Source organism: Salvia splendens, chromosome 17 (assembly GCF_004379255.2).
Source record: "Salvia splendens isolate huo1 chromosome 17, SspV2, whole genome shotgun sequence".
Classification (NCBI taxonomy): Eukaryota; Viridiplantae; Streptophyta; class Magnoliopsida; order Lamiales; family Lamiaceae; genus Salvia; species Salvia splendens.
The window spans coordinates 28,041,551-28,112,333 of record NC_056048.1 but is presented as its reverse complement, the minus strand read 5'-3'; the positions used below and the strand labels follow the sequence as shown (position 1 = coordinate 28,112,333).

The window sequence follows — 70,783 nt, the reverse complement described above, 5'->3', positions numbered from 1 at the left end:
GGTATATTAAAAAAACCGAGCACATTCTTATATTAATTCATTGGATTTTAAGATTTTTCGGATACAATTTTACATGTGGCATTATATTATAAATTAAATTAAATGAAAAAAATAGGTAATGATAATTATATAATTTATTTCTTATATTTTGGTTACTATGTAATCTAAATTTATGTTAATTTTGCAGTTTTCATATAATTTACGCATATTATATAATCTAAATTTCAGTTTACCGTATATTTTAATTCCTTTTTCACATTAATATTTTGATCTAATGAGTGTTATATACTAAAGGGCTAGTTTCACCTAGTGCACCCCTGGCGTGGTTAGTTTAATTTTATAATATTATTAACTAGGACTATATACTTACTTATAAGTTATAATAAATGTTAATTAAGGTTTACATCCATAAATCCCAAGAAGCCAACTACCAAACGTGCCCAACCCCACCAAGATTTTGTGACACATTCTTCATTGCATATAACTATGTGCCTTTAGTCCCTTTAATACATTCATTACAAAACGGCAAAACCATACACCACAAATTTTCTTTCACCCCAAATTTGAAACAATGAAGAAAAAGAAGAGGCAACAACAACCTCTATAAGAATTCAAGTGCTCTCTCTTGCTCTCTATCAATCGGAAAAACCTCAAACACCTTCTCCACGGCCATGCTCCGCGCCACGGTAAGGCAATTGATGATATCATTTTATACACGACGCTTACTCTCAGGATATTATTTGCAGCTGCGGCCGCGTAAAATAAGGATGTGGCATATTCCACTTGTAGTTCCAAGCTATTGGAGACTTTCATATGGTATAAATATTGAAGTTGCTTCAATTTAGAAATTCGATATAACTTACTCATATTGAAATCTATGTTTGTATTTCATTTGAAGTCTTTGCAATCATTGTCGAATCTTTGATCTTCTACTAATTGAAAATGTAATTATCTAGTCACATATATTTAGAGTAGGGATCTTTGTCAATAATAATTATTCATTGATTGAAGACTTAGTGATGGTGTGTTATAAATAGCGTACACAAAAAAAGCAATTGAAGAGATAAACCGATACATGATTTTTAGGAAACCCCAAGAAAGGGAAAAATTTATGGAGGGATTCTTAAACCCTATGTCACATAAAAATACACTATTTTTGTCATTTTGGTTTGTTTCATAAAGCGTTTTTTTGCAGCGGAAACAATCAAATTATGCATTAGAAAATTGTTTGCAAAGAAATTTCGGTAACAACAAATAACTTTTTTTTAACAACAAATGACTTAACTGGTTGTGGTTGCTAATATATTGGATTACAAAAAAAAACCTAATGGGCTCCAAGACTTAACGTAATAATACCAATAGCCCGGCTGGCCCACGGGATAAGGATCACAAATTAAATGGAGATTTTATTCATATCAATAATTCAATATCATGCTATATTTAACGTTTGAACAGTGGCGGATTTAGGATTTTTGATGGTGCGGTGCTAAAATAATTACAGCGACATATTCGAATAAGGCCATTTGTTCTCTTTGTCATTTTTTCTGAATTAGAATCTTTATCTTTTTTTTATTAAATCCTTCAGTGTAAATAAAAATAAATAATTTTTCTATTGTTATTACTTAGATGATTTCTGCTACTATTTAAAAAGGAGGTTCTTTATGTTATGAATAATTTGTTTTATGTTATCTTCATTTTATTTGAAATGAATGTGCTTAAATTTATGTATTATGGGAAATCTACTTCAACTTTTGCATAGTGTGTTATCTTTTAAAAAAATCGTCTTTAAGTTCCGATCAGTTTACTTTAAAAGTCCAATAGTCTTAAACAATTAATTCAAATTGAATTCATCCATTATAGATGATAGATTCTGTAATTAGATTTTAATTTGTTTTTTCTTAATATTTTGTTTTAAAAGTATGAAAAGTCATATATAAACTTTACTATTTATTAAATAATAGCTACATAAATATCTGTTAAAAACAAAGTAATGAAACAAAATATAAATGAAAACAAAATTAAAGAAATTACAAACTAAGAAGGCAAATGAAATAGTGTAGGAATGAAAACAAACATAAATTGAAAAGGACAAGTCAAGTTTATGTATCAATGAAAATAAATTTATATAGTATAAAAAAATAGAGTACACAATAAAAATATAGTAATTGAATTGAAAAGGATAAATGAGTATCAATGAAAAATCGTGATGGGCCAATGAATTTTCACAAAAGTTAAAACACATAATATTTAAAAAATTGTTTTGACAAGGGACCGAACCTGGATGTAGCTGAGGAAAAGAAGCTTTAAAGTTTCAACTGCTAGGCTACTAACGCCAATTGTTATCTTGTCCACTAATACTATATTAAACCGAAATATTTTGGGGTACAGTCGTACCCCCTTTTCCCAGTGTGCATCCGCCGCTGCGTTTGAGCATATTTATATGATTGAAGTATTGTTAGTGTAGAATGAAGTTCATCTCATTAAAGAGAAAAAAATTATCAAAAATGGAAGTTGTCTATTTTTATAAAATGGACAAAAATAACAAAAGTAGTGTATTTTTATTGGACAAGGAATTATGAAAATCATAGTGCACTAAAATCATAGTGCTTATGAGATTTATATTATTGAATACATATATATGGTCATGTAATGTTTTTTTTTATTGTTTTTCGTAAATTGTTTCGTGTTTGATTTCGTATAGATTTAAAAATTGTTTTATATAAGTGGTAGTATCACTTGTTTTGGTATATTTAAGACATTTTCCAAAATAAATTATTTTCTACATTTTGTACGTGTATTTAATTTAAGATCAATGTACTTAAGTCAATTAAATTTCGAACTAAATAGCACGATGAATCATTAAAACCATTTATGAAGTACGTAGAATCTAGTTAACGATGATGCTGTGTCGTACTTGTAATTTTAATACATGCGTTAATGAATTCATTAATTAATAAATTTCTTTCTCTTCGGGTTTGTATACTAGCTGGCTCTAGTTTTTATTTTTGTAGAACGAAACTCCAAAAAGTATTAGTATAAAATTTCTCTAGTCACATAAAATATAGTAATTTTTATTTTATTTTCGATAGAGAATTTTTAGTCAGTAATTAATGATAATTATAAATATATTATTTTATTTGGTTTGCTACTTATTTTAGCTTCATGTAAAAAATATTTAGTTGCAATTAGACTCCGAAAATATGGTAAGTGATTAATATATATAACAAAAAATATAATATTTTGATTAAATTATTTTCAGTTGATTATTCCAAAAATATGGCATGTGATTTTTTAAAATTCCAATTTTTTTGTTATAAATGTTAATCATGGAAGAGAAAGAAACGAAATGCAAATATAGAGTTTAAAGAGGACGATAATAAATCACACATTCAAAAAGTAACTGATACATCACCATTAAGCTAGATCTACGCATCAAGTTCATATTCACTAACACAGTGAAATAGAACTTGATTTATTTATTTATATATTAATATTACATCATGTAGATCGGATGTTGCATCATTGCTCACCATTTAGCTCAGTTCACCCTGCACACACAAAAAAATATTAAATAAAAAATGGTTAAAAGGATATATATGAATAGAATCATTACTATATTATGGTTAGTATTAGTTAGTTAGTTAAAAATGCGACAAATTTTTTGGTGGCTAGCTAAAATTAAAATTAGCATAACCAAATTAAAAAATATCAAAAGTTCGTGTATTTAAAAGCAAATATCGCGCGAAAGTAGTTACTTAGAGCAGTCAGTGGAAGGGCTGATTTTGTAGGGAATGCTGACGCCGCACTGGCTGGGGAGGGCGGCGGCCTTGTTGTAGTCCAAGCCGGTGTACGAGCCGGCCAGGGATTTGAGGCAGCCGCAGACGCTCTGGCGGTCGGGGGTGGTCTGGGCGGCGTTGTAGAGCCCCTTGACCCCACTGCAGCAGCTTCCCATTGGGCCTTTGTTCGTCACGTACGGAATGCATGGGTTCAGGTAAGACACCACTTGGCCACACCCGACCGCCGCCTCGCTTGGTGGCGCAACCGCCATCATCGTCACGGCGGCGATCAGGAGCATGCCCATTGCCTTCATTGTGGAAGCCATGTATTGCTATAGAGATTTTTTTTAGAAATTAGATTATAAAATAAGGGTTATTTTTTTTGTATGTGAGAGTTTGAGTGAGTGAAATGCATAATGTTTGAGGTTCCTTTTATAGGGAATTTTTTTGGTGAAGTGTTGATTGAACGTGTAATTGGGATTTATGGTAGGAGTTTACAGTTGGGATGATGAATTAATTTGTGCATGACTAATTATGCTCACTGATTGATTAACACTAGTTATTTTTATGCCACGTGTAACGTAACGCTCTAGATTGCACTATCATATTTGTTGACGGTTAGTTCTTTTACTTTATTTTTGGAAAAGAATCAAGTATTGAGAACTTTGGTAAATATGGATACTAGCTCTTTTAATTAGCAATAAAGGTTGGGTTAGTATGTGTGATCAAGTTACATTTATTTCTTGCTTAACTAATTATGGTATGTAACGGGTTGGTATTTTTTTTCATGAAAATCAATGAGATAAGAAATCTAAGTGTTTCACTAAGATTTTGAATAGCATCCCGAATTCGCCTCTTCCTCGGACAAAGACAATCAAATGATTCCCAATCACGTTCCTTGCAAATCGGACCATTCTTATAATAGTACAAAAAAGAAATTCTAAATATTCGACATCTTTTTCTTTGAGTAAGACCTGATCAATTCAAGCGACTGTGTGTCAGACTGGACACACCGTTACCGATCTAGTACAATTTTTTTTTTTTATAATTAATAGTTGTGCAAATTAAGTCTTTGTCATCAAAACAAGTCTTTTGACATAATACTAGTAATATTCAATATAATGGACATGATATACTATATGTATATGTAAGTTGCTGATAATGGAAATCACACTATGCAAGGTGGTAGACAGATCTAGAAAAACTGCAAGTCTAAAATTTCTGCCACGTTAGACAAAATATATTAGTGTTGAGTTATTGGCCTAATAAATGATGGGAGTTACTCATCATTTCAATTGTGTATTCACACACATGTCGACATATATGTGCACAAAATGGAAAACTGTCACATTCTTCATTTAATGGCCAAAGCAAAAATCTAGTTGAGCAATCAGTGATCATATATATATGTTCACTCTCTAGATTATTTTTTGGATGACAAGTTTGCTTTTAAGTCATATAGTATATAATAAATTTTATAAAATAAAAGAATGACTATTTGAATAATAATATGATCTAACGGACTCATAAAAGTTAATCAATCCATTATTATCTCCAACTATTGCAAAATTCAAAAATTTCATTACTACGAACCATATAAAAATCGTAACACGTTAACCAGGTGGCAACGAAGATCGATCTACAAAAAATAAAATAAAAATAGAACACAAGAGAGGAGAATAGACGTCGAACTAAGGTTTTTGTGAGAGAAATCATTTTGTCCCACTAGTCCATGAAAGGAGTCCATCATATTTTTGGGTACGATTTTTAACAAAACTGGATTAAAAAATTTAACAAAACTGACTTCACTTCATTGGCTGACAGACTGAAATGATAAAAAAAAAGACTTTTATTGTCGAATGGAGAGAGTATTTCTCTCATAATTACTTAGAAAAGACCAAGATGTTATTTATAATCGGATGTCATCTCTAATTAAAAGACCTAACTCTATGCGATTCAACTCTCTTATAATTCTTGTGGTCGTCTTGTGCCGACGGGCCTTTATGAATAGGCCGGTATCAGTTTTCTTCAAGCTTTCCTTTCTTCCAAATAATTGCCTGAATCATAATGACCTTCCAAACTAACTAGGTGGATGATTTTAATCACTCTCATTTTATTTTCACATATTACAATTGCAATTGGTATAAATAAATATAGTAGGTATATATTTATATGGAGTATATAGTTGCATGCACGTAAGGTTGCATTAATTCGTTATTTCAACATTATGTTACATCATATTTATTCATTGGATTGATGTGTCAACTATACCATACATGATAAAAACATCGCACCAACCTTTTCATTAATACTCATTTTATCCCCCTAAATACGAAACATTTATTTTTAGGCACGAGATTTTACGTAATGTTATTTTGTGAGTTAAGTGGAGAGAATAAAGTAGACACATGAGAGAAAAAGTCGAGATGATGTGTTTTCATTTTAAAACATGTTACATTTTTAGTAGGACTATTCAGAATGAAAACATTTCATTTTTAATAGGATTGAATATATAATTTATACGTAGCGTATATTTGGATTGTGACTACGAATTTACTTTTGTCACTTTTAAAAAAATATGGCTCGTTGTTGGTCGACTACACGTACGTATTAAGGTACAATTGTACAATGCGAAATTGTTTGTAGGAAACTATATTATCAAGAAATTAACAAGATTTGGTACATGAATAAAGTGGCTTCCAATATCATTTTTTTATGTTTCAGGTGGCAACGACAATGAGATATTTAGACAATTACACTTGGAGCTCTCAATTTAAAGTCCCACGAGGATGTGTATGTTTTCATTAAATAATTACATAAATATTAGTACTAGTTTGGTCTATATATTGTAATTATAGTTTCGAATTAAATGACCTTTTGTCTGACTATAATTTTAATATTAAAACCCTTTTGTAAGTATTAGTATTACATAGATATATATCAAATGAAATCGAAGTCAAATACGCCTCCCGTCCCAAAAGAATATACCATTTGGGTCTGATACTGGTTTAATACTAAATTGATAAAGTAAGAGGTAGAGAAATCAAATAATTAAAGTATTGTTAGTGAAGAATGGGTCTCACCTCATTAAAGATAAAAGAATTTTCTTAATTAGAAAGTGCATATTCTTGTGGGACAGACTAGACTATACTAGAAATTAAAAAATGCATATTCTTGTGGAACGGAGAAAATATAATTTATACAATTGTGCTAATATGAGAAATAGTATATGTTTACACGAGTTTGAATGACAAGACAAGATTGATAAAATAATTTAATTAATAATAAATATTTAATTACAATTCGTGATGCATAAATTGACACTCTAATTAAAAAATTACGACCCTTTAGACTCTATGGATGAGGCCCAATACATAAATGAAACAATACGTATAAACAGATGTTATAGTTTGGATATTGTGTTCATAGCCCAAAACAAAAAAATTGTGACAAATAGGCCCATTTTCGTTCTTGATCCAAAATACTAGTAGTAAACAGAATTCTAACAATATATATAACTGTGAAATAAAATTCAAAACACCCAAATCAAAATCTCATACATCATAATAGTAATCCAATCCAATCACTTCTCCAAAATTCTAACTCCATCACTATCTCGACATCGTAATAGTAAGCTTCAGAACACTTTTAAAATTCGTATAAAATACCAAAATTATTCCAATATTTATAATTTTTAAGACCAATATCCATATTATTGATAAATAAGTTTCCTCATTAAAACAATAACTACTCATCACAAGCAAATTGGTTCAAGTCAAACTCCACCTTTTATGTGAAGAAACTTTGTTAAGAGAGTTTGAACAAATATTCATTAAATTAAAATTTTCAATAGATATATAATACTCCGTATGTTTATTATATCTGGTCGTCAAACCACAACTAAATTTTAAATTAAAATAAAAAAGTTGCTAGGAAGAATTGAAATATAAAAAGAAAAGAAAAGCATATATACTTGAATGAAAGTTAGCCTTCACAAGATTAGCATATTTATAAAGTTAGCCCACAAGATAAGCATAATAAAGTATTAAAGGGAATGAGATCCTATTCTGTGCAGAAAATGAGCCCATACTTTTCCTTTTTTATTAAAAGTATTTTCATTTAATCTTAAAAAATACTATTACGAATTAATTAAGTTATAAATAATGATCATATAATAACTCAGCCAAACTTACGCCATCTAAAAGATTTAAACTTTCGTTTACGTTGCAGAATGATTATCTTTTTTTTTATCACTAATTGAATATATAATCATAGTAATTAAATATTAGTACTCTTTTTTGTCCATATCTTCTCATGTTGGAAAGTTGGAAATAAACTAATTGAATATACATGTGATCAATGAAAATCAACACAAGAAAGGAATTGATCACACTACCATTTATAGAATATCCTAGTCCAAAATTATAACTTAATGTAGTGTTCTAGTCTAAAATTGTAACTTACCATAAGTAGCACATACTACAAGAGTAGGGATCTCAATCTAGCTGGTAACCCGCGGGTCGATCCAAATAACCCGGTAAAATCATAGGGTTAGAGCCAGAAAATCATAGGGTTATGCGGGCTGGCCCGGGTGGGTTGCGGGTTAGCCCATGGGTTAAGCATTTAAAATAAAAATATAATTAAAATTTTGGGTTATATACTTACATTAAGTATGTATGGTAATTACAATATTAAACGCAACATTTATATGAAGTATATATGGTAATCATGTCTTCTTTCTCAAATTGAAAGTTAGTGTTATATGGAATATAAATGTTATTAATATTTACTCATATTAAACGCCGCATTACGTTTTTCCTCTCGAAGACAATCATACGGTTGAAGCTTCAAAAGTTATTGATGTAGAAGAATGTCATTCAACTCCATAGAGTTTATATATACTATCTTTTTCAACTACTTAGAATTTTTTTTTGGGTATACAAAAGAATGTCATGCAACCCTTTGAAATGCATGATTCCCGTTAAATTGTGTCGGATTCACGTGTGCTACTAATTAGCTATATGTTTATGTATTTTGTTTCAATTTTCAATTGCTATTATTTTTTTTCTCTTGATCACTTTGATAATACTTACTATTTGCGACAATCTGTTTTTTTATAAGTTAGAATATTGGATTGGATAGAAAGTAACACATAAGATCACTAATAGCCCGTGGGTTAGCTCGAAACCCGAAGATTTAGGGTTAGGGCCGAAAATTTATGACCTGAAAAATTCACAACCCGAATAACCCGCACCCAAATGGCCCGAACCCGAGCGGGTTAACCCAATTGACATCCCTATATAAGAGCATGTAGTGCTTGGGTGATAAATTTATGAAAGTTCTTCTGCACAACTCTGTACTACAGTTGCAGAAAGAGATGATTATGGAAATGTAGAGAGTTGGTGATGCACGATCTTGTGCATGATCTCGCATGTTGGATTTGTGTTTCTTCTAATAATACAGAAGGCAGGAGCCGAGTGAGATACATGATTCATAATGAAGAAAGTCGTATTCCAAAAGAAGAGGCATAATATTTGCGTACACTACTGTTCGTGGGAAACATTTATGGAAACATGTTTGCAGATTTGGAGCATCTACATGTTTTAATTCTTGATGATTGATGGAGTACGTACTAAACAAGCCCAATAGCAGTGACGGCCCATCAGCCCAAAGCCCAAGGAAGAGTATCAGTTCGGCATTACCAAAGAGTTCGGCCCCAGCCGCATTACCAAAGAGTTCGGCCCCAGCCTACAGCTCGGTAAAAGCCGACCAATCAGTTCGGCATTACCAAAGAGTTCGGCCCCAGCCTACAGCTCGGTAAAAGCCGACCAATCAAGCTCTACTCTCAGATCGGCAAAAGCTGCTCGGTCATAGTTCAGAAGTTCGGTCTCAGTATTCGACCGAACTGGGAGATAGTGGACTCATGCAGAACCTCCACGACCTCCACTACACGATCTATTTAGTGGTGTCAACTCATGCAGGATCTCATGCAGGATAGCGGACCAAACAAAGAGATAGTGGACCCATGCAGGATCTCATGACCTCCACGACATCCACTACCTAGTTAGTGGTGATGCAAGCCACGACCTAGTTAGTGGTGATGCAAGCCACGATCTTAGTTCAATGTATAAATAGAACTTAGATCAGATAGAAAAGCTCTAGACATCAAATAACATATAGCAAGTCTGTATTTGTAAGCTGGTAAACCAGATCAAGCAATACAATCTTGCCCTCCTTTCTTCCCGTGGACGTAGATTTACCTCAGTAAATCGAACCACGTAATTCCTTGTGTCGTGATCTATATTCATTACCTGCATTTACTACCATCAAAAATTCGCCAAACCATCACTGGCGCCGTCTGTGGGAAACAGAGAACCAAATTTGTGATAAAGCGAATTTTTGACCCTTTTTCCACCCAAAAAAAAAAAAATGCATACCAGATCACATAACACCCATAATACCGTTCATGATAACCATGAGGAAGCTAGTCCAGCCCGCAGGTCTGGAAAACAGCCTCGGGAGAAATCTACTTCCAGTTCTCACGGAGAAGGAACAAGCCGCTCAAAGACTCATCGCACCGAGTCTTCCCAGCAGCCCGATTTGAACGAGGCTGTCAAGTTGTTTTTGGCCGAGAAGCAGGAAGAGTTCTTAATTTTCCTGCAAAAGGGCCAAAAGCCGGAGACGAAAACGGTGGATTCTCCCTCCTCATCCAGACATGAAAGTCACTACCGCAGTAGTGCCGTGTCTTCCAGGAAGAAGAATCCTCAACCCCGACATGTTCCTGTTCCTCCTCGGTACCGGAATCACAGGAGAACTCCATCTCCTCCATACCGAAGAGATGTCGGGTTCGCCATGTACGGAGCATTGAAGACTCCGTTCTCGGACGATATCACTCGAACTCCCTTGCCACAGAACTACCGAACTCCGTCGATGACTTATGACGGGTTAGAGAATCCTCATGACTTCCTGGGACGCTATCAGTATAACATGGCGAACCAGGGTCTCAATGAGGTCCATATGTGCAAGCTGTTTCCCGAGCTGCTTATCGGGAACGCAAGAAGGTGGTTCGATAGCCTCCCCCAAGGCAGCATTAGATCTTACCGAGATCTAATGGATGCTTTCCACAGGAGGTTCTTTCAGAAAGCGGAAGCCCGAATCACTTCGGCTCAGCTGCTTTCTATACGTCAAGGTCGCGACGAAAAGATCAGCGACTTTATGACGAGATTCCACAAGGAATGCCTACAAGTAGATGATCTCAATGATCTACTTGTCATTTCGGCATTCCAAAATGGAATCCTGCCCGGAGCTCTCTACAGAAAGCTCGTGGAATGCAGTCCGCAAACAGCTCAAGAGATGTGGGACATTGCGGACCAGTTCTCCCGTGCCGATGAGGCAGACCGTCGCAAACGGTCTTTAGACAGCTCATCCCGAGGAGACAGGAGAAAGCCCGATCATAGCGATCAGGGACATCCTCGCCGAACTCCTTTTGGCGATCAGGGACATCTTCGCCGAACTCCTTTTGAAAGGATTCAAAGGGCTCCGGTGCAAGACCGATTGGGGCCACGTCTCAATCCTGAGAAGCCGCCCGCTCAGTTCGTACCATTGAACAAGTCGAGAGCGGAAATTTTCGAACTGCATTCCGATATGTTCGAAAAACCAAAGCGGATGACGAAATCGGCCGCGCGTCGACCTCAGGATCAATATTGCTCCTTCCATCAAGACCACGGTCACGATACCGAGGAGTGCCGACATTTGGCTGCAGGTATTGATGCTCTTGTGAAAGCAGGGACGTTAAAAAAATACCAAAGCAAGCAGCCGAAAAAGAACAAAAAGCAAAGAGGTGCAAACTGCGCTCCTCAGGATCTGAAAAAGCAACAGGACCCTGAAGACGATGACGAGCTGCAATATGATGGAGTAATCCTGACTATTGATGCTCTCCCTGCCGGGAAGACTAAATCGTCCCTGAAGTCAGAGCGCAGAGGCTTCAATCGAGAGGAGCCAACGTATAAAAGGCTGAAGCAGGACGAAGTGATTACATTTTCAGATGCAGATCCCGTCCCGGCCATCTCTCCTCATCAAGACGCTATTGTCATCCAAGCCGGAGTGGCAAACAAACTGATCCACAGAGTGTTTGTGGATACCGGAGCGTCAGTCAGCATTCTTTTTAAAGAATGTTTCGATAAACTAGAAGTGGATCCAGCTCGGCTCAGTCCGGCTCCACTTCCTCTGAAAAGTTTCGCCCAGGAGGACACCCGCCCTGAAGGTATTATCAGCCTTCCGATCACGGTGGGAAAAGCGCCTACAAGCTCCAGTACGATGATCGAGTTCTTTGTGGTAAAAGCTCGGTCCCCGTACAACATCATCTTGGGAAGAGACTGGCTCAACGCAGTTCGGGCCGTTTGCTCTACTTATCACCTCACCATCAAGATTCCCACTAAAGGTGGGATAGCGGTCATCCGAGGTGATCAAAAGAGAGCAAAAGAGTGTCTGCAGATTGCGCTTAAAAGTGCCGAGCAATCAGATCGGCATCATCAAGCATAGCAATCACAGCAGCCGGAGTCTGAGGCAAGCGAAATGACCGAAGTCACACCAGAGTCGAACTCAATGACCGTTCAGTTATACGAAGATGATCCATCCAGAACGGTCAAAATCGGTTTCGCGGGAACGCCTCTACTCCGGGAAAAGACCATCCAGCTCCTCAAGGAGTACAAAGATGTCTTTGCATGGTCTCCGTTGGACATGACCGGAGTGCCCCCTGAGGTAATCACTCATCGGTTAAATATTGATCCTTCAGTCCGGCCTATAAAACAGAAGCAAAGACTCTTTGCGGCAGAAAGAAATCAAGTCATCCATGACGAAGTCCGCCAATTATTGAAAGCGGATGTATTATTCGAGGTGAAATATCCTTCTTGGGTGGCCAATCCTGTGATGATCAAGAAAAAAGAAGGAGGATGGCGGATGTGCATAGATTTTACCGATCTAAACAAGCACTGTCCTAAAGATTGCTATCCCCTTCCGAACATAGATAAAAAAGTAGAAGCTTTGATCGGCTTCGAAATTTTCTGTTTTCTTGATTTATACAAAGGCTACCACCAAGTTTTAATGGATGAGAATGATGCTTCAAAAACGGCTTTCATTACTGACTTCGGCATCTTTGCTTATAAAAAGATGCCATTCGGTTTAAAGAATGCCGGAGCCACATATCAAAGGATGGTAGATAAGCTTTTTCGGCATTTGATAGGAAAAGAGGTTGAAGTGTATGTCGACGACATAGTCGTCAAAAGCAGAAGCACTTCGGAGTACGAAGACAACCTCAAATCCACCCTCGACGTGCTCAAAAAAGCCAACCTCAAACTCAATCCCCAAAAATGTACCTTTTTGGTAGATTCGGGAAAGTTTCTGGGTTGTTGGGTTTCAAAGGACGGACTCAAGGCAAATCCCTCAAAAGTTCAAGTTGTTCAGAACATGGCGATGCCGAAGTCCATACATGATGTGCAAAGGCTAACTGGATGTCTAGCCGCACTGAATAGATTCCTTTCCCAAGCAGCCGAAAAGCAACTGCCGTTCTTCAAAGTGTTGAAAAAGGCACCAAAGTTTGAGTGGGGAGCCGAGCAGAAAAAGGCTTTTGACGAGCTCAAAAGTTATTTAGCCAAGCTTCCAATTCTCTCTGCTCCAACAGATGCCGAAGTGATATTCTTATACTTAGCGGCATCAGATCAAACCATTAGCGCGGTGCTTGTACGAGAAGAAGGCCTAAAGCAGCTTCCCATCTACTTTACAAGCCGAGCATTAAGAGGTCCAGAAACAAGGTATCAACCTCTGGAAAAAATTGCTCTGGCATTAGTAAATGCAGCAAGGAGACTGCGGCCATACTTCTATGCTCACAAGGTATGCGTCTTAACCGATCTGCCACTTCGGCAAGTTTTGACCAAGCCAGAAGCATCAGGCAGAATCGTCAAATGGGCCATAGAGTTGGGAGAACACTCAATAGAATATCTACCTCGGAAAGCCATCAAGGGACAAGCCTTGGCAGATTTTCTTGCGGAGGCAAAGTTCGATCAAGCAATCCCTGTTATTGCCGAACAAGAAAATCCTGCCAATGACGAACTAACACAGCCCCAGGAATCCGAAGTAGAACCGCCGGACTGCTGGAGTGGATTCGTAGATGGAGCTTCGAATAAGACGGGAAGTGGAGCTGGTATTCTACTTATCGCTCCCGACGGACACGAGGTAACTTATTCACTTCGGTTCTTATTCCCAACTACTAATAACGAAGCCGAATACGAAGCCCTCCTTGCCGGACTTCAATTAGCCCAAAGTCTATTTGTCAAATCTCTCAAAATCCATTGTGATTCACAACTCATAGTGAATCACATGCTGGGTACAAGTGAAGCCCGAGATGAGAGGATGAAAAAATACTTGGACAAAGCGCAAAGCATTAGCCGAAGTTTCTCTTATTTTCGGATAATCCGCATTCCCAGAGCGGAAAACAGCCGAGCAGATACTTTAAGTAAGTTGGCCTCATATCCGAGCTCAAAAGTGGAGGAATTACTACACCGAAGCATTGATGAAGCTGAGGTACATTCAGTAACCAGCTCGCCGAACTGGATGACGCCGATCTTACAGTATCTAGATCAAGGACAACTGCCCGAGGATAAGAGAGAAGCTCGGAAAATCACATGCCGAGCACTTCGGTATGAACTTCATGAAGGAGTCCTATACAGAAAGTCCTACCTTCAACCGTTATTGCGATGTGTAGGACCAGAAGAAACGGACTACATCCTTAGAGAAGTTCATGAAGGATCTTGCGGTAGCCACATCGGAGCTAGAGCTTTAGCTAAAAAAGTTCTGAGATGGGGATATTATTGGCCAACTTTGGTACAAGAAGCAGTGCAGCTCGTCAAGACATGTACGAAGTGCCAAATTCATGCAAATATCCCAAGGATGCCGCAGACCGATCTATGTGCTATGCAAAGCCCTTGGCCTTTTATGCAATGGGGCATAGACATAGTAGGACCACTACCACAAGCTCCTCGGCAAATGAAATTCCTTATCGTTGCCGTGGACTACTTCACGAAGTGGGTGGAGGCTGAACCATTAGCTACGATAACGAGCTCGAAGGCATTGGATTTCGTCTGGAAGAACATAGTGTGCCGATTTGGCATACCCCACATCCTCATTTCGGATAATGGGACTCAGTTCACCGACAAGACATTCAAGAATTGGTGCCAAGAGCTGAATATTCAACAGCGGTTCACTTCGGTCTCCCACCCACAAGCAAACGGACAAACGGAGGTAACAAACCGTATCTTGGTGAAAGGGTTAAAAGCTCGCTTAGAACAAGCCAAAGGACAATGGGTAGAAAATCTCCCTCAAGTCCTATGGTCCTACCGAACTACACCCAAAACCTCCAACGGTGAAACTCCGTACAGTCTGGTGTACGGCACTGAAGCCGTGATTCCGGTTGAGATCGGCGTACCCAGTCCTCGAACTCTAAATTTCTCCTCAGAAATGAATGATGACGGACTAAGAGCCGAACTAGATCTGGCCGAAGAAAGAAGAGAATTGGCCTGCATAAAAGCAGCCAAGTACAAGGAGCAAGTAGCCCGGTATTATAACCAAAGGGTGAAAAAGCTGCAATTTCAAGTGGGAGATCTCGTCTTGAGAAACAACGAAGTAAGCCGAGCAGAAAAGCTGGGCAAACTCGAACCCACATGGGAAGGTCCATATCGGGTGTCAGAAGTCCTCGGCAAAGGGTCTTACAAATTGACTCACATGTCAGGAGAACAAGTACCCCGAACATGGTACATTTCCAACCTCAAGAAGTTCCATTTGTAAGAGACAGTCCGGTCAGTCAGTCTTGTGTCTAGTTCGGTCCTAGGGGTATGTGCTTTCTTTGTTTTTTACTTGTTTTTCATGCTTGTCTATGTGCGTTTTGTTTGTCTATGTGCGTTTTGTTTGTCTATGTGCGTTTTGTCTGTCTATGTGCGTGTCGTCTCTTACAAATGTTACTGAGGTATCTTGTTCTTCGAAGGCTGATCCCCTTTTTAGAACATATATAAGCCAACGATTGTGAGTCCAAGCTTCTAAGGAGGATACAAGACCACAATTCAGCTTAAGAAACAAGCAGTCCGTCTAAAACGAACTGCAACAAAGGGAAAGTCCGATCCACGTGATAAAACTCGCCGAATTAGGACAAGGGAAAGTCCGATCCACGCGATAAAACTCGCCGAATTAGGACAAGGGAAAGTCCGATCCACGCGATAAAACTCGCCAAATTAGGACACAAGCTTAGTCCGGTCAAAGAAATTTACTTCATAAGACCAAAGACGAGTCCGGTCAAAGAAGTTTACTTCATAAGACCGAAGACGAGTCCGGTCAAAGAAGTTTATTTCATAAGACCGAGGACCAAGTCCGGTCAAAGAAGTTTACTTCATAAGACCAAAGACGAGTCCGGTCAAAGAAGCTTACTTCATAAGACCGAGGACGAGTCCGGTCAAAGAAGTTTACTTCATAAGACCGAGGACGAGCACGATGAAATTTTTTTCGCTGAGCTGTAAATACGCAGTGATAGAAGCGAAATGAAGATTTCATTTATTAAAACTTGTTCGGCATACAATTCTGCTGCCCTACGAGAAGGCGTTACGCCATTACAAAGGACTATTCTACTGTCCCTGGTTGCTAAAGTTGAGCCATCTATTCACAAAATCCTCGTGAAGCCGAGTTCGGGCGTTCTCGGCAGCTGAAGAATAAGCAGGTCGACGAGATGCTCTAATCGACCTACCGCCTCTTCCCTGAGCCCGGGAAGCTCTAGCACCTCGGCGGCGAAGAGTCTCTTCACGAAGCATTTGTTGATCTTGCTCACTCATAATCACAACTCCTCTACGAACTTCAGTCCGTCCTTGTCTTGACGTTTCCGGTTGCTCCTGAGTCCGTTCTCGTCTTGACGTTTCCGGCTGTTCCTGAGTTCGTTGCTGACTTGGAGTAGGGTTTTGAGCAAGTGAATCAGGGGTTTGAGCTGGAGTGTGACCATCTGTTGGCGGGAAATGCCTAAGGAATCTTTCGATTGAGGGACGCCGGGAAAGAATGATGTCGTACCGAGAAGCCCAGCGCCGCAATGATTTCACGACTTGTTGGCAAGCCGAGCTCTCCAGCGCATTGTTCCTCCGGAGTACATGATATTCCTCCCACAGTTCGTCAACTCGTTCCTGAACTTCAGAGATGGTCATTCCCCCGCGCCTGCAGATGAAATCCTCATACGCAGTCCTCTCAGCGACGGCAGTGTTCAGCTCGGCCTCCAGATCTTTCTTTTCGGACTCTAAGTCCTTATTGTCGGCCTCCAGCTTCACTAAACAAGCCAAGAGTTCGTCATTCTTCATCTGGTCAGCTATGGCTTTTTTCTCAGCTTCGTCTAAAGCGGAAGAGTACAGCCGCTTCCAGTGAAGTACCTCCAGCTCCTTAAAGAGTTAAGAATACAAAGCAGCTATGTCAGTTCGGCATTTCAGTTTACTGAGCAGGTAGTAAACCACAACAGGAGTAAAAGAGAGTACGAAAAGCTATACGAAGACACAAGTGCAGAAAGAAGAATTTTTTCATTCATAAGAAAAAAAATTTTTTACACAGGGAGGGCTTCAAAGCCATTTTACAACAAGGAAGAAACTAAACTAAGAGAAGGGAGACGAAATCATACTCCGCCAGCTTCGTCTCCGGCTCCTCGGTGAGGTTCAGCTTCCTTCTCCTTGTCTGCCTCAGCTTCAGCCTCGGCCTCCCTGCTCCTCCCAGCCTGCTCGGTGCCCCCATCACCGATCAGCAGCACCTCTTGCTCGGCCTGCCTGTCTCCGGTCTGCTGATCAGGCTGCTCGGTCTCACCCTCTCCGTGGAAAATTGGAGCGGGTGAAACTGACCCTAAGGAGGCAAAGATAGCCTCCATATTCTCGTCCCGGTCAGCTCGGCAACTACGAACTCGGTCAGTAGAAAGCAGGACCGAGGACGAAGCAAGCTCCTCAAGGAGCGGCAGACTCTGGAGACGAGCTGCTATCTCTCGGCCGTACAGCGGCAGAACGACTTCGGGCCCCTGCTCGGCATTATCGGTCATCAGTTTCAACAGATCACCGACAAAGGCCGAAAATTGATTGCTCAGAAAGAGTTTCTCCGCGAAAGCACGGAGAACCTCCCCTTGGGCAACCACGGCGGCAGCATCCCTCCGTTTCGTCTGCTCTCGCTGGATGACGAGCTGGTTTTTGGCAAACTGGGCTTCATCCTGGGCCGAGATCCTAGCAGCTCTGGCCTTCTCAAAGTCTGCCTTAGCCTGTTCGGCCTGGTGACGAGCAGCCGCCAACTTCCTCTGCATCTCAGCATAATCGTTGGACGCTTTGGAGAGTTCAACGGCGACGAGCTTGGAGAGCATATCGTTCCTCTGAAAATGGAAAAAGGAAAGAGTCAACAGGGGCCACCAAAAAAATACAGGAAAAAAGCAAGGCCAGAAAATCAAGAAGAGAATTCACCTCGGCAAAATCCGTGGGCCATAAAAATGGCTCACAGATATGTTCCGAAGGAGGCGCCAAGACCACGTCTTTCTCTGGCGCTCTTGGGGGCTTCTGGGTCTTCCCCTTCCCCTTTGCCGAAGTCGACTCCGGCTTTTTTGGATCCGAAGAAGAGGTCTTTTGCCTCTTCGGATTCTTCTCGGCATCAGGCGCCGAGCTGGTAGCCTTCTCTTTCTCCGGCTTCTTAAGCTCGGAGGATTTGCGGCTAATCTTGTTTAGCAAGTTCACTGCCAAAAAGCAAGAAAACAAGGTTAGTTTTCGTCGTCAAGGCAGTAATGTATAAAAAAGAAATCTTCACCCTCAGTCTCTTCGTCCGAAGACGAGGAGTCGAACACGAAGTCACCCTTGACGAGCTCAGACTCCGAGTACTGCTTCCTAATCATGGGAATCTTATTGAGCTCGGCCTCGAGCTCGTCCAACGGTTCTACCCGAGGATGAGGAATAACGGACTTCGGCCCTCTCCAAGAAAAGTCCGAAGCCGAAGTCCTATTATAAAAAAAGAAGCGATTTTGCCATTTCGGCCATTTGGTTTTACAAAAGGCTCTAAAGGGCTGTAAAGGGATCAAGTAAAACCAAGATCCGTTCCTCTTAAACTGGAAAAAATTAAGGATTGCCCTCAGAGACAGATCCTTATCTAGCCTACGCAGTTCGGCAGCAAAGGCCGATAAGTGCCTCCAAGAATTCGGAGTCACCTGACCTAAAGGGAGTTGAAAAAAATCTAGCAGCTCTACAAAGGCAGGGGGAAGAGGGAAACGAAGCCCGCATTCCAAGCCGGCTTCATAAACGGTGGCGTAACCCTCCGGCGGCGAGTCAGCCCTATGAAGGTCGTCGGGAATCGCAACCTTCCCCCCAGGAAAAAAATATTTTTCGTGTAAGGATATCACAGTATCCTTACTCAAGATGCTGTGAAAATACTCTACGGTCTTCTCCCCGGATTCTTTCCGGCTAGAAGACCCCTTACCCCCTTTCCTACCGCTACCTGACTCAGAAGAACAAGAAGAAGACATGGTTCTTACTCTTTGAAAGTCTGAAGAAATTCTGAAGAAATTCTTGAAAGTGGAAGGAAATTTTTGCGCAAAAGAGAGAGAAGGCAGAAGAAGCAATAGCAAAAGTATTCAAATGATGAAGAAAGGACGTATTTATCAGATTCAGAGAAGATTTCAAAATCATCGCACCGTTTCGAATCCCACCTTTTCAGGATTCAACGGCCGGATTTTACTGTCGCATTTAATGCAGTCACGCGCAAGGCACGTCCCCTGACGTCAGCCTCCCCCGTACCTTTATCCAGAATGCCGAAGTGACTCGCTTCGCCGAAGTGATTCACTTCGCTTTTCGGGGGGGTAGTGATGGAGTACGTACTAAACAAGCCCAATAGCAGTGACGGCCCATCAGCCCAAAGCCCAAGGAAGAGTATCAGTTCGGCATTACCAAAGAGTTCGGCCCCAGCCGCATTACCAAAGAGTTCGGCCCCAGCCTACAGCTCGGTAAAAGCCGACCAATCAGTTCGGCATTACCAAAGAGTTCGGCCCCAGCCTACAGCTCGGTAAAAGCCGACCAATCAAGCTCTACTCTCAGATCGGCAAAAGCTGCTCGGTCATAGTTCAGAAGTTCGGTCTCAGTATTCGACCGAACTGGGAGATAGTGGACTCATGCAGAACCTCCACGACCTCCACTACACGATCTATTTAGTGGTGTCAACTCATGCAGGATCTCATGCAGGATAGCGGACCAAACAAAGAGATAGTGGACCCATGCAGGATCTCATGACCTCCACGACATCCACTACCTAGTTAGTGGTGATGCAAGCCACGACCTAGTTAGTGGTGATGCAAGCCACGATCTTAGTTCAATGTATAAATAGAACTTAGATCAGATAGAAAAGCTCTAGACATCAAATAACATATAGCAAGTCTGTATTTGTAAGCTGGTAAACCAGATCAAGCAATACAATCTTGCCCTCCTTTCTTCCCGTGGACGTAGATTTACCTCAGTAAATCGAACCACGTAATTCCTTGTGTCGTGATCTATATTCATTACCTGCATTTACTACCATCAAAAATTCGCCAAACCATCAATGATTATAAATGTAAAAGGTTGGCAAGTTGGATAAGGAAGTTGAAGGAAAGTTGCGTATAAAATATTTGGCGGGCTGGATTGGTGCAAACATTAAACGCAGGTACAAGAAGATTGAGGCCTATGGAGAGTGTTGATGGCTTATTGCAAAGATGCAACTCCCGCTCACTTAATCTATTAGTATTGAAAGGGAGGGAAGGTTGGGGAAATTTGGCTGAATCAATTCAACATCTCACCTCTATTGAATGGTTAAAGATAGAGAATTATGGAATGGAATGGTTGGGGAACCTCTCATCTCTATGTAGATTGCCTATATATAATTGCAAGAAGTTAAGGCGTCTACATGCAAGAAGTTATATGTGAATTTTAACCATTGAGGAAGCACAAGACATGAAGACATTCCACTAGATTCTTTACATCAACCATATGACTAAATCATTAAGCCAGAAATTGAAGCTAACTTTTTCCCATTTAAAAAAAAAAAGAAAGCCAGCATGATTTGGAACATGACCAGAAAAATAACAAGAATTTAACACCAAAAGTAAATCTCATTTATTATTTAATAACGAAAGAATTGATTCAACAAAAAAGTCATACCAGCGAAGTAGTTAAAGCTGAAGCACGAGCTGTTGCAAATCGCAGGTTCCCCACCAGAGAACGTCACCCACCAATTTCTCCCACAAATAATAAACATTGGGACTCAAATTTTGGTTGTATATATATCTAAGATTAATCAATCATAGCTGGTTAGCAGGTTCCAACTGTGAAGAAAATGTTACATACTAGATAGTATATAATTCCGTTTTTCATCAGTCAACATTTTCATCTGCTAAGACCATTCCATATTCAGAGGAATAGACTTAGATAAAACAAAGTAAGATACATAGTATTCATATGTTTATAGATACATATTACAGTGATTCAAGCACACCTAAAACCTCAGACATTTTTGGTCTTAATCCTTCATCTATACTCAGACATTGCAGACATATCTTGGCAACTTCATATGCATCTTCGGGAGGGTATTTACCCTCTAATTTGCTATCCACAATTCGCGCCAGTCTTTTTTGGTCATTCAAATAAGGTTTTGCAAAATCAATCAGATTATGCTCTCCCGCAGGCTGTTTGGAGTCAATAATTCGACGCCCTGACATTATTTCTAGCAAAACTGCTCCAAAACCATACACATCAGATCCCATAGTCAACTCACCTGTTCATTAAAAACAGGCAGCGTTCAAAAAGACAGCCAGACCAGTAGCTAGACATAGAAACTAACTAGGTTTAGGTGAGTTCGTGCACAAGGTGTAGAGTAGAAACCAAATGAGCTGAGCTTGATCTCAGGCCTAGTTTGTTTGGTTAAGAGTTTAATCATTCTATCAATTAGTAATTAGACAAGAACCTGTTTCCACGTACTCCGGAGCAGCATATTCATATGTACCCATAACTTTAATTGATACATGACTCCAGAGACCATCTCTTGCAAGACCAAAGCCTGACAACTTGGTGTTAAAGTCCTGCAATCCCCGGCCAGAACCAAAAATGAGTTATCAACGAGAACAGTTTAGAAAAACCAGAGCGATTCAAAAACTTTGCCAAACTTACACCATCTAAAAGAATGTTACTACTCTTAATATTTCGATGTATGACCGGTATTTCCAAGTCATGCAAGAAGGCAATAGCTCTTGCAGCACCTATAGCCACTTTGACTCTTGTTGCCCAATTAAGGAAGTTATGCCCTCCTACCGAAACACAAGAATTGACATTTATGAACATGAAAATCCACATTGTAAAGAGAAACTCATGAATTGTGACGGATATGTGCATATTTTGTTGATGCCATTTATCGAAAAACAAGAATCAAAGGGTTGTCTACTATACAGGATGGAGAGTAAACATGATTGGATACTTTTATCTTCATCACTAAGATTTTTGTGCAATGTTGCCCCTTTCCATAGAAATTAGAATACAAATGAAGCTGTGTGTGTGTGTGATGGCCAAGTGGTAGAGGGTAATGCTTGAGGCCAAAGGTCCGGGTTCAAGTCCTATGTGGCGTGGCCTTTAACTTTAAGTTCATTTACCCATAAAAAAGATAGAATACAAATCAAGCAAGTTATCACAAATTATGGGAATCATCCAGAGGCTTATCATATCCCAAAGTTTCAATCCATCTTAGTAAACAATAGATTAGGTTATAACTCCATTTGTCCCTTTAGAGTATGCCAAATTTACTTGCGAACAAATGGTTGTCCAAGCTTCCTTTGCGCATGAACTCATATACCAAAATCCTGTTGTCTGCGTTGCAGCTATATCCAACAAGTTTGATCAAATTCGGGTGACGGAGTTGACTCAAATAATGTATTTCATCCTGCAACATTTTTGAATGATTGGTAAACATTACACTGTACAACTATGCACTAAAGAGAAGTTAGGGGTAGAACACCTACTGCCAACTGCTTATTTCCTTGATAACCTCCACGATTCAACTTCTTGATAGCAACAGTAATCCCACTTCCAGGCTTCGCTGCAGTAAGATTGTGTTCATGGATCCATCCTTTATAAACACAGCCGAATGCCTCTGCCCCTTTTCCCCACAGCATGCCTGGGTGAAAGTTTTTGGTAGCTTTTTTTATCTCCCCATACTCTATGACCTTCACATTACGGAAGACGAAAGTTTCCTGACTAGAAATATCTCCCGGATCGAGCCTCTCGTTAGAATATCTATAATCTTATCAAGATCACAAGAGAATGAAAAAAAAGTAAGTGAGAAAGTAGTTGTATGTGATCAAATATAGAGACAGTGAAACATTGTAATTCCAGACTGTTTGAATGGACTAAAAAATGCTCATTACATGAAAAAAATCGCCTAAAAATTGCTCATCATTATAATCTCGTTTTCAATATTATATCTGAAACTGGCCTATAAATTGATGCCAAAATATAGCATTAACTCTTCAAAATAATATTACTAGCAAAATAGAATGAAAAAAATCCAGCAGTTAAGCCAAAATATAATCAAGCAAAAAAAAGCCACCAATTTCTGAATAACTCTCATATTTCACCTTATAAAATAGGGCACACAGATTCATTATAAATCATTGAATACCGTGAGGAACATCGGAATCAAAGCTGGGACGTGCGCTGAAATCAGTTGAATTTGAGGTGCTGAAGCTGTCACAGAGTGCAAGCCGCCGGAAATCTTCTCTCTTTAGAACAGCTGCGACCAACTTCTCCCAGTTATCATAGTTCCTCGACATTGAATCTCAAAAAATTCAATATCTTTTTTGGATAATGAAGCGTAGATAATTGAGAACAGAATGTTGAGACAATGATCCACCACATGTGGAAGCCGCCATCATCTAGCTTTGACTATCAAATCGGTAAAATTCAACTGTGGTGCACACGCCTTTGAAGTTTTGTCTTCCACAAATGCGGCTATTGGAGATGAAAATCTGCAGCTCAAATCTCTTATAAATATACCCAATTTTGGGGAATAAATGAAATCCAGTTCGATTCAATAATAGTAGAACAGCTGCTGTAATTAAACGTGAGCATTTTTAACGGGCCGTATAAAATAATTAAAAGCATCAGATGATTTGGCCCAACAGATGTGAAGTCAGCCGCCCAATAGAAATAACCCTGCTCAAACCCATACAGTAAGTATATTTGCTTGAGATTAATCAAAAAGTAATTACTTAATCATGAGGTAAGAAAATACAGTATATTTTAATAATTCTACCTGTTTAATCATAATTTTGAATAATTTGAAATTTAGTTTAGTGGCATAGTGGGTATACAAAATTAATACTCCCTCCGTCCAATAAAAATATGGGCAATGAATATGGCACGCGAATTAAGACAAAATTGGTAAAGTAAGAGGGACGAAAAGAATGATAGTTAAAATAGAGTTAGTGGATAGTGAGACCTACATTATTAAATTGATATAACTTTTCAAAAATGGAATACATATATTTTTATGGGACGGATGAAAAATGGAAAGCGCACATATTTTTATAGTACAAAATAAGAGTATTTTAGGTATCAATAGTATATAAAATTGTACAGGTTGAACTGGATGTACCATAGCATTATATACTTTAATATCTGTAGATCTAGTTAATTTTAAGGTTTGACATTTACTTATTGTTTAATCGCACGTTAGGGAGCAATAATTTTGAGCATCTTGTATTTAAAAATAGTTGACAATTAAGACAGTGATTAAATTAATTCAATAGTTTCAACAAACAAATGCCAAATATATTAATTAATTCAATATATACAATATTATATCAGTCATTAGGTAGATATCATGTGCAAGAAGGACAAGACTAATTCCATTGCCTATTCACTACAAGAGCAGAGCAAAAGAAGAAGAAGGAGAAGGAGAAGGAGAAGGAGAAGGAGAGGAGGAGATATTGTGAAGAACTATAAGGTATGTCTACCCATACATCTGAGCAGGGGCGGACGCAGAAAATATTGACGGTAAGGGCTGGATTTCGCTATATATTTTTTCACGGTCAAACATAATATATATATACACAATATAAAAACCGCAAAAACTATAAAATGCATATATATTTAATACGAAGTAGTCCAAAATATCTAATAAAAATAACATGTCATAGTTGCAGTTTTACGTCTAAAGCGATGACAACTGAATTCTACGTGTTCTCATCGATTGAAAACGTTGCAAGATTTTTTCATTATCAATCGTTGAAAATAGGTCCTTCTCAATGTACACAATTAAACTATCATTCATCCACTCATCTCCCATCCGAGAAATAGAATATAAAATTAACAACTTTAATAAACTTCTTACCTCACAATTTGCGAAGAATTTGAATATTAATTTCTCTAAAGTTTCAAAGGCTCAAACCCCACTTTTACAAAATGTGTTGTATCTTAATTCTGTATCGCCGCCCCTGGAAACTGGAAACTTCAAACCCTTCTGTTTCTATTTTCAATTTTTGAAATCTAAAAAACGTTGGCTTTGGGCCATTTAAAATATTTACTCATTTTATTAAAATAAATAAAAACGTTTTCAACTTTCAAAAAGGAAAAGTAACAACTTTAGATTGCAAACTTTTTTATAAGATACGAACCGGTCAAATAAAGTGGGGTCCATGTATCTTTTACTTTTTAATTAATTTATGTATGAAAAATACTGTTCTTCTTCTTCCTTATCCTCTCCAACGCCATTGCTGTATTCTTCTTCAGATTTTAATTTTTCCCTTCTTTAATTTTCCAGCCCCATACAATTATGCATCCAAAACAATTTGTTGTTCAGTAGCATTATTTTGATAAGGGCTTAACATAATTTTTTGAAATTTTAAAAATTTTGAAAGTAGAAAAAAAAAAATTGGGTAAGGGCTCCAGCCCTACCCTATTTGTACGTGTGTCCGCCCCTGCATCTGAGAGATCTTTTACTTTGCTGGTTTGTGATTTTTTCTTTAGTTTTACTTTAAATGGCGAACGATCAGTCCTTTGACTTGTTTTGTCTGAGCTTTGTTTTCGCCTAGATTCACTGCCTTTAGAGAGAAATTACACATGTACTATGAGTCTGAAAAGACATTAAATTCTCTTGAACGACTCCAAGAAATGGGAAAAATTTGTACTGCATTTCTGGGCATTTCTTGGAAAGTGAACGACTCCAAGTGTAAATCAAATAACCACAAACTTAAGTCTTGCTGCTTGTCCTCGAGCAAGATAGACCATATGTGTTTAGACCCAAACTAGTAAGGGGAATACTTTATTTATCCCCAAGATATTCAGTTTATGTGCATCCACTGTCTATGATCCATGGATTCACTTACATCCAGAATTTCCGCAGCCCGAATCTCCTCTGCCACATAACCTACATTTTCTCCTTTCTCTTCCTCCTACTGCTTTCTTTTCCAAGCGTAGCAGTTTTTCGCAAGATTTAATTTCTTTTTCTGAAATTTCTTCTTGAAATCTTGCTTGCCTTGATTCTTTACATTTAGGCTCTCTCCCATTTGATCAGTCAATCTTGATTTCTACAACTCCTTTGTCTTAAAGGCTGACATAACTTCTTCAAGAAGATTGACTCAAGTTTTGCCCAAACTGCAGCCGCCCAGTGCAGTGCAGTCTTCTCCAATCTTGAACTAAAATGCAAACAAATAAGACACCGGACATACGTGGTTCGCTTGAATCTACATCAACGGGAGAATTAGAGAGCTTTAGCTATAATCCGATTACAACAGAGTATTTAGCTCGAACATAGAGCCATGCATCACAATAAAAAAACTAGCTATTCAATGCATCCTATCTGTCATAACTCAGATCAAGAATGATACAGACTCTCTAGCTATTTTACAAGTGTTTCACTCAATTCTTTGATGAAGAAACTCGACTTCCCTTGAATGAATGGAATGGTGTGTTGATTCTCTGATCAGCATATATACTCTCTGTTTTAACCACCTCAAGTCAACTCAACTCAACTCAACAAACTGACTTCATAACTAACTCTGTGAAACCGAACTCTAAACCGCTTTCACTGCTAGAGTATTTCAGCTGTGTGACTTTGGAGCTGCATTTGTCATGCTAAACCAGTTTACTCCAACACGTGTGGTTCAAGCAGTGCTGGTAACTAGATCTAGCCCGTCCCACGTCTCAATATAAATCAAATTGAAATCCTAATACTCCATCCATCCACCATTAGGAGTCTGCGGCAAGAGTGGGTGGAATAAGGATCTCAACTGGTACATATTAATTTTAAATGAAATGTAAGTGAAACCAGTGGAATGTGATATCTTGTAACCATCTATAGTAAAAAATGAACCGTTTGCTCCTATTTATTGACGGAGGGAGTAAGAGAAAGAGAAAGAGGGAAGGTACTTATTTATTTATTTCTTTCACTTGTCCTTTTAATAATCAAACATTACTCCAATTATGCGAGTTTTAACAAGTTTTTAATTGAATCAACATATTAAAATGGGCGTCAATCCACAAGTAAATTAGAAATTTTAAAAAATAGTTGTCGGCAAGAACTGAAATAACATAAGAAAATGAAAGCAAACTACCTTGAATGAAAGGCTGTAAACTATACTGATTCTACTCCTACTATGTCCTCTCTATACCAATTCATCCATTTCTCTTACTGAATCAGTTACAGGCTCAAACAATGGAAGGAGAAGCTGTCGCCACCGTCATTAAAGTTGTACTCCAAAACCTCATTGACCAATCCAAGAAAGAGATCTCACTAATCCGAGGTCTCGACAAAGAAGCAGCAAAGCTAACTGGGAGTCTAGATACTATCCAACAATTCTTGAACGATGCTGAAAGCCGTACCGTTCCTGGTGGGGCTGTCAAAAGCTGGTTGAGAAAGCTCGAAGATGTGACCTTTGATGCTGACAACGCTTTGGATGAACTCAACTATCATCTTCTCTCCAAACAAATCAACTCCATTAGACCCATGAAACAAAAGGTACTATCGTGCTTCTCATCCTCCAGTATGATTGCGCATCCGAGAAACATAGCTCTCAAAATCCAAGAAATCAATGAGAATTTGGAGTATGTTTGAAAAGTGGGAGCCGAGGTTGGCCTCAAAGAAAGGCTTGCAAACGATGTGCCAAAATCCAAAATCGCATAACGGGAGACGAAGGTCCCCGAAGGTCCCCGATGGACCCCGACAGTCCATGGTGTATCCCGTCGTATAGTGTGTACAGGTGCATCGTGTCTCTTCAGCTCCCAACGGCTAGTGAACCAGTCAGTAACCCCCGGCGGTTAGAGCATCCACAATAGTAATAGACCAGTCATAGGCTAGCCACAAACTCCTCCTGCCACATCATCAGGACTAAAACTCCCCCTGCCACATCATCATGACAAGCAACTAGACAAGCAATAGCCTAGTCATAGCCCAGCCACAATAAATAAAATTATAAAAAACAAATAATTAACAATCACACAAAATACGGAATTAAATTTACGACACAGATACAGAAAAATTCAATAATAATATTTAAATTAAAAAAATACATTAATTTAAAAAAATACATTAATTTAAAAAAATACATTAATTTAAAAAAATTACATTAATTAAAAAAATCTAACGACGTGCAGTCCTCCACGCCCACAACTCTTCAATTAAATCCTTTTGGAGTCGAATATGAACATCCACTTGGCGCATGTAGGCATGTGTGCCTTGAGGCGGCCGACTTCATCGTGAGGTACCCCCTTCGTAAGTTGGGGGCGGCCACGCCGTGGCTTGGGCCGGCTTCATTAGCATCGTCATTGGCCCAACTAGTCAGTTGTACACCTTCATCTTCGACAATCATGTTGTGCAGCATAATACAGGCGTACATTATATCAGCAATGCAGTCGACATGCCACAAACGCGTTGGTCCCCTAATTGCCGCCCATCGAGACTGGAGCACACCAAATGCGCGCTCCACTTCCTTGCGCACCGACTCTTGTCGTTCCGCAAAGTAGGTCTTCCTCTCATCTGATGTGCATCTGATGTCTTCACAAAGACGGGCCACCTAGGGTATATCTCATCCGCCAAGTAGTAGCCCATATCATACTGGTTCCCGTTGGCGATAAAACTGATGGCCAGACCGATGCTCTGGCACTGCTCGTTGAAAAGGGGCGACGAGTTGAGGACGTTGAGGTCGTTGTTCGACCCGGCTACCCCAAAATATGCATGCGAAATCCACAGCCGGTAATCAGCTACGGCCTCGAGGATCATCGTGTGATTCTTTCCCTTGTAGCCGGTCGTGTAGAACCCTTTCCAGGCAGCGGGGCAGTTCTTCCACTCCCAATGCATGCAATCTATGCTGCCCAACATCCCGGGGAACCCATGCTTCTCCCCGTGCATCTGCATCAGATCTTGACACTCTTCAGGGGTAGGGCTTCGAAGATACTGATCACGGAATATTTCAATGACCTCTGACAGAAATACTTCAGACAATCCAGGGTAGTCGTCTCACCGATGTGGAGGTACTCGTCATGTCTGTCGCGCCTCCGTAGGCCAACTGCCTGATTGCCGCAGTGCACTTTTGTATAGGTGTGTGGCCGGGTCTGCCAGCCGCATCAGAACTGAACCGGAAACACAAATATCGACGCTCAAAAGCATCAACGATACGCATAAACACTGCCCTACGCATCCTAAAACGCCGTCTGAAAAGAGGCGCCCCAAACCGCGGCTCCTCCGCAAAGTAGTCTTCATATAGCCGCTAATGTGCAGCTACATGATCCCGATCAATCACTGCTCGTCGGTGGACAACGGGGTGGAGGTCGAGGTACCGCCGGCTGTAAGGCCCTTTGTATCAACCGGTTTATCTAGCGGGACGTATAAGCCTCCAACTCTTCGTTCATTTGCCGTTAGTACTCCACAGCATCCCCACCACTACTACCACCCGCGTTACTCATATCACGTTGTTGCTTTTGTACAGAAATTAAGATGGAGAGAAAACTCGTTAAAACAAGTGGTGCGAATGAAAATGACGTGCAAATCGCGTATGTGTAGTGTTTCGAAAAATTTTAAAAAAAATTGAGCTGGCCGATCGCTTGCCGATCAGGAGCCTGCAATGGCGGCCAGCCGACCGGCGAACGGATCGGCCAGCGCTTGAAAATCGGCGTCGGGTTGCCAATTTTTTCACCGAAATGGCGCTCGCCGGTTCCAATGGTTCGGCGAGCGGAGCGGCCAGCGCCGGGAATCGGCTAGCCTGTCCGCTCGCCGCCATTGGAGATGCTCTTACGATCAATGGCATTGATGACAGACATCATGTCTGTTGACTCCAGTAACCCATGCAGGTGGACTTGGCCTATAAATAGGCATGCATCCATTGCATTTTAGACATAACATACACAAGCATTCTTGCATACACGCTATCTCCCTCTCTGCATAATCTTCCCGTCGAAGCTTTGCTCCCGTTCGCTGGAGCTTTGCTGCTAGCGTGCTGCTATTTCGGAGACGAAGCCGTTTTATATTTGGGGGCGATACGCCAAACTGAGAGCACTACCGGGGCGTATCTCATCTTGCAGAAAGAGGACTCCTCGACTCGGCTTACCGCTTTCCACATATTCTTTTCCGTGTAATTTTCCTTATTTTATTTTCCTTGTAATTTTCGTCGGCAAGTTTATATCTCAACTTTCAACACTTTCAACTATATTTTCCACATGCTTCGGAACGAATTTTGGTGTTGAAAAACATGGTAGTTGAGGCATACAATACAAGCATCACGAATGTCCACAATACTTTTAGCAAGGCTCTTCATTTAAAAAAGAGTGATGCTAAATGGCCATAATGTGGCCGGTCATAAAAAGTTAATTTAGTCCATTTACATGTATAAAAAAAATTAGAATTATCGATATAAACTTATATGTGTGTGAATGGACTTGTGAATTGATACTTATCTTTGAATTCCATTACGTAAAACACATTAATATCACGAATTAGTGTATACGTTGAGAAACAATCAAGAAATGACAGTAGTAATAAGTTGAGCAAAAACTACGAAAGAGTAATACTAACATGTTGAGGAACAAATAATGAAGATGATATAAAAGTAAAATCAAGTTGTATTAAACTAAAAATTCAAAAAAAATCAATTTTTTATGTTATTTAATTAATTTATGGCCGGCCATAATGTGGCCGCATAACTTTATTCTTTAAAAAATTGCCTAGAAATTATAAATTTTTGTCATAATTGTTGCAACTCACAACTTTAAAAGTAAATCGTAAAAGATATGAATTTGAATATTTTATCACAATTTTTGGATGAAAATTTCTGATTACAGTTTGTGATTGTATCTTATATATTTGGTACAGATGTAATACTAATTGTAAAAACATGAATTTTTCAAAGGTCAATAAAAGAATGTGTGTGAAAGATTATTTGTAAATTGAGTCATTCACCCTTAAAATTGATAAAATTTAATGCGGCCTCCTTCTCGAATTTTTCCGATATTACATTAAAGACAATTTCACCCATGAAAAAATTGAAAAAGAAAATGTTAAAATTTAGTTATGATTTTCTTGACCAATTTTAAAGCTAGACCAACTAGCAACTAAAATTCATGATTGTTCTCGCAAAATGACATTTGGTTAATTCATTAATTTCGAATTGGTTTGACAATCTTATCCTCCAAGTTCGAATTTGTTGTTTTGTACATGATATGGCTAAATTGAAATTTTAATTTCTTTGTTAACTGGATTCCACAAAACTAAATGTCTACTAATGAATGGATTATCATTAATTGCGCCGCTATCTATATCTACAAATCTAAATTTAGGCTAAATTAAGTACTAGTAGTAATTCACATAATCAACAGGATATTTAGAATCAAATGTCCTATATTTATCTGCCTCAAATCTTTGATTATCATTCCTCAGATACATGTTCTTGCTTGTTAGAAACGGTAATAAAATCTAATTACATCTCAAGTTCTCAACTAATTGGATAGTTAATTATTTGTGCTAGGTCTTTAAAATAAAATTTTGATATTTCTCACAAATTTGAAAACTTGGTCTTATAAATTATGAACTTATACAGTCTAGTGATTTTTTCAAGATTTGAAATTCCGGAAATTTTTTGAACTCGGGTAATAGATAAAACCAACGTTGTACATCCGTTAACTCATAACAAAATGATTGGTTTTAGGTTGGTTCTAGACTTCTAGGTAAGCTTATGGAATATTTCAGCTATTGCAGAAAAAACAATATAAATAGTTAATAATGTACGTAATTTTATAGGTTACTACTACAAAATATTATCGATGGAAAAGGTATTTGCTTCCTAAGCAGTAAATACAAGTATCTGCCTTATTAGTTGGGTGTGAATCCCTGTCCTTATAGATGAAAGTAAAATATTTTACCAATTCAAATGGATTTCATCCTCGTCTTATTCTGGCTTATAAAAATTGATCTAGTAATATATTTTAATTGACAAGTGAACTAAAATTTCCACATCCCATACTACGTCTCGTGTACTTGATAATTTTTTTTTATAGAAAATGACACAAAAATTTCATATTGATTCTCATCCATTCACTTGTAATGACCCAAGTCACCCAATATATAATACTACTAAAAATATCAGCGAAAGGGACCAAAACATTAATTATAAAATTTATTTATGTGGAATGACAAAGAACCAGTACCATCTGTAACAATCCAATCCAATAACTTAAATGAACACGAAGTATTCCAAGGAAAAATGTTTACTCTATTTATTTGTCACTTTATTACCTACATAGGAAAATAGCATGGTGCAACTAACCTTACATGAAATGTACACCAATCAGAAAAATATTAAAATCATTAATTATGTATAAGGGGTAGAGAATTTTATATTTTAAAATAAAATATTCCACAAATAAAATTGCTAATTAATCATGTGGGAACGGATTTATCAGTGCACGTATCAAGTAGAGGTTTTAACTAAGGATGCTCTCAAATAAAATAATAATACATGATTTTTTTTGTATTTTTAATTTAATTTGTAGAAATTAAAATACGAAGACACCCCTAATATTTAATTGGAGGAGAGGCTGAATAGGGGTGTGTTTTCGTATTAAAACAATATAATTGACAGTTAAATTCTCACCTACTACTGATTGTCTACTTTAACATCTCATTTAATAATTTGACTTCAAAAATACACTATATAAGTATTCCATTTCCATGTGAGTCTACTCGTTTCCAATTGTTTCTAAATCAACATGACTCCACTGCTTATCATTTGCTACTTCATCTACACAACTTTCACAACCACTATATTGTCAATCCTCCTCGGCCTCCGCCTCCTCCGCCGCCGCCTTTTCTCCCCGAGCACCTCCTCGGACAACGTTGGAAATGTCGTTGCACTATACGAAGGAGCTCTCAATCACGAGCGCCGCAACCCGGTCCGTAACTCCTTCCGGTTCACCACGCGCTATGCTCTCATCGACCTCGACCGTGCACCCTACGCGCCGCCCACGTATCTCTCAGCCGACGAGGCTCGCCGAATGGCCAAGACAAATGGACCGGTGTATTGTTTCATTTTACTCTCATGTTATAATTTTATAGTAGTACTAGATGTTCATTATACGCAATTTTTTTAAAATGTCTCTTTCTTGTGGTTTCTCTTAAAAAATCCTCAATTTTGTGAAAAGTTTGATTAATATAGGCTACTAAATAATTTTTGCACGAAGATAGTAATTCGATAATTCACTGAAAACTGGCTCATAATTCCATATAATAAAATTGTACTCCCTCCGTCCCATTACAATTGATGAATTTCTTTTGGACACGAGAATTAAGAAAATGATATGTATTGAATTAAAGTAGAGAGAGTAAAGTATGAGAGAGAAAAAAGTAAGAGAGATAAAAATAGAATAAAGTTTGAAAGAAAAAATAAAGTAAGAAAGAGCGAGTAAGAGATGGTTGAAGTTTTGTTTTTAGCTAAAAAAGAAATTGACCATTTGTAGTGGGACAACTCAAAATGAAAATTTGATCACCTATAGTGGGACGGAGGGAGTATATAAATCAAACTTTTTTGCAAAATTAGATTATTTTGGAAAGACCAAGTAAGTTGACTAATATTTTTGGAAAACGTGAAGTTGGGTACGAACTTGATTACCGTGTTTAATTTAGTATGGTTCTATTTGTGAAGTAGTTTGAATTTATATAGCTTATTAATTAGATGATTCATGAAATGTTAATTACCAGATTTCTTCTGACAACTCTTCCGAGTTTGGGATATCGAAGCACTCCCGTGAGCTATTATTATTGCTATGATATCGATGACTCCAAGAAAAGTTTCAAGAAATGTATTGTGGAGGTAAATATTCCACCATTTACTACTCCAACATATTTTTATTTGAATCATAAATTTGCTAGCAAATGATCTTTTAAATACTTTTAGGGCACCAATACACCATGGGCCGAAAGCGTAACGTTTGTGTTCGAGCCGAGCTTCGATTCAGTCCCAAAATGTGAATACATAAGCCCTTTCTCGGTCAGTACTATTTTCTTAGTATACAAGTCATTTCTCATTCGAGACTATTTTCTGGGTATATAAAGCCCTTGTTGTAGCATTTTTTAGTAACTCGGCCTTGAAAAGGTTAGTGAGATTCGAACTTGTCACGACTAGCCTAAATTATGAAGGATATGCATGGACATTGGAGGCTTAAAGTGAGTGAGCCAGGGGAGGATTTGTACGCATATATTTCAGTTGAACATCCAAAATTTGGCAATAATTATTTTATAGCAACTTTGAAAGCCAAGAAAGTCCAAATTTCCTCTACAACACCAGATGATCTTGAAGCATTCTTTTGGTTGCAACCCCATAAAGGCTCACTTATTTCCTATTGGAATGTAAGCCATTTTTGTTTAACTTATGTTACATTTAAATTAATGCATAGTACTCCTATTAATTATGAAAAACAAATTTCTCATACCAATTTCAATTTCTTTTTTTTGTGTGTTTTGTGAAGGGTGTGAAGCTTTGGTGGAAAAATGCTGATTTCCATGAACATCCAAGAAAAGAGAATTCAATGTATAGAGAAAAGGCCCTAGAAAGAAATCAAAAGATTCAATTTTGCCCTGCATTTGGAGGCAACAGCGCAGCGAATGCCGTCGTCGTTAGCCATGAAGACACGATTGATCGATGCTTCATGTGGAAAGATGCTCCATGGCCATGGTCATACTTAATTGCACCAATAGCCTCATCGACGTCGAAAACATCATAGGTAGCTCGTTATACTAGGAACCATTTTCAGCTTTTAAATCAAAATCTACAAAGAAATTTGTCAGTTTGTTGAATGAATTCATAGTTCAAGGCTCGATTTCCAGAGGTGATACATTTTTATTTTTATTTTTATTTTTATTTTTTGAGTTCATACAATTTCAACAAATCCAGGTAGAGTTTATACATGCTCCATGACTATGAATTGAAGCACAAGGTGATGAATTAATCGTAAATTTTCAGACCGTATTAAACATGCCATAGAGTGGATCATAACGTGTTAAGCTGCGGTGGCCAGCCTCAACTGTCGACTTTGCCACGACATCGTCAGCAAACCTCACTTTCTTCACTATTGTCTTCTTCTTTAGGCCATCTTTCAAAGCCCCTAAAGTTAATGAAAAATAACATAGGCAAAAAAACCTTGATTAAGATGGTGTGTGTTTCATATGTCATTTCAATGTGTGAATCTTGAAAACACACTCAGAAGTAATTTCAGATGATTAGGGATTGCTTGAAGATCAGTTAACAATAGCACACCTCTTGGCTGCAAGACGAACCAATTGCTCGACCCTGCTTGATCCGCTTGTCCATCGATGCCTATCAATCAATCGAGACATGCCCTTAAGCAAATAAAAAAGTTATAATAAAAACAAGGAAAACTAATTCCCAACACTATCCATTACTGGAACCAAATCTTCCTCTCCCTAGCAACATATCTTGTTGAAAGTGCCTAATTTTATTTCTTCAAATGGTATGGCCTTACCTGATTCAAATATGCATGAAGCCACTTGGTCCGAGGTCTACGAGAAAATGAGCATGACATAAGTGGCAAACGAGATTATGTCGAAAATAAGAACAAGAAACAATTGCTCAAGATAAATCATCACGGAGAAGAGCATACACATTATACCCTGAAAGAAACGTCTATTACAAATACCATACGAAACTTGTCTAGAATATATCACCACATAATTCTAAAACTCTTCATAAATGTGAAAAAAAGCTTGTGTCTACTCTGTCCAATTTGAATTCAAGGTTACTAACACACTATCCATTTATTTCACTCATATCATACTATCTAGTTCAATACCATAACGATCATCAATATGTTTTTATAGGAAACGGCAAGCAAGAAGAAATTTTTCCCCAGAATTACCATGAATCAAAGAAGATTCTAACCAAGAGAGTGGAGTCTTGTGATGCTTCATCACCATTTAATAGCTTTGGAAATTTGGAAATACTAATAAATAAATGTGTTGCCTTGTTGTTTCAATATTATAGATCAAAAATGGAATCCGATTTTGGCAAAAAGAATGAAGTAAAGCACAAATAATCAAGCAAAGTAAATCCATCATTTCCTCATTATCATATTTACGATAACAAAATAGGGCACAAGAATTCATAACAAAAAATGCAATAAATACCGTGAGGAACATCGAAATCGAAGCTGAGATCACTTGAAATTGAGGTGCTGAAGCTTTCGCAGGCGATACTCTTCTCTCTTGAAAACAGCTGCGACCAGCTTCTCCCAGTTATCATAGTTCCGCGACATTTTCTCTCAAATTAAGAACTGAAAATTGGCCTTCGTATTTTCTTCATTTCTTGGATGCTGCTGAATGCTGATGACTCAATAGACTAATGGAAAATCTATTCAATGACAATAAAATTTAAAAATTACTATCTTCGTCCCCAAAAATTTGTCTCACTTTAATTCGATACGAATTTTAAGAAATATAATAGAAAGTGAGTTAAAAAAGTTAGTAGATTGTGGTTCCTACTTTTATATATTGGTTTTATAATAAAATGTGAGTAGGAATTCGTTAATGGAATATGGAGTTCACTAAAGTGAAATGAGACAAATTTTAAGGATGGACGAAAATGAAAAAAATGGGACAAATTTTTCGGGACGAAGGTAGTACTATTAGCAAAAATTCCTCCACTATCTAATTTGACTTCCAAACACAATTTTTGCGTCCAATCAAAATCAATAATTATTATTGTGGGGGTCGAATAAATATTTAAATACTATTTTTAGTCGAATTTTCACATTTAAAAATTTCAACATAATCCAATCTTCTACATTAGAAATTTAATATAATACGGATGTTTAGGGATAAAGTACTTTTATGAATTTTACTTCGTAGAATATATAAATTTATTACCAAAGAATACTATATACTCCTTCCCATACAAATATGTCATTTGAGGTGGACACGAGTTTTAATGTGTAATTGACAAAGAAGAGAATATAAGAAAAAATAGTTGAAATTGTGTAATGAATGATATGAATGTCAATCGGGCCAGCCCACCGGGTTTCGGGCCAACCCTATTCGGGTTGCGGGTCAATCGGGTGCGGACTAATCGGGTTGTTATTTTTTCGGGTTATAAAAGTTCAGCCCTAACCCTAAAAGCTCGGGTTTCGGGCTAGCCCATTGGGTTAATCGGGTTGCTACCGATAAAATTAACATGCGATCAATCCAATAAATAATGGTGAAAATTAGTTATATTTATAAAATGTAAAATATTTAATTATGATAAATTTGAGATATATGCGTAAACTCAAATATTAACATGATCAAATACTAATATTTGAGATTTATGCCACATAAAACATAAACATCAAGAAATTTTAAAGCACGTTTAGAAATTTAAATATATTTTTTTAGTGAATTTGAAGTTTCTAATTCATTTATCTATTATTATATTAATAAAAACTTGATATATAATTTATATATTTAATATATAAAATGGAAAGTTATTTTTTCAGTAATCTGTATTATAAAATAATCAATGAAGTGTCAAATTAGAGTCAAACAAATAGAACAATATAAATTTTATCGGGTTTCTGGGCCAGCCCATCGGATTTTCGGGTCTGGCCCTAACGGGTTGCCGGTTAATCGGGTGCGGGCTAATCGGGCTGGAAATTTTCAGCCCTAACCCTATAAATTTGGCGGGCTATTCGGGTCAGCCCACGGGTTGCGGGCTAAATTGACATCCCTAGGTGTGACTCATAGATACTAAAGTAGGAGTAAAAGAGAATGAGAAAAAAATGGTAATAAATGGATATAAACTATTTATATTGGACTGATAAAATAAAATATGACTTATTTATATAGTGCGCGGAAGGAGTATTATTCATAATGAAAAGTTATTTTATGGGTCGAACTTTTTAGAGTAATGTAAATGAAAAATGTAATGTATATAAAAAATGTAGTCTCCAAGTTATAATATGGGCTAAAACCCCTTCCTCCGACTCAACAAATTAACGTGTTAGCATTTCAATTCATTCAAGCATATCATCGAACATTAATCGAAGAAATTACACAGCAAAGAAAGGGGTAAGAGAAGAAATGGCGAACGACGAAGAAGATTTCGTGTTCTATGGAACACCCATCGGAAGAGAAGAAGAATTCACCAGCCGCAAGAAGAAGGCGGTGGCGGAGGCTTCCGGTCAGCTCAGAACCGCTCTTCCTCCGTGGAAACAAGAGGTGAAGCCGACTTGCTCAAATATCCCTAAATTTCTGAAATTGAATCGTCCTGCATCCTTTTGTAATCATAAAAATTTTAAATTGATTAATAATCATAGCTGTTGTCACACTCTTTAACTTGGATTAGCTTAATTGCTTGGTGACGAACTAACACAGGCAATTTTCGATACGATGTTTAAATTGAACGGCTGGAAGGATTCGTTAAATGTGGCAGTGGTTCTCACAGAATGAATATTGTTTATCGTTTTAGTTTCTGAGCAGCTAATATGGGGATTTTGCTTTAGATTATGCCTGATTTGTTTGTGGGAGAACTTTTTAGGTGACAGATGAAGAGGGGAGGAGGAGGTTCCATGGAGCATTTACTGGTGGATATTCTGCTGGTTACTACAATACTGTTGGCTCCAAAGAAGGTGTTTTGTACTGTTCAGTCTGTTCCATTATATCTCGATTCAGTTGTGTGCATGTGTGTTATATGTGAATAGCCACTAAGTGTATATTTATTGCTGCTGGACTATGCAGGATGGACTCCACAATCATTTACGTCATCTCGGAAGAGTAGGGCTGAAGTCACAAAGCAGAACATTTTTAACTTCCTGGATGAGGATGAGAAAGCTGTATGCCATGTCATTGTGTTTTGTGTTACCTTTATAATCAGAAATATGGAGTTTAATCTTCCATTTTGCGAGCCTATCTCTATGTTTCTTTATTGTAGGATGATCATAGGATAATGTTGAATTTGATGTTTGGTGATTGTGGGTCATTCTGCTGTCTCCATTTTCCTTTGAAGGTTCCAATTTTTTATTCAATGTTCTAGGATTTGGAAGGTCGCTCCTTGGGGTCATCAATGCAGTTCGACACATTTGGGTTTACAGCAGCTGAGCTTGCTCGGAAAGAGGCTGATAAGGACCAACAGCAAAGGTTTCTCCCCTTAGATGCAAATTCTGATCCTGTAAATTTAATTTATGTATATTTTCTGCATGTTTTTATTGTCAGAAATCTGAACTGTGGACATTTAATTGATATTGTAATGTGAATTTATAAATATGATTGATAGGTATATCAGCAGTTTCTTAGGATCCGGTCTACTTCCTAATGCTCTCTTGTTAGATACGATGTGATGCGGTAGATTATTTTTAAGTGAACTGAGTCATCTTTGATGCAAACTCTCTAATTGGCACGTTTAACTGATTTGCACCTTTGCTTTAACCAGCTTATGTCGCTGAAGATGGGTATACAGATGTATTGTGTATATGGTCTAGATGGAAAGGAATTAGCATGTTTGCGTTTTGTCTTATTTCTTTGATTTTTTTTTCCAAACTCTTGTAGAGTCCCATGTAGCATTAATTACCAGCCTATGCCTGTACGTATTCTACTTACCGCTTTCATTTTTATTTGGCTTTGTCAATTCATTTTATAACTTAAGACTCATGGCTCTAATCTATATTTTTTATTTCATTATTTATTTAGGCCTTCAGCAATTCCTGGACCTGTTCCTGATGAACTAGTAGTTCCAGCAACAGAATCTATAGGTCTGTGCCAGATATTGTGATATCTGTTCTTGCTGCATGTTGTTTCATCCTTTTGAGTTCCCTTCCTTCTTTGCATCAGGTATCAAACTCTTGATTAAGATGGGATGGCGGCCAGGACGGTCCATAAAGGATTCTAACAGGAATTCACTTGATGGTAGGCCACTTACAAAGCTACATGTCAAGTTCTTACTATCATGTTCTAAATTTTATCACCACGGAAGATTTCCTGTATGAGGATGCCATATTGTGCTACTTAAAATCATTCTGAGGTTTATTAACATTGTTTAACATATGATTCATATTGTTGAAGTTGCTCGTAGAGAAGCTAGGAAAGCTTTTCTGGCACTCTCAAGTGATGCAGGACCAAACACTGCACGCTCGAAGCTGACTGAAGAGGACACTGGAAAGGATCTGGATTTACCAGCCAACGATGATGACCGGTTCTATAAAACCGTACCGGTTAGAGTTTTTAAGTGTTTCCCTAATTACAATAAATTGTTGATTCCCATTGGTTTGTTCACCCTGAGTCTCCATCATCTTTTTCAGGCATATGTAGTCGACCCCAAGCAAGATTTGTATGGTTTAGGCTACGATCCTTTCAAGCAAGCTCCGGAGTTTAGGGGTATGTCACTTTCTGGATTTAGATCACTAGTTCTATGCAAATTTCTTTTTTATTTAATAATAAATTTGACCCCTTTTTTTTCATCTTTTAGAAAAGAAAAGACAAAGAATGTCTGGAAAGGGGAATATGGAACCTTTTAGGTCACTTACTTCAAAAGGTGAGTTTTACTTGTGGTGTTAGTAATTATATCATCTGTATATTTTTTTGTGCCTAGACCAATTATAATTTTATTATTTATATATGTGTTCAGGAAAGATAGGCCCAGGTTTCGGCATTGGAGCTCTTGAAGACTTAGATGCTGAAGATGAAGATATATATGACACTGGTAGTGATTTTTTCACAAGTTTTTGCTACATATTAACTGATTTATGCTGCTTTTCAGCTCAGCTTGATTACTCAGAATTTGAAGGATGGGCTGATTTGGGTTGAATTGTAGTCACATCCCATCCTAACACTGAGCTGAGCAGAATATTTTTCTAGTTTTATGATAACTTCATAGTCGCCACTTTGCAGCTAAGAGCTTATATAGTTCTTATCAAAATATTAGCTAACATATTTCAAAATCTTTAAAGCATCAATCGTTAAATAATTAATATATGTAACATTGACTCACCCTCTTTTCTTGTTATAGTTGAGTTCTTATACAAGTTTGCAACTGCTTCACAACATTGTTTACTTCTCTCTTGTTGTGTCTTCTCACTGATACTCTTTCAACAGGTATTGATGTTCAAGATACTTATGTACAAGAAATTGAAGAACCTTCGGTAGCAAAGGTGGATACTTTGCGGATATTAGACAAAAAGAAAGATGATGTTCTGCCTGGGTTTAAAGCTGCATCAAAATCCGAGCACCAACTAGAGAGGTATTCGTTTATGCAACATTCTTCCAACTTGGAAGCTTGACACCCTCATTTACAATTTTTTATAGCTTTGTTGTTCATTTTAGTGGTATAACATGTTTACTTGTGTTGGATATTCGCAGATTTAATCCTCCCTCAATTCCAGAGGATTTCGTTCCCCATCATAAGTTTCCTGTTTCTGCTGATAATGACGGCAAGAATGCTGAAATCCCTCCCACCGAGATCCCTCCGCCAGAAGATCACAATCTTAAGGTCTTGATTGAAGGGGTTGCAACTTTAGTAGCTCGCTGCGGCAAATTGTTTGAGGATCTCTCCAAGGAGAAGAATCAGGTTAACCCACTATTTGCCTTCCTTAGTGGTGGAACTGGATCTGATTATTATGCAAGGAAGCTCTGGGAAGAGCGCCAAAAGCGTGGCGAACAACACAAACTATGGGAAGAGAAGAAGCCGAATAATTCAGAAAAGCTGACTGCTGAAAGACGTGGAGCAATTCTAGGAGAAAAAGCACTCGAGAGAAATTCAAGAGATTCAAGCTCTATGGTGGCTTCTTCTGCATCTGTAAATGTTCAAATAAAACTATCAGATACATTCACCAAACCTTCATCCGCGGTGAGTACCTCTTTATGCAATGGTTATCTCTGTTAGCCAGGATACTGCTACAGGATACTGATATGTATTTTCTGATAGAATGAACAAGCAGATGTCAGAAAACCTTTCCAATATGACCCAGCGAAACAGATCAGATTTGAACAATTCTTGAAGGAAAAATTCGAAGGAGGTCTTCGAACTAAAGACTCTGGTGGTTCCAGTGATATGTCTGAAGCTGTTCGTGCTCGTGAAAGATTAGAATTTGAAGAAGCTGCAGCTGTGGTGCAGAAAGCAAAATTAGGTAACGAAAGGCAGGTGAGCAGTCAGTTGCTTAAGGACCTGTCAGCTGTTTCAGGATTACAGTTCACTGCTGGTGGAGTAGAGGTATGTATTGTAGTAGTGGCTGCAGGTACTAAGTTAATTACGTGCTGACCATAATGCATCGTGACATGAATCGTTATGCAGAAACATACATCTTCCCTTGAAGATGAATTGATAGCTAAAGCAATGTATCCGAAGCGGGAAGAGTTTCAGTGGCGACCTGCACCTATCTTATGCAAGCGTTTTGATTTGATTGATCCTTACATGGGCAAGGTATTCTATTTACACGTCCTTGTTCCTATTTTTTCTTTTACTGATATTACACTAGAGGACTTATATACTACCATATCTTGTTTTCGTGACCGGCTATGGCATTTAAAGACTATTAACAAACTAAATACCTGTCCGAATGTGCAGCCACCTCCTGCTCAACGCGTGAAGAGCAAAATGGACTCTTTGATTTTCATGCCGGATTCCATCAGAGCTGCAGATGTCCAAGAACAAGTTCCTGGGGAGCGCAGATCATCTTCACAACCTCAGGGGCACAGCAGAAAGAAAGAAAATGAAGCAATCGAGAAGGAAGCTGAGAATGAGGTGGAAGTCGAAAATGTTGAGAGGCCCGTTGATCTCTACAAAGTACTTCCATCATCTCTGTATATATTGTTCAATCTTATTGTTATTGCTACTTGGGTTGCTCATTGATGCTCGCTGTTTTTGCAGGCCATTTTTTCGGATGACTCAGATGATGAAGAAGAAAACAGCACATCCAATCAAGCAGCAGATACAGAAAAGAAGATAGAAGCTGCAAATACGACTCTTAATCGTCTAATGGCTGGGGACTTCTTAGAAACGCTAGGGAAAGAACTAGGTTTATTGGTCCCTCCTGAGATGCCACCCCCGGAAAATAAAGCTGGCAAAAGAGTCGCTACCGATGCAGATGAGAGATACGAGAGCCCTCTTCCGGCTAAAATTACAATGCCAGTTGATCAAAGGGCAGGCCAAAGTTCCAAAAATGGAGCAAGCACACATGACTCAGATGGTAAAGAAACTAAATCCGGCAAGGTCCGTGGAGAAGATGCGTATCTGAGCAGTGGCAAAGCTAGTTCTTCAGAAGACGAGAGGAGCAAAAAGCACTCAAGGAGCCACAGGCATAAGAGAAGGAGAAGCAGGAGTTCAGATACTGACTCATCGGATGACTCTGACGTTCGAGGACACCACTCAAGGTCGAGGACAGATGACAAGGAAACCTCTAGAGGGAAGAGCAGCAGCAGAAGGCACTCGAAGCACGGTAAACATAAAAGGAAGGACTCTCCCCCCAGCCGATCCCATCGAGCCTCTGAGCACGAAGAAAGAAACAAAAGAAAGAAGAAACGTTAGGAAGAATGAGGTATACACACTTAATTGAATCAGCATCACATCAACTAGGCTATCTGGATTCTTGGATTATGGGGATGGATTACTTGACACCGAATCATCTTCGATTCTTGGATTATGGGGTTGGATTGCTCGACACCGAATCATGTTCTAGGTCTCATGAATGGGGTTTCGCCTCTCGAAAGCTCGGTTTTTGTGTTTTGTTGTAGAGCTAAAGCCACCGGGCTCCAAATGACGTTTGTTAGAATGGATAACGATCACGCAAGCTTGCCCTAAATTTTTGGATGCACATCGCTCGCTGATGGATATTTTTTAAAATTCGTGTCATTGTTACAACTTTCATGAAAGTTTATGTCATTTTTTTGTATTTTCTAAGGTTTGGTATATTTACAATATAAAAATTCGAGCTATTTTTTTGTAATTTTTAAAATTCAGAATAATTTGCAAATGTCTCCAAAGTTCGGATTGTATAATACAATTAACCCTATTATGAACTTATATTTGCACTTACACGCGGATTTTTACCTTTTATGATTTTATTTTCTTTATTCTAATTTCCTTTTCTTGTGTTGAGAAAAAATCTTCTTCTTTCCATCTGTTCACTCTTTCCTTGTTTTGAATCTTTTGACATATGTGGTATTATTAAATATTTCCTCATTAAAAAAGCAGCTAAACTATGAATATAAAATTGTGGAATCATATACCGATCCGAATTAGGCCAACAAAAAACTCTATATATATGTATCATATATGTATCACGACTTCATCAATAACACCATTCTCTTCTTTGAGTACTTTTCCATTACAATCAAACACATTGCAATGAACAATGATGTGATGTCCGAGATTTTGTTGTGTCTGCCCGTACAATCCCTCTTGAGATTCCGAGCTGTCTGCAAAACTTGGGGCAATCTCATCGATTCGCAGCGTTTCCGAAAACTGCACACTCACAACAACGACAGCAACAAATCAGACGACATGGTTAATCTACAACTTACTCATTCCAATGAACAAGACAAGATGTGTCTGCACGTCACTTTTCCCGATGTTGGACATCGAGTGCAAAAGGAACTGTCGATAAAGCTTCAATGCAATCGGAAGTCGCTATTGGCGTATAAATTCGAGCGATTTAACGTCTTATCACTTAGGCTAGTTGACACAGTTAAGGGTCTAATCTGCATTAACCCAACTAACTTTAGGGTACCTATAGCCATATGCAACCCGTTTCTAGGGGAACTCAAACTTCTCCCACTTTTAAAGCATCTTCCCCTTTCAACTCCTCGTGTAAAATATACTCCCGCGAGGTTGCAATCGGTTTCGACAAAGATTACAAAGTAGTGCAGCTACTGTCATGTCACCAACACCACTATTTCCATGCCCAAGTGTACTAAAAAAGTACGGATTCTTGGAGGGAGTTGGCGGACGGCGTCATTGATGATGTACAATTCTTCTTAGTTAATCCCATTAAATCTGGGTGCAAGAATGGCTACTTTGTTCACCGGTATGCATATGTGAAAAAGGTGGGAGGAGATGTTGTGCGGAAGATATTAAGCTTCGATATGAAGAATGAAGTGTTTCGTGAAATCACGTCTCTTTAATTTCCCGATTTGTGAAAGTGATAACTTAGTGAGGATCTATGAATCTAGATGTGCAGGAAGTGAACTGAGTTGGAATCATGTGATGAATGTACGAGTACCCCTCTCGGGCTCTGAGGTACATCTTTGCATGACTAGTTGTGTGTTTTTCGTGCACAAATCCAGTGTGTTTGTGTATGGTTATAGTGCACGCAAATTCATCTGCATGCATTCCGTCTTAGACTTAATGTATGATTGTCGCGAAGTTATTAGCATGGAGGGGATTGTTGAGTACAAAGGAGGCTTCGTTTCACTTTAGTCTATGAACTTTTTCTATTGAAGAGCATCAATAATGGTTACTTCATTAGATGAAGGAGAAGTGCCACAACTGAACTACACTTCATCATTTCTATCAACTTTATTGTCCTAATTTTGTAATTATTTCTTTAGCGTTTTGATGGATTTCTGAGATAGGGCATGGTCTCTTTATTTATGATTTAACTAGCATCTCTTTCATTGTTTCTCTTAGGGCTATTGGTTTATAATACCATAATTTTTGGTTGAAATTTAGTACTATTTCACATTAACTTAAAATTTGGTTGCAACATAAGAGAAACCGAACAAAAACAACGCGGTTTATGGGAGATGTTAGATAAACTAAGAATGTCCGGAAATGGACAAGGGAGAAGGTTATGGTCTATGGGAGTCTTGACATTCTACTAACTTTTCCAGCACATTCCTTCACATTTATAAATGATGCTCGTTGGTTTGGCCTGCCCTTCTTTTTTACGATTCAGACGATGAGAAGAAATCATGAAAACTGAAGCACTTTCCTGAATCATCTGGGACTGGACAGTTCTTCTGCCACAGTGAAAGAAGAGCTATCTGTCAAGATCCATTCTGTAGGGACGTTCCAATTGCTTCTAAAACTTTCCTTCAAACTTTGCTCTGCCAATTCTTTCCACCTATCGTCTAGGCCATCGATCATTCTCACAATTTCCAACATCTTGGGACGTTCATCTGGATCATCTTGTGTGCAGCTGAGAACTAACTGAAACAACTTCTCCACCTCTTCTTCTACAAAATTTCCTTCAAGACTTGAATCAACCACCACTTCAAAGTTTTTCCCATTGTATATTGTATATACATTCCGGAATATGATTTGAGTATTTGGGCACATTTATGAAAGAAGCAACACTAAAATCAATTCTTTAGCATTGTACATATTGTATATAGCAATATAAGGCTTACCATCTCGTGAGTATTGGCGAGCTGATGGAGAGAAGGAATATTCTGTCCTGTGATGAGCTCAAGAAGAAAGATCCCATAGCTAAAAACGTCGGCTCTCTCTGTACACTTACCGGTGGAGAGGTACTCGGGGGCTATGACCAATTGTCCCTTTTACTACACCATCATCGCAAGCAGTCCATGAATTTGGCCAAGCTGAAGTCAGCCAAGACTACTCTATAGTCCTCATCCAACAATATATTTGCAGCTTTAACATCGCGATGAATGATACCTCTGCTGCATTCTTCATGCAAATAAGCTATACGTTTTGCAACCCCGAGCGCTATCTGAGTTTCTAACTGGCCAGCCAAGTGTAGGCTGTCTCCCTATAGACATTTAGCTCACACATCAGCATTATATAAAGACATACATTCATATACTCCTTCCGTCCACAAAAAATAGAGCAATTTGTGTATGGCACGAGTTTTAATGTAGAATTGGTAAAGTAAGATATAAGGGAAAAAAGTAAGAGAGAAGGAGAAAAAAGTAAAAGAGAGAGAGAGAAAAAGTAGGAGAGAAGCAGTGTTAGGGTAAGAGAGAAGTTTTAATAGCTTCTACATAGCGATATGGAATACACAATATGCAATATATGTATTGGGAATGCCAACCAAACCTTCGCGCAGATCACAGTCCTTTGGTTTCCTTTTCCAACCCAGACCAGAAAATTGCTTCTGTGATAATAGTTTTAGAAGCATTTTTCCTATCTGCAATGGTTACTTTGTCAAATAGGACTTACAAATTTATTGAAACTTTTTTTTTCTTTCTTTTCAGACAGGTGTTACTCGCTCTGTCCTAACAAAAGAGCAACAATTGATTATTATTTAGAAGTATATAAGTAAGATGTTTATGGAAAGTAATTTAAGAAACACATAAAGATTTAACTCGTTATGCTCTGATCTCTTCAAGATTTTTGAGCTTGACTTGTTTGCCTTTGAGGTTTTCTGTGTGTTTCTGTTTCTACTAACAAAAATTTAAACCACATCTTATTTTTCAAAGCTTCCATCTATCTAATAGTTGTATACTACGTCTATGCATCAATCAAACAACGAGCGATATATATAAAATCACAAACTAAGCTTCGATGATAGAATAATTTATAACTGGAAGTTGATGCGATGATGAGGAAACAGGTCTCACACTTGAAAAACTGAAAGATTAACTTAAATAACTGTCAGATATGTTATCAGAAAAACCAGAAGTTGATTGGCAATTACCTGAGAGTTACATCGGTATAATCAGAAGCAATGGTGGAGATGGAGTTTTGGTGGCAGAGTTGCCATATCTGCTCTCTCTTCACCACTGCTGTCACCAGCCTCTCCCAGTTGTCCCGAGACGACGAATATGGAATGACATATAAAGCACAGTTGAAGTAAGTATATTGAGTTTTATGAAGCTAAAGCTGTCCCCCATGAATTCCTTTACCAATAGACCTGAGCTTAGCCATCCTGACCTGACCCAAAAAGTATTAGCTCAAACCAGCCCGTATATGAAAGTACTCTAATAGTACCTTTTGTGGTTGGGGAAAGCTCACCCTCCCTAAAATGACCATGGTTCGAAAAAGATTGGGTCGGGCCAGTTTTGACAACTCTTCCGGAAAGGAGGAACAGACTTTGCAATTTCTTTTTGTACACTCATAACACTAGTCTCGTACTATGATACAGGCTAATACAAATTTGTTACACAGTACAGGAAACACATCAAATGTTATGCAATCGAGTACATGATGATTGAAATATAATAGCATGATCATCTTGGCCCAGATATTACTTCGTCTAAACCAGAACTATAAATGTCATTACCACCTATCCACTCGGAATTGGGATAGTTGTTGAGAGGATACTCTTGTTTTCTGACTTCTTCCTCAGACCACTTGATACGAGCATATCTCCTAAAATATTCTCATATCTTATTATTTAGTTAGTTATTGATTAATCATATCTTTTCGTATTTATTAGGATTATTTTCTTGTCCATATCCACTATTATAAATAGTGGACATTGTTCTTCAGTTCAATCATTCAAGAAATAAAATACTTTTTCACGCAATTTATCGTTTTTCTCTCGTGCACAAAGCACGAACCCTAGAATTCGACGCCGGATTGATCGACGGGCATAGTTTGTGTGAAACCATAGTTTGGTGAAACTACAATCGAAAATTTCCAGAAGATGGATCTTGAAAGTTATCAAGGGAATAGGGAGTTTCTGGTCGGTGTTTCTCTCCCTAACTTCTCTATAGTTCTTTCTTGTACAGTGTTATGTTTACCAACCATACAAAAATGTTGCAGGGTAAAATACATTACTTGAGTCAACTTCGTCACCCAAATTTGATCAAACTTATTGGATATAGCTTCAACGCAGACAACAGGATTTTGGTATATGAGTTCATGTGCAAAGGAAGCTTGGACAACCATCTCTTCACAAGTAAATTTGATTGCATACTTGATAGTTGATTGACTGTCTTGACATCTAACTAAGTATTAACTACAGCATGATACTTGGACAACTCGAGTATTAAATTTTGGCATACTTGATACTTGGACAACTCTGAGTTATGGGTACGCACGGATATGCTGCTCCGGAGAACGAGGCAACAGGTTCTTGCATCTCTACTTCTCGTCTAGTTACTAGTAGTTGAAAAGAATGACCAGAGCTGCAAAAAACAAACAAACTAGGCCTCAGCTCAAACTCAGTTTGTTTCGTTTCTAGTTTCTATCTACACCTTGCGCCGCGCCCGAACTCAGCTCAAATATTTTCCTGAGCTTCAATTACATCTCTAGGCATAGTTAGTTACTAAGTCTAGCTACATATCTGGCTCACTCTGAAGGCTGCTGCTTTTTCATGAACAGGTCACTTGACCACAAGATGTGATGTGTATAGTTTTGGAGCCGTTTTGCTTGAATTAGTGACAAGGCTTCGAAATTTTGACTCTAAGCGGGCAGGAAAGCGTAATCTGATCAATTGGGCAAAACCTTATTTGAGTAACAAAAAAAAACTGTCACGAATAGTGGATTGTGTATTAGAGGGTAAATACCCTCCCAAAGAAGCATATGAAGTTGCCAAGATATGTCTGCAATGTCTGAATGTAGAACCAAGATTAAGACCAAAAATGTCCGAGGTTGTAGGTGTGCTTGAATCACTCTAATACCAAGATTAAGACCAAAAATGTCCGAGGTTGTAGGTGTGCTTGAATCACTCTAATACCCATGTATGTTTGGTTATGACAGTTTTGAGGAAAATGTTACAAACTCTGTTATAGTGTATCTGTAAACATATGATTCCTAATTTCCTATGTATCTACTTTTTAAAGTATTTTTTCTAGTATTATTCTGAGGCAGTGTGTGTATGAGTTCTTAATACGGAATGGTCTTTGGGCTTTACAACACAATACCCACTCAGCTTGGACTAAAGAAAGAAGAATAAAGAAAGAAAGAAGGTTGAGAGATAAGAGAGAATAAAGTAAGAGAGAGTAACGTAAAAGAGAAGAAGAGTTGGTGCTTTTTATCAAAATAAGAAATGACTCAGCTACAGAGAGAGTACAATCTTAAACAAAAGAAATAAAAATCTGAAAGACGATTTGAATAATTTTATTATTCTGTTCGGATTGTCGACTTCAACAAACGTTTAATATTCCATAAGCCATATAAATTTCCAAGTAGATATAAATATTCAAGTCAATATTGAAGTCAACACTACGCAGCTTAGTTTCATAGGTCAACAAGGACATAGTATTTCATAATTTTATTAATAGTACACAAACATTTATTTATTCTCACGTAGTTTTATTACATTCTCTTATTCATCAAACTTGTTTTATTCCAACCGTCTCTCCTCTCCTAGCAACGGAGATTAGGTCCAGGACTAACTCCGAGTTGGCTGCAGTAGCGTGTGTAGTAATTAACCCTAGCGGTCACGGTAGCCGAATTCGCCCCGTTGCATTCAAGATTGCCGTTGATGGCGCGGATACTCGCCCCGAAGCCCTGCCCCGATATGATAAGCGAGTGCACATTGTTCATCCAGAACCACAACGCGGTCTTAAATGAGATAATAGGGTCTCTAGCCACGATATCAGGGTTGTTCAATCCGTCGAACCCTATGGCTCGGCCAGCTGGCCCGTAGTTGTAGTTCCAAGAGATCTGTATCGGGCCTCGGCCGTAATAGCCTTGGCCCGGTGAGCAAGGCCACTGTCTGTTGTTGCTGTCGCAATAGTTTCGGGATTGGCCGTTTATCTCTCGCGTGTAGCAAAAATCTGTGTGGGAACAAATTAAATTGATTAATTTTTCATGATTATACACTCTCCGTCCAATAAAAATAGTCTATTTTTATGACTTTAATTAATTCGAATATAATCACAATTCATTGTGTTGGCCATTTATCTCTCTGCATGGGAAAAAAATTAAATGATCATATTTTATGAATTTATGATATATAAACAAATAGTATTGTATTATAAAATATGCAAACTAAATAAAAAAAACTATTATAAATTCTATTAGAATATAATATTTGTGAATTAATCAAAATCACAATATACTAAAAGTCCATAATTTTATCAAATTTCATGATTTAAATGATTATGATGAATTATCATTAGTAAAATTATTCTCTTCAATCAACTTTAATTGGAATATTTTCTATTCGTTATGAGATTTTATGTAATTTTATTTTATGGATTGAGTTGAGAGAGAATAAAGTAGTGATAATGATGTTTCTATTTTTGAAAATGTGTCACGTAGAGTAGTATAAACTTACGCCCGGTCTCATGCGTGACGTGAGCAAAGAACGCCGCGATCTCCCGCTTAGCATTGTCGGTGGAGCCTGTGGTTCCGAACTGAGGATATGACCTAATCGCCTGGAGGAAGGCAGCGCGTGTGTAGAAGCCCTTCCCGGCGCAGCCAGCCGGGGCCTGATTAGCGATCCCGTTGAAGAAATTATCCGTCACTACGTTACTAACTACGACTCCGTTACTTCCCCCAGGCGAACCACCGAAACACGGCCCCGAACGGCAGCCATTGCCGCAATAAGCGTCACCAGAGCCGCAGTAGCCGAACTGGCTGCAGCAGAGGTTGGAAGGACAGCCGCAATTCTGGCCGGAAACGTATTTTCCGGTGGCCAAAAGGAGAGCGAGAAGGGTGTAGAGAGTGAGAGAAGGTTTCATGTTTGGAGATAATTAAGAGTGAGAAATTGTTGTTTTGGTGTGGTGAAGAAGGTAGGGATTGATGGGTATTTATAGTGTAAAATCAAGATGTTTTGAAGCTTGGAAATTATGGACATTTAAGAATGGAAAAGTATACTTTTGACATTTGATGAATGCCAATAATAGGCGATAATTTATGTTAGAATTTCAATTAATTAATTAAAAATGTTGATAGTGTCATAATTATCTGAACTTGTGTCAGATTTTAATATTGTATTAGTTGGGTTTTATTTTTCTTATGGATATTTGTAAGCTAGCTACTCACTATTGAAAACTGTGTAAACTATAAGTTTCACAATCTTATCATTTTGTTGTTACGTAAATCAGATACTCCTCAAGTAAGAATATTTCTATTTTAGTTCGTCCTTTAAAACTATATATTTCTATTTTAGAGATGACATCTATTCTACAATATAACTATTTTTCAATGAGATGACATCTATTCTATAATATAACTATTTTTTTCATTTTATCTTTCTTACTTAATCAATTGTATACTAAAAGCTGAATTCTTTTAAAAATTTATATTTTTAAGGGACGGTGTGGTATTACATAAGATTTTACTAGTAATATATAATGAAATTGGCTTGATGAATGAAACAAATATAAAACCTACTTCTATTTTAATTAGTTCGAATATAACCATAATTAAAGTTTAATTATATCCCTGCCACAATTAGGCTTGGCTCATTCTTCATCGTAATAAATAAAATTAATGAGCTCTTAGCAGCCAAAATTAATGAGATCTCAGCAGCCAAAGACTCATTGACCAAGTCAACAATTTTTACTGTAATATCTAGATTAATCCTTCTTCTACCACTAAAATAAAACATTACTAAAAAACTAAAACTAACATACGCCTTCTGTTCTGTCATAAGTGACTCGTATTCGTTTTTGAGACGTCCCACCTAAAGTTAATCATTTTCTATTTTGTCAAAATATAACACAATTAATTTCTCATTTATTTAATTCTCTCTTTACTTTATTTACACTTCACTCCTCGATGTTATGCTTTCTCTACTTGACTTTTTAAACATCATTTTCTTAAATGTCGTACCTAAAAGTATTGCCTCCCATATGGCGGGACGGGGGAGTATGACATAAAATTAACGTATATATGACTACTATTATCTATATTAACGTAAATTATTCTTCTGGCTTCCCCCTTGAGGGCAACATACATTACAATCATGGGGGTTACAAAGACCTACATTTTATTTTTTTTCCAAAAGTGAGTTGATAATCTCCATATTTTATTTATGGCAATCAGAATTTGATCTATTTTACTTAGTTGTTAGGAACTTTTCGATTTGTTTTATGTCTATCTATATATATATAGGGCCTCTATGCACAGTTTCAATTTTTCATTATTGTTTAGAAAATAGCATTGCAGATGTACCATCTCTTCATCGTAGTAGTAGTTACATCGCCGAGTGTGGAAAATTCTAAGGCCACCTGCAACGCGTCTCGCGGGTGGCTCGTATCTCGTCCCGTCGAGACGAGACGGCAGCGAGACGCGTTGCAGCGCCCCGTCTCGTCCCGGTCTCGCTGAGACGCCCGTCCCACCGAGACACCTCGCGGATTGTCTCGCCACGAGCTTGCGCGACGTGGCACGCTCCGGCGCCATGCGTGACGCCCACTCGCCGGCCCGCGAGTGGGCTTCGTCACGCTGACGCAATATATCATATATTTTTTAAATTAGAATTTAATTAAAAAATAAATAAATAATCAAAAGAGGTTTTTCGACCGTTTTCCTTTTATTTATTTTTTTTATTTTTTACTCTATAAATACTCCTATTTCATTCTCATTTCACACACAAATACACATCAAATCCTCCAAATCATCTTCATTTCCTCTTCAATTTTCATATAACCTCTCATCACAAAATGTCCGACGACGAAAACTCTGGCGGTGGCGGCTCCGGCGGGTTTGACATCAACGCGTTTGGCGACTGGGGGCATGTACAACATGTTGGGTGGTTCCGGTTCGTCTACGCCGGGCACCCAGGGCTCGTTGACGCCGGGGGTACCAACCACCCCATTTTGATGTGGATGCATAATCTCGTCCCTCCGCCCCGAGGTATTCGCAGGGATTATCCCAAATTCGGGAGGATTATCTGGACGAACCCCATCCGGAAGGAGGACGAGGCGGTGGAAGCTCTAGGGCATTCGACGCCGTGGAGGAAGAGGCGGAGGCAGCCGAGGAGGATGAGGATGTAGGTCGGCATCCGTACAGCCGCAAGGAAACGATGGCGGTGTACAACGCCTGGATCAGCGTCTTGTACGATCCCATCGTCGGAAATCAACAATCCCGGAAGTGCTTCTGGGAAAAGGTCACCGTGGCCCTACAACGAGATCAAGCCAAGAGGGTCGCGCCGCCGCACATTGAAGATGCTCCGCGCTCACTTTGACCGAGTCGACAGGGAGGTCAAAAAAATTTGTGGCATCTACAAGAACGAAGCGGCTCATTACCAAAGCGGAGCCATGGGAGCCGACATTCTGAGATCGGCTTTGCGAGTCTACTTCGACGACACCGTCAAAGAATTCAGACATGTCGATGTCTAGGAGACCGTCAAAGACGAGGAAAGGTGGGCCGGCGGTGTGCGGTCCAGCTCGGGCTTGACCTCGAAGCGCATGAAGCACACGGCGGGTGGCCAATACTCTTCTAGTGGGGGCGGTTCGGGCAGCGCCGCACAAGAGGCTGCCTCGCATTATTGAGGGCACGAGGTGAATCAAGCCAGGCGGCTAGCGGGGGTCCTCCCGTGTGCGCAGTCGGCCGCAAGGGACCAAGGCAACGAAGGCGACTAGAGGAAGGAAGGGCCGAGGTGAATCAAGCCAGGCGGGCTCGGGCTCGAACACCCTATTGTCCATGTACTTGACTGCCACGATGGTGGACACTTCACGCATGACGCCTCCACAATACCAAGTCCATCTTGCCGAAGTATATGGCAAGACAAATTGGTATTCCGCCTCCAGGTAGCTTGAGTGCACCGCCACCGCCTTCGGGAGATGATTAGCCAGCGGAGTAGTTTTTTAATTTCTATAAAATTGTATTTTAAATTATGTTTTTTTATTTATTTTGCCACGAATTTAATTATGTATTTTTTAGGATTTTAAGTTGTATTTTTATTTTATTTAATAAAGTGTGTTTTTTATTAATTGAATTTGTTGGAAAAAAAAAATAAAAAAATGAAATTGAATGAATAGTAAGTTAAAAGATGGTTAAGAGATGGAGGGTTGCAGGTTCTGTCTCTTTGTTAAGAGATGGAGTGAAAAGTACAGTGGGCCCATGAATAGTTAAGGGATGAGACGGATAAAAGACAGCGTTGCGGATGACCTAAAATATTTGGAATCGATGACGTCACACCATAGTTTGCAAACAATTCTCGATATCAAGAGGTATCGCAGGGGAAGATGAGATAATATCAATGATAACACATCGTGGTTCATGGCTACGTGTGTGAAGGAAGGAGGTATACTCTAAAAATTAATGGTGATCAATTTTTCAAGAGATGGGATAATTAGTGACGGCGGTAACTAGGGATAGGGTTATTTTTATGGGCCATACACTTGATTTTAGCCCTTATTCTACTTTTATTCAACTTAGGCATGTCGTGCACAATATATAAGATTCTAGACTGTTAAAAGAATATTGTGGTGTAATTAATTGCAATATATTTTAAAATATTGTGTTATGCACAATCTTCAAGTTTCTAGATTAAAGGGTGGATTCGTCATTCACCATTGTTAAAAGAATTTGTGGTTTTGCAATATTTTTTAAAATATTGTGGAGTATATGATAATTTCAATCAATTAACCAATGTTTGTTTAACCAGCAAACAACTTAGTGATATTTTTTCTACATTTTTTTAACATAATGTCCTGTTATACTACTATTTATTAGTTTGGTGATAGTCTTTCCTTACCATGGTAAAATGATTGTTATTCAACGTGGCTGAGCTATTCAATGGCTGTTCATTCTTACATTCCATAACTACTGCTTGTTCATTTGATAGGTCGGGAGTTGGAGTCACCACGACTCTTCATTCCCAACCAATAGATTAGACTCATTTCCATCCATCCAACCTACCAATAGATTAGACGTGTTTTCATATTTCCGTTCAACTAATAGGTCGAAGGTAAGAGTCACCACGATGTTTCCTTCCCAACCAAAAGATTGGATCTTGAGTTCGTTTGTTATAGAGTGGAAACGGGCCAATAGTAGATAGCTTTTTCGATGCACATTAGCTCTACTCCAACAGCAAGCTCACTCCCCCTAAACTCAAATCCGAATTCACCCTTGTTTCCGCCTCTTTCCAACCCTCGTAACAAATTGAAACTCTTCTTCGAAATCGAATTCCAGGAATCATGTGATGAAAGAAAGATGGAGTGAGGGTTATGATAAGAAAAAAAAAACGAATAGTTTATCGACTCATTAAAATCCAAATTGAATTGGTTTCACGAGGTTATGCAACCCATACATATAATGATAATTAACAAACTTGCCATCATAACACTAAAATTCCAGTAATGACAAACACTTTTGTGCACAAGCCATTTCATCAAACAAAACTGTATTTAACCATGAACAAATGTAACATGTATGAATCTTATACCAATTCGACTACAACTCTAATTAAGGTGAAACAATGCTTCCTTCATACTCAATGATAGCCGAAACGAAGGAGCTTGTAACGCCCCAATCCAATCCACTACATAAATAACCTTATGCAATATCAGGAGAAGAAGAAACACTGATTCTAATATATTCAATCCAATATTTAAAAAAATATTAAGAAATATATTGATGCAACCGAAATGCTGCAACCATTGACAAAGATCTACGATGATCCATAACCGATCAAATAAATTCTGATCAATAGTTAGTTATTCTCTTCTTCCTTTCACATGTTTTACCTTTGTTATTCAATATTCAACTCCTTATTCTTCCAATGATCAGAAATACGGATTCTACGGTGAAACCAAGCTTCCTTGATACTCAATCAACTCAATATTCGAATTTGTAGGCTCAATGATATTCGAATACGCAGGCACCTTCAAACGCCCGATGAATTTCCGAGCGCGATAATTATACAAAACCACATCATCCTTCCCGGGAAACCCCAAAACCGCACAATCACAATTTTTTAAATCCACACAATCATCACTCAAAACAACACAATCACACATCTTCAAACCCCCACAATCACAATTCTTGAAAGCCACACAATCATCACTCCTCCAAATAGGCATTATTCCACAATAAGTTGATTCATGATTCCATATAAGCTCACTCCCTTCACCTCTTAACTCAAAAACCTTCACCGTCCCATTGTCTAAAACAAACACTAGAAGCGAAAATTCATCCAACATTGCAAGAATCAGCGGCCTGTCTGAAAACAACTCAAGTACTCCACCCGACATTGTGATTGTCTGAAACAATTCATTCTTCATATCAAAGCTCAGAATAACCCTCTCATCACCTATCCGCGCTTCCCAATACGCAAAAGAGTCATTCTTGCCCAATGACTTTATTGGCCCAACCACCTGCAATTCTTGATCAATAGCCAACTCCCTCCAAGAATTCGCACTTCTCGAATACAGGCTGGCTTGGAGACGGCCATGTTCCACACACGACAACAGTTGCACAACTTTGTAGTCTTCATCGTCAAATCCAACTCCTACATACTGACTAATGGTACATACATATGAATGAGAAAAAAGAGTGGGGGAAAGTGGTAAAGTCGTGATTTTTCCTAAGAAAGGATTGCACATAGATAGAGGTAGCCAAGCTCGACAACATCGTATGCAGATTAGACCCTTAACCGCCCCAACTACTCTACATAGACCCATTCCATCAAAAGTCAACAAGTCATACGACTTCCTCATGTCTAAGAGCTTCATTGATACTTTCAAATTTAGACAATTTCCCAATAAAGCAAATTGTAGACATGCCTCTCTAGCTTTGTTACCTCTCTCAATGTGCAGTTTTGTAAAACGTTGAGAATCGATGGCGTCACGCCAGAATTTGCAGACAGCTCTGAATCTCAAGAGGGATCGAACGGGAAGATGCAAGAGTATCTCCAACACCACATCGTTGTTCACGGCTTTGTGAGTGTACTCCTGAAATTTCATGGTGATGGAAATGGTGATCAATTGAAGAGTTGGGAAAATAACGGCGGTAATTAGGGTTAGGGTTACTCTCCTGGGCCATTCCGAACCGAATTTAATAGAAAAACCTAATCCAAAAAACTGAAATCCGAACTATATAAGCTGAAATTTTATAAATATATCCAAAATAACGAGATATTAATCATAATCGTTTGAGCTTTTCACAAAAATATGTCAACATTTAAGTATTTATCATGTAGTACTCTTTGTTCTTCATTTTTTGAATAAATTGTCTTGCAATAAAATTCCAGCCATCTGAATATCAATGTGGCAGCTGATATTTACATGTTGATTGAGTAATTGATGTAGTATAATTTTGAGTAAACGGTGTTTAATTTCGATTATCAGTCAATATTTCGATTGTCAAGATTTTGATATTTATGAAACAAAGGAAATAAAACCATCAAATAAATTCATAAACTAGGCCATCAAGTCCTAGTAAATAATGATGCTAAGATGAGTAACAAAGCTTGAAATAAAATCCAAAAATGCGGAACTCCAAAAAAACGTTCAATTCATTGACTCAATTTTGCACAAAACATGCAAATAAGATGAGAATGCTTTGTCCATAAAACTGTTCTATCTTCTATTTTAACCCTAAAATTTTAACTGAATAATAATGAGAAGAAACATAATTGTACAATGGAACCATAATAAGCTTATTCTCCTACTATTTCTACACACATAACTTGGGCTTTATTTATCAAAACCGAATTTAACCATTTTTGGGCCATGGCGCAAATATGAAATATGTTGCCTAAAATAAAATTTACGTGATACTATATTGTTTCATTCATTTTATTATACTTATTTTCAATTGTATTACTATTTTATTCGGATTATATAATTTTCTAATTTTATTGGTGTTGGAATGAAAATAATAATAAAGTTGCAAAAGAAAAATAGAACAAAATAGAAGTGATATTAAGAGTCAATTTTTGCTAAAAGATTCAATGTATCAATTAACTTGGGACGTCAAAATAAAAAGTACTCCTCACTTACCTTAGGACATAAACAAGATTAATTCTTCAACCATTTTCTTATAAATTCATGTCATCATCTAATGAACGTACAGCGGGAAAGCATACATGAATATTGATCAAGATTCATAATCAATTATGCATATTGAGAAATTGAACATGACTGATAAAACACTTACTAGCTGTGTTCATTTATTCTCTACGATTATCGTTATTGTTGTTGAATTCACCACTATCGTGATCCACACGTACTATGATATGACGAAACAATTCTGGTACTAACATTATGCAGAAGAAAGCTAGGGAATCTATCTACAAAACTTTACATATTCTAGGTTTTCTATGTCCCACGTTCTCCACAATGAAAAAATATAAGTAGGTTAAATGTCATATGATAATGAGCCTAGGCCAATGGACTCATACTGTCATGTGATTTGTATTTTGTAGCTACATGCCATTATAGTTGTTCCCAGTACTTTATGGAGAATCTAATTTCCCCGTACTTTCTCATGTGATATCTTTAGGTCTATATTCCATTCCCACTCCCCATACTTTTGTCACGTTAAATGACGGAAGAATAAAGTAACAGAGCACAAAATAAGAAAGATGAAAACATACTTCCTCCGTCCACGAAAAATAGGACTATTCTATTTTTATCACTCGTTTTGGAAAAATGATAATAAATAGTTAAAGTGGAGAAAATAATATAGACAAGACTTGTCTATATTATTCTCTCTCTTACTTTTCTTTCTATCCACTTTAACTATTTATTATCATTTTTCCAAAACGAGGGATAAAAATGGAATAGCCCTACTTGTCTATATTATTCTCTCTCTTACTTTTCTTTCTCTCCACTTTAACTATCTATTATCATTTTTCCAAAACGAGAGATAAAAATGGAATAGCCCTATTTATCGTGGACGGATGGAGTAAGAAACAGTACTGCTGTAACAGAATAAGAATTGCCTCAATCACATAGGAACTTTTTGAAATAGAAAAATTACTCAATTAACAAGGATTGGAGGAAGTATTATGGCTAGCCATATTATAGGTGTTTAGCATCATTCTTATATTTTAATGGTTGTCCAAGAGTCATTTTAAATGACATATTTAGCGCTACTCTTAAAAGATCTCATATGTCGGTAAACTTCAACCAAGTTTCCAAATCTATCATAATTCCAATTAATTAATCATTTTGTTTTTTAAAATTATGAACTTTGGAAACGGACGGATTTTAATATAAAATAAATAAAGTAAGAGAGAGTAAGAGAAAAAATTGGTAAGGTAAAATAGAAGAGGAGAAAAAGTATATGAATTAGTATTAGAGCACCCACAACCGTGCTCGTTGGCAAGTATTAGAGCACCCACAACTGTGCTCTTGCCAACGAGCACGGTTGTGGCCCCGGCGCCACTTTTTCTGCCTGCTCTTAGGCAAGAGCACAACACTCACAGTTGTGCTCTTCCGCAAGGACGAACACAAGGGTCCCACCATTCCATTACTCAATTTAAATAAAAACATTTCCACAAAATTAAAATACATTACACATACCCAGAATAATATTACAAAATACATTAAAAATTAAAAATTACATAATTAAAATCCTAAAAATTAAAATTTTCATAATTAAACTCCTAAAAATTAAAAATTACATAATTAAATTCGTAAAAGTAAAAAGCCCATTACTCGTTGCCGAATTTCGCCCACATGTGTTTGATTAGGTCTTCTTGTAGCTCAACGTGGGTTCGGGTATCGCGCATTGTGTGCCTTGTTTCGATCCTCTTACCCACCGTCGTATGCACACCTCGGCGTGGGGGAGACCTCGCACTTGAGCTTCCAGCTTCATCCTCGTCGTAGAAGCTAGCCGCCATCGATCCTTCGTCGGCTATAATCATGTTGTGTAAGATAATAACGTGTACATGATGTCGGCGATATTATTCACGTACCACAGCCGAGCCGGGGCCTTCACAATGTTGAATCGGGCTTGAAGGACCCCAAAGGCTCTTTCGGCGTCTTTCCGCGCGGACTCTTGACGCTGCGCAAAAAGAACCCGTCTCGGGTCTTGCGGGTTGCTGAGCGTCTTCACGAAAGTCGACCACCTTGGGTAGATACCATCGGCGAGATAGTAACTCATGTGGTATGTATTTCCGTTGACGGTGAAGTCGATCGCCGGTGCTACACCATTCAACACATCATTGAAGAGGGGTGAAGAATAGAGCACGTTCAAGTCGAAGAGCACGTTCGTGAAAGCTGTACGAACGCCCTCGCAAAAATTTTTCAGACAAAGGATTCCAGTGGACTCACCGACATGCAAATACTCATCGAAGAGGTCGGCCGTTTGCCCAGTAGTGAGTTGTCGGATGACACACGTACACTTCTGCAACGCTGAGATACTTTGCTGACCAGCTGCATCTAGACCTGTTTGGAAGAATTCAACACGGACGGACAATGTATTGACAATACGCATAAACAAGCGCTTTGACACAATGACGAAGCCAAAAAAAATTTATTGGGGGTCCAAATACTTTTATTGATGACTAAATATCATAAGAAAAAAATATAATTTTTTTATTTATTTAATGATTAAATCTTACGATATTTACTTGTTAATTTTCTATGAATCTTTAATAAGAGAACTTTGATTCATTTTCTATGAATCTTTAATAAGAGAAGTTTGAGATGAAATTGAATGATGATTATAAAGAAATGAATAAAGATTATGGAGTATATTCTTAGACTAAATTTATTAATATTATATGGAGTAAAATATTTTCATATTTAAAGAGTATATTGAAGTCTAAAAATATTTAATTTATCAACTATGCAATTATTGTTTAAAATAACCAAATGTTGCAAAGTGACACAAATAATAAACATTAAAATTAAATAAATTAGTAGACGTGTATGTGTAAAAAGTAAGAATCTTATGAATGATAAAAATTATAAGTAAAAAGATTTTTCAAAGTGGCCAACATGAAAATTTATAAAATCAACTGAATATATTAATGGAAAAATTTGAAATAAACAGAATATAAAGTGAAAAAGTCAATAGAATTAGCTTAAGTGGTGTCTATAAAAAAATTAAGTGAAGAAAGTATATCTAGTGTTTTGCAAAAAGAAAACATCAACTGTGGTTCATGAGAGTCGGACACAGTTCCTCACGGATGAAAGGGGAGTATATTAACCAACTGCGCGGGAACACTTTTTAGTGTATTGTTAAAGCATAATATCTAATAATGGTTACGATAGCTGGGGGGCCAGTGGCCTCCAGGCCCCAGTGTGGCTTCGTCCCTGATGGTACCCCCAGCTAAAAGTTTTTGATCCGTCACGGCCGAATAGTATATATACTTCACCGCAATTAAGAAACAATGCAATGTAAGAGTGAATAACCATTGAATACCAGAATAATGACTCAGCCACATCAAATAACAAACATTTTGTGAAAACTATGGAAAGGAAAGAGTATCACCAACCTAATAAGTAAAACAGAACAATAATTAATCATGTTAAAAAATGATGTGAAAATAATAAAACATATCTTTAAGGTGAAAGAAAGGTTTTTACATACTCAATAATAACCGAACGTTCATGCTCAACGATATCGGAACGACAATTAAAACTAGGACTCAATTTTAACTTTGGAGTAAACATCTTCAAACACACCCAATATCCCATGTTATGGTTAAGGACACCATCATCACTTATCCAGGTAGGAGGCCCTCACCAGCTTACATAAGGTGGATCCAAACTCAACACATGAGTCCAACTTATAAGCCCACTTCTTACCTCTCTAGACTTATAAACCTTCACCTTAAACCCATTATCTAAAACACATAAATATCTCAATTGGATGACAAACATGATTATCTACAACAATCTCATACTCCTAGGCAACCATCTCTTCCGGTAATGTGATTGTCTATATCAAAGCTCAGTATGATCCTCTCCTCCCCTAATCCTCCTCTCCAGTGCGCAAATGAGCCGTACTTGAAAAATGAAGTTATTGAGCTATCGATCACCAATTCTTGATCGTTAGCAAGAATTCGTCCTTTTCAAATACAGGTTGGCTTGGAGGCGACGGTGATGGTGGCACGACACCAATTGCACAACTTTGTAATCTTCATCGAAACCAACTCCAACATAGTGGCCAATGATGCATTGAGGTGAGTGACAAGAAGAGGCCGGTGAACGAGGCAGAATCTTCAATTGACCTAGAAAAGGATTGCATATGGTGTAGACCCTTAACAGACCCAGCTACCCTTGCATAGTCCGTGTCGAACACAGGCAAGTCATGCGACTCTAATGAGATCCCGTTGGCTAAAAACCCAATACATAGTTTCAATTTTTCTTTATAATTACGGAGAAAATGGCATTGTAGATGTACCGCGCATTCATCGTTGTACTTGTTCAGCCGCTGAGTGTGCAGTTTTTTAAAATCTTGAGAATCGATGACGTCACACCACAATTTGCAGACAGTTCTCAATATCAAGAGGGATTGCAGGGGAAGATGCAAGAATATCACTGTTAACACATCATAGTTCATGGCTATGGGCGTGAATGAATTGAAGGAGGTATATTCTGAAATTTAATGGTGGTCATTTTCAAGAGGGATAATTAGTGACGGCGGTAATTAGAGTTAGGGTTGTTTTATGGGCCTTACACTTAATTTTAGCCCTAATTCTACTTTTATTATGTTAAATATTGATCATTGTTTAACCAATTGCCTATGCTTGAATAGAGATCATACATATCAAGATTCAAGATTAAGGTGGCTTCATCAATGTTAAAAAAATATTGTGGTGTAGTTAATTGCAATATTTTTTAAAATATTGTGGAGTAGTATATGATAAGCACAATCTTCAAATTCTAGGTCAAGGTGGATTCATCATTGTTAAAAGAATTTTGTGGGGTAATTAATTGCAATGTTTTTAAATTTCAATCAATGAACCAATGTTTGTTTTAGCCAAAAAAACTATTTTGTCCAGAAAAACAGCAAATCAAAGCCTAACAATTATAAAAAATAAATCAGCTCCTAAAAGCTATAAAAATCAATCAAATCAGATTCGAATAGCTACTATAACAATAAACCTATTATAAACAGAAACCTTCATCACCCTAATGAGTTTATACAAATATTAAATTAACTATAGCTATAGATCTTTATCACTATAGTTATCATGATTATGCCATTATATATTTATTTAAATATATATTTTTCTAGCCAAATTGTTTTATTTTATTTTATTCCTTGCTTATTTTTTTAAATACATATAATGAGATAAAATACTTTATTTATTATCCGTAATGGCATTAATGTTATTTTTAATATTGATTTTAATTCATTAACACGATGACCTTTATTCATAATTAAGTAATAATTTATTACTTTATTACTTTTGTCCTCACTGGTGAATTTTGTCAATGATATGTAATATGGTTTGTATAAGATTCGAATAAAGCATAATCAATCACACTGCATTTATTTCAATCCCATTAATCAGCTCATTAGGCCTTACATATTTCAATAATCTCTCATAACAACGGACATTAGGCCCGGGATTAACTCCGAATTGGCTACAATAGCTTGTATAATAGCCAATGCGGCAGGCTTCCTGCCGTTGCATTCGCCGCTGTTAATAGCCCTAATCGAAGCCCCAAACCCCCAGCCTGATGTAAAAGACATGTGCACGAAATTCATCCAGAACCACACTGCGGTCTTGAATGAGATAGCAGGGTCTAAGGCTTGGCCCGCTGCACCATAGTTGTAATTCCACGTAACTTGTAGCGGGCCTCTGCCATAGTAGCTCTCGCCCGTGGCGCATGGCCACTGTTTACTGCTGGTGCGAGTAACATAAAACTCACGAAAATGTAAATATAAATTTAAAGTAAAAATTTTACTAATAAAAAGGAAAAACTAGACGCTTATTTTACCCTGCAGTGCGAGTAAAACTAACAAAGAAATTTGACTATATACGTAATCTCAAAAATAAAATCCTTAAATAAAACTTCAATGAATTCAAGATCGTGAACAGGTAGAATAACATCGCAATGATAAGTCGTCGACTATTGATTGACGTTACAAACGAGTGTGATTATCAATGTCAAGAAGCCGATTTCACTTATTTTAAGGTAAAATGCAGATTAGACCCTTAACCGCCCCAGCTACCTTTAAATTGTATAGAATCTCTGTCGACATATAGTGTCAACCTTTCTCTCTTATCAAGAAGAGATTGAAGATACACTGCATCATCAGCTTTGTCGTTGTCGTTATTGTTGTTGGTATGTAGCTCAGTGTGCAGATGTCGAAAAGATTTACAATCGATGATGTAACACCAGAATTTGCAGACTGCTCTGAATCTCAAGAGGGATTCAAAGGGAAGATGCAAGAGGACCTCTGTCACCACATAGTTGTTCATTGTGAATATTGGATGAAATTGTTGGAATTATGGTTTATTTTATAGCCGCTGATCAATTTATTGGGAAATATTTATAGGGTTAGGGTTGGGGCTTTGGGGTTCTTTTTTTAAAAATTTTATTTTGTTTTAATTTACTATGGTTGTTAATATTTATATTTGGTATTTTTTGAAGTTATATTGAAGGTAAGTTTGAGTGTATAATGATCAATATATATATAGGGATGTATCAAATATTCTTTCGATGGTACATATTTAAGCAAACCGTGGTCATATAAGAGACCAAAGATTTTGTCAAAGATTTTATTTTGTCAAAAAATCTAGCTATTACATTAAATAGAATTGATTATATTTACTAAACACCTCTTATTTTATTTTGTCTTTTATTTCATTTTATCTTCATATAACACAATTTTTTAATTCTTCATTCCAAAAATACACCATAAATAAGTAGGGACTAAGGGAGTAAAATAGATCAAACTAATCATTCTTGAGCTCATCAAATGTTATGTAATATTCATTGACAATTTGTGTAAATAACTACTTCTAATATTCTCAACTTACTTTTGATCTAACATCCTGCAGTATAACATAGGATTGATTAACGAAGTGTGGAACAAAACCAACCATAATTTTTTGTCAAAATTGAACATGAAAATAATAAATATTCATACATTAGCAGCATTCTTCTCACTATCAGTCAAGTTTAATATATATCAAAACTCTCATAATCAGCCTCGTTGCAAATGGCCATAGCTCAACAACCCTCCAGAGCTGGCTTCCGCAGCCTTTTTCTCCCTCTGCTTTTCCCTCTTCTTCTTATTTTTCAGGGCGTTCTTGCTCAGTTCTCTGTAATCGACACACGGAGGGAAGATAAGAAGCAAATATAGTTAAAACGCTTCAAGCAAAAGAAACATCGACACACTTACCCGGTAGGACTTTCTCCGAATAGCTGCATGCACAAAAAAAATACAGAATCAGTACATGTATATATAATCGAGAAAAACAAAATAAACAAAAACTAGATTGTGAGCAGACTTGTCTGAATCAGTTTGGCAATTTTTATAGATTTACCTCTGCCTGAACTGCAGCTGCTGCTTTAACACTAGGCGGGCGATAGGCAGCGGGCTTTTGTGGAATAGATGGTTTTGAGATGGGCTGCGCAGATTTCAACCCTTGTCCTGACATAGTAGTCTCATTTTAGTATCTCTTACGGCAATAGCACATCGGATAGTGTTTTGTGGGAGGGCAAGCAAAAGGATGGACCTTGTTTCGTGGTTGTATCTTCCAATTTCAGTGAGCCGACAGACTTCACAACTTCTTCAATATCTGCAAACTTATCGGGTGACTGTGGTTTCCAGTCTACCTGCATCGATGAAGAAAATCCAGCTAAGAAAAAAGAACATAATTCCCACGAAGAACAGAAAATCAGAGGTATTGACCTGAAACAACTTGTCGTACATTCTCTTGAATAACAACGAACCTTTGTAGTCGAAGATTTTGATCCTAAGGAAACAGAGGAAATACAGTCATCAAATAACTTCATTAACTAGGCCATCAAGTGCCAGTAAATAATGATGCAAAGACGTTTAACAACTCGAAATAAAATTAACTAACTTCGAGATGGGAAAAATGCAGAACACCAAAAAGTGTTCGACTCATTGACTCATTTGTGTGCAAAACATTTTGTTCTATTATTCTGTTACTATCGATATATCAGCAGTAGTTCGATTTTTCTAGAAATAAAAAAAGAGATAAAAGTCCATACCCGTTATCAACCTGCAGCCTTGGGGCTGTTGTTGCAGTCATAAAATAACGTCCGTCTGGGGACCACTCACTAGACACTGATAATTCAGCTCTTGTAGCTCCCAGTTTCTTCTTTTCCGTATAATCCCAAAATGCCTAAACAGAATACAAAAACCTGACCTAAGCACTCGTCAAAACACTACACCAAGTGCAGTGACAAACAAGAAAAGAGAAGTAAATCAAACGAATTCAACATGGAAAAGATACTGCTCAATGAGCTTTAAAAGACGACGGAATTATGGAATTTCAAGGTTAATACTAATAGACTAGTCTAATGAAGGGAAACGACGCTATATCCACAAATAGAGCTCAGGAATCTCCCTTTGGACCAGCTAATGATATTTAAGAACTTTGAAGTAATCAGTGATTGATTTAGAAGGATGTACCATGTCACCAGGCAAGTTACCGAATCCTGCCAAACATATAACTATACAGTAGTTTTAAGGATACAAATGAACATAAGAAACTTTTTACGAAATGAAGAGAGAAAAGAGCATAAGAGAGGGGAGCAGAGACAGAGCTTAATGAAATGAAGCATGGAGTGAAGGATACATTTTCCTTTCGGATTCCATCTAACAGTATTGTATGGGCCGGTCCCGAGCTCTAGCAGGGGTTTGCACTTAGCATCAAATATTGTTGCCATTGCGGGCATAACTGAACGAATTGTGTCAAGGAACAAAAAGACAAACAAAACTAGAATAGATAACACAACATAGAGCTATTAAATCTTAAATAAATTTTAGGCATGCAATGATTTTCTTTAAAAAAAAATTTATAAACAGCTGCTCTAACTAAAGATATCGATTATCAGCTATGTGAAGAAGAAACCAAGGATACATCCATAAACAGCTGCAAATTCTTTACCAGAGGACGACCACTGAACATCGTGTACGGGCCCTTCTTTACCTGCCAAAGTACTCGAGATCAATTTCCATTAACTATTAGTATCATTTATATAATAAAAAACAAAGCATGTTTGCCAACTGGTTAAAAAACGGAAGAAAAACATACGGAGTGACACTAATCCCTCGTAAATTCCATCTGTAGTCAGATAATTTAACTTGGTCTCCCCATAATAACTTTGATTTGTTTTATCAACATCTGACTGCACGACAACCAAGAGTCCCTTGGAACCGAGGTTCCAATGCAATTGCACTGAGGAACACCTAAAGAAACTTTTCCGCGCAACAGGCTGACTCTGTGACTCCTTCGCACAAGAATATATTTGAACATTGGCTGGCATCCCCTACAGAGACGAACGAGATAAGATTTACACCATATGTGCAAAAAAGGACATTTAAAGCAATAGAAAACAACAAATTTTCAGTTTATCCTCTCAAGACAAGAATTACCAAATATCCCAAAACCCTCAATCAAAATACTACATAACCTTGAACTGCAATTTCCCTTAATCCTACAAGGAAGCTAAAATTGAAATACGTGGCATTTCAGTCGATAACTGAACCTCTGAGTCTCGTATACACAAAAAAGACATTGTTTTACTCATCATTTCCACAAACACTTGCAAGCAGTTCAGAAAAAAAATGAAGCTTCTTGCAGGCAATTACAGACTTCAAAATTCAACAAAACTAGACATTCAAGAACAGATGACAAGTGAAAAAATAATTTATTCAATCATATTGAAGAAATCATCGACATAAACAAAGGCGCAAGGAAAAAATAACAACAAAATAGAATCAAAACAATAAAGAGGTATAACTTGCAGTATGAATTCAATAACTTCAATTATAACAAAAGCATTAGCGCATTAAGCAACCTTCGATTCAGGGACGAATACGGCCACATACGAGCCAGGGCTCTTCGAGAGCTCAAATGCAGCAATCCCCTGCACTTTAAGCTGATGAACAATCCCTTTCGAGAAATCCTTAGCATCAAAAAACTGCACTTCATTCGTAGCCAAACGACACGCCACAGCTTCGTCGGAGCTAAATCGAATCGACGGCCTAACGAAGCAGCAATAACATTACTCAAATCAGACAATCCAACCGCTCAAAAACCAAAATCACTCAAAATTACCATGTCGCCTTCGCCATATTCTTCTGAAACACTTGATAAACCGATTCTCCCGTCTCCGTCTTCCACAGCACCACATTCTTCACCTGCGGCGTGGAGGATTTCTGAAATGTCTGCAAATAAGTGCCGCATGGAGATATGCTGGCCGCGAGGAGATTGGGGACTTGGAAAGCCCTAATTTCCGCCAAATTATTGGCGTCGTAGATGGAAATTAAAGAATCGGAGCGAACGGCCATGAGTTTCGATCCGTCTTCGCTGAATTTTGTGGAGGTGCACGGGATTTTATCGAGCTTGATTTGGGGCTCCCCGTTGCTGACTGGGGGGCCGCTCCAGATAGTAAAACCCCCTGGATCTCTCACTAAGATGTCCAGCGATGGAGGATTTGCAACCGCCATTGGTGACTGTGAGAGCTTCTCTGCGATTTAGGGTTTATCAGCTCTGCTTCAAGACTCGATTTTTGGAATTTTGGTCTTAGGTCAAACTAAACTCAATTAGTAAAAGAAATTAATAAAAATAAACGTTATAATTAAAATTCTACGAATTTAATAAATAGCTATCTCTTAAACTTGTTTATCTTCCACTCTATTCAGTATTACTTGGTGGATCTATTTTTTTTATTTTTATTACTTGGTGGATGTAGAGTAGTATATTAATATTGCTTTGATATAGTGATTGGATCTCATTATTTATAAGACTTTACCTTTTCAAATATTTTTCGCACTTAGAAAATACTCCTTTTATGTCTGTGAATAGGAGTCCCGTTTTTTCCTTTTAGTATGTCCGCATATAGAAGTTTCGATTCACTTTTACCATAAACGGTATTAGGGTCTCAAATTCTACTAACTCTTTCCACTCACATTTCATTTAAAACTAATACTATATATAAGTGAGACTTATATTTCACTAATTTTTTTCACTCACTTTTCTTAATATTTCTTAAAACTCGTGCCGTCAAAAAATGAAACTTCTAATGGCGGACGGAGGGAATAATTTTTTATAAAACTCTAAGGTTTAACAGAAAATAACATCTAAGGGGCATTACAAGATACCCAACCCAAACAAGAAATTATGTACTCCCTCTGTCCCACCACAAGTGATCAATTTTCCATTTTTGGTTGTCTTACTACAAGTGATTGATTTCCTCTTTTAGCAAAAAACAAAACATTTCTCTTCTCTTACTTTATTCCATATTTCTTACTTTTTTCCATCTTTCTTACTTTATTCTATCTTTATCTCTCCTACTTTTTCATCTTTCATACTTTATTCACTCAACTTTAACTCAATAAATATCATTTTCTTAAATCACATGTCCAAAAAACACTCCTCACTTGTGGTGGAACGGAGGAAGTAATACATTGTAAAACGAACATAATTGTTCAAACATATCAATCTTACCTTCTAACATCAAAATCACCATCATATTTCTAAAATATGTTCCACCATTAAGCTCATAACATCTCTATCACCTGA

The 70,783-nt window shown here is 37.7% G+C and overlaps 9 protein-coding genes across 9 annotated transcripts; 3 read left to right on the top strand and 6 right to left on the bottom strand.

The window, feature by feature from the left end:
* Positions 1-3,360: 3,360 nt before the first annotated feature.
* LOC121773690 (non-specific lipid-transfer protein 2-like) lies at positions 3,361-4,169 on the bottom strand. Its single transcript, XM_042170594.1, has 2 exons — positions 3,756-4,169; positions 3,361-3,548 (listed from the first exon to the last, which is right to left on the bottom strand). The coding sequence occupies exons 1-2, from the start codon at positions 4,100-4,102 to the stop codon at positions 3,539-3,541; spliced, it is 357 nt and encodes a 118-aa protein (XP_042026528.1). The 5' UTR covers positions 4,103-4,169; the 3' UTR covers positions 3,361-3,538.
* Positions 4,170-21,179: 17,010 nt separating this feature from the next.
* On the bottom strand, positions 21,180-23,884 carry LOC121775040 (probable serine/threonine-protein kinase PBL3). Its single transcript, XM_042171994.1, has 6 exons — positions 23,496-23,884; positions 22,837-23,117; positions 22,622-22,757; positions 21,995-22,131; positions 21,792-21,906; positions 21,180-21,602 (listed from the first exon to the last, which is right to left on the bottom strand). Exons 1-6 carry the CDS (start codon positions 23,644-23,646, stop codon positions 21,304-21,306), a joined length of 1,119 nt encoding a protein of 372 aa, XP_042027928.1. The 5' UTR covers positions 23,647-23,884; the 3' UTR covers positions 21,180-21,303.
* A 9,152-nt stretch (positions 23,885-33,036) lies between these two features.
* LOC121773409 lies at positions 33,037-35,191 on the top strand. Its single transcript, XM_042170263.1, has 5 exons — positions 33,037-33,378; positions 34,059-34,170; positions 34,255-34,347; positions 34,497-34,706; positions 34,826-35,191. Exons 1-5 carry the CDS (start codon positions 33,071-33,073, stop codon positions 35,078-35,080), a joined length of 978 nt encoding a protein of 325 aa, XP_042026197.1. The 5' UTR covers positions 33,037-33,070; the 3' UTR covers positions 35,081-35,191.
* A 3,105-nt stretch (positions 35,192-38,296) lies between these two features.
* On the top strand, positions 38,297-44,367 carry LOC121775089 (G patch domain-containing protein TGH-like). The gene is made up of 16 exons (XM_042172058.1): positions 38,297-38,564; positions 38,884-38,974; positions 39,084-39,178; positions 39,379-39,482; positions 40,032-40,093; positions 40,173-40,247; positions 40,404-40,552; positions 40,640-40,715; positions 40,807-40,872; positions 40,966-41,040; positions 41,433-41,577; positions 41,697-42,183; positions 42,262-42,546; positions 42,628-42,756; positions 42,901-43,119; positions 43,204-44,367. The coding sequence occupies exons 1-16, from the start codon at positions 38,427-38,429 to the stop codon at positions 43,858-43,860; spliced, it is 2,853 nt and encodes a 950-aa protein (XP_042027992.1). The 5' UTR covers positions 38,297-38,426; the 3' UTR covers positions 43,861-44,367.
* Positions 44,368-44,679: 312 nt separating this feature from the next.
* Positions 44,680-45,195, top strand: LOC121774582 (putative F-box protein At3g47150). Its single transcript, XM_042171429.1, has one exon. The coding sequence runs from the start codon at positions 44,680-44,682 to the stop codon at positions 45,193-45,195; it is 516 nt and encodes a 171-aa protein (XP_042027363.1).
* A 1,074-nt stretch (positions 45,196-46,269) lies between these two features.
* LOC121774581 (BRASSINOSTEROID INSENSITIVE 1-associated receptor kinase 1-like) lies at positions 46,270-46,611 on the bottom strand. Its single transcript, XM_042171428.1, has one exon. The coding sequence runs from the start codon at positions 46,609-46,611 to the stop codon at positions 46,270-46,272; it is 342 nt and encodes a 113-aa protein (XP_042027362.1).
* Positions 46,612-50,415: 3,804 nt separating this feature from the next.
* Positions 50,416-51,897, bottom strand: LOC121773879 (chitinase 5-like). Its single transcript, XM_042170799.1, has 2 exons — positions 51,467-51,897; positions 50,416-50,963 (listed from the first exon to the last, which is right to left on the bottom strand). The coding sequence occupies exons 1-2, from the start codon at positions 51,870-51,872 to the stop codon at positions 50,551-50,553; spliced, it is 819 nt and encodes a 272-aa protein (XP_042026733.1). The 5' UTR covers positions 51,873-51,897; the 3' UTR covers positions 50,416-50,550.
* A 4,985-nt stretch (positions 51,898-56,882) lies between these two features.
* On the bottom strand, positions 56,883-58,046 carry LOC121774580 (F-box protein At3g08750-like). Its single transcript, XM_042171426.1, has one exon. It carries the CDS (start codon positions 58,044-58,046, stop codon positions 56,883-56,885), a length of 1,164 nt encoding a protein of 387 aa, XP_042027360.1.
* Positions 58,047-66,053: 8,007 nt separating this feature from the next.
* Positions 66,054-69,802, bottom strand: LOC121773443 (eukaryotic translation initiation factor 2A-like). The gene is made up of 12 exons (XM_042170300.1): positions 69,317-69,802; positions 69,057-69,243; positions 68,291-68,525; positions 68,117-68,185; positions 67,832-67,933; positions 67,666-67,706; positions 67,242-67,375; positions 66,916-66,979; positions 66,740-66,839; positions 66,548-66,654; positions 66,403-66,425; positions 66,054-66,322 (listed from the first exon to the last, which is right to left on the bottom strand). Exons 1-12 carry the CDS (start codon positions 69,706-69,708, stop codon positions 66,205-66,207), a joined length of 1,572 nt encoding a protein of 523 aa, XP_042026234.1. The 5' UTR covers positions 69,709-69,802; the 3' UTR covers positions 66,054-66,204.
* Between the last annotated feature and the right edge of the window lie 981 nt (positions 69,803-70,783).

Excerpts from the sequence above, each read along its gene's own strand:
- LOC121773409 (XM_042170263.1), top strand. The coding sequence starts at position 33,071 with ATGACTCCACTGCTTATCATTTGCTACTTCATCTACACAACTTTCACA. Across the intron at positions 34,348-34,496 it reads AATACATAAGCCCTTTCTCG|GATATGCATGGACATTGGAG; the intron begins GTCAGTACTATT and ends TAAATTATGAAG. Across the intron at positions 34,707-34,825 it reads CACTTATTTCCTATTGGAAT|GGTGTGAAGCTTTGGTGGAA; the intron begins GTAAGCCATTTT and ends TGTTTTGTGAAG.
- LOC121775040 (XM_042171994.1), bottom strand. The coding sequence starts at position 23,646 with ATGTCGAGGAACTATGATAACTGGGAGAAGTTGGTCGCAGCTGTTCTA. Across the intron at positions 23,118-23,495 it reads TGATTCCGATGTTCCTCACG|ATTATAGATATTCTAACGAG; the intron begins GTATTCAATGAT and ends GATCTTGATAAG. Across the intron at positions 22,758-22,836 it reads AAGGAAATAAGCAGTTGGCA|GATGAAATACATTATTTGAG; the intron begins GTAGGTGTTCTA and ends AAAATGTTGCAG.
- LOC121774580 (XM_042171426.1), bottom strand. The coding sequence starts at position 58,046 with ATGAAATTTCAGGAGTACACTCACAAAGCCGTGAACAACGATGTGGTG.
- LOC121774582 (XM_042171429.1), top strand. The coding sequence starts at position 44,680 with ATGAACAATGATGTGATGTCCGAGATTTTGTTGTGTCTGCCCGTACAA.
- LOC121775089 (XM_042172058.1), top strand. The coding sequence starts at position 38,427 with ATGGCGAACGACGAAGAAGATTTCGTGTTCTATGGAACACCCATCGGA. Across the intron at positions 41,041-41,432 it reads TGAAGATATATATGACACTG|GTATTGATGTTCAAGATACT; the intron begins GTAGTGATTTTT and ends CTCTTTCAACAG. Across the intron at positions 42,184-42,261 it reads TCACCAAACCTTCATCCGCG|AATGAACAAGCAGATGTCAG; the intron begins GTGAGTACCTCT and ends ATTTTCTGATAG.
- LOC121773879 (XM_042170799.1), bottom strand. The coding sequence starts at position 51,872 with ATGAAACCTTCTCTCACTCTCTACACCCTTCTCGCTCTCCTTTTGGCC. Across the intron at positions 50,964-51,466 it reads CGTCACGCATGAGACCGGGC|ATTTTTGCTACACGCGAGAG; the intron begins GTAAGTTTATAC and ends GTTCCCACACAG.
- LOC121774581 (XM_042171428.1), bottom strand. The coding sequence starts at position 46,611 with ATGTGCCCAAATACTCAAATCATATTCCGGAATGTATATACAATATAC.
- LOC121773690 (XM_042170594.1), bottom strand. The coding sequence starts at position 4,102 with ATGGCTTCCACAATGAAGGCAATGGGCATGCTCCTGATCGCCGCCGTG.
- LOC121773443 (XM_042170300.1), bottom strand. The coding sequence starts at position 69,708 with ATGGCGGTTGCAAATCCTCCATCGCTGGACATCTTAGTGAGAGATCCA. Across the intron at positions 68,186-68,290 it reads CGAGGGATTAGTGTCACTCC|GTAAAGAAGGGCCCGTACAC; the intron begins GTATGTTTTTCT and ends GTACTTTGGCAG. Across the intron at positions 66,323-66,402 it reads TTCGGAGAAAGTCCTACCGG|AGAACTGAGCAAGAACGCCC; the intron begins GTAAGTGTGTCG and ends TGTCGATTACAG.